The sequence below is a fragment of the Puma concolor genome, chromosome A3 (genome assembly GCF_028749965.1).
Source record: "Puma concolor isolate L17-30 chromosome A3, mPumCon1.1.hap2, whole genome shotgun sequence".
In the NCBI taxonomy this organism is placed as follows: domain Eukaryota; kingdom Metazoa; phylum Chordata; class Mammalia; order Carnivora; family Felidae; genus Puma; species Puma concolor.
This window is the reverse complement of record NC_141669.1, coordinates 36,233,784-36,284,257: the sequence shown is the minus strand read 5'-3', so window position 1 is coordinate 36,284,257 and position 50,474 is coordinate 36,233,784. Positions and strand designations below refer to the sequence as shown.

Sequence of the window (50,474 nt, the reverse complement as noted above, 5' to 3'; positions counted from 1 at the left end):
GTCTGGCAACATTCTGTGCTCTGGGCGGAAGTTTCATGGTCTGGATGTTTCGTGCACTCTTTCTGTAAGTGTACTATGCATCAATGGAAACAATTTTGAAACTATTTTTTTTTTCAATATATGAAATTTATTGTCAAATTGGTTCCCATGCAACACCCAGCGTGAAACTATTTTTTAAGATCCAGATGGACGTATTAACAGAGGAGGTTCTGTTGTTGTGGAAAGGAAGGAGGACCAGAAGAGATTTCAGGGTTAGAATTAGATAAACACGCAAGTACTTATTAAGCATCCGCCATATGCCAGAACTGTCCTAAATACTTTCATATGGATTATCCCATTGAACCCACCCCGACGAACGAAGGAGAAAATGGAGGCAACGGTGATGGTAATCAGCAGCATCAGACACTCTTGCAAGACCTTCAGGATTAACTCTCATTCTCAGCCCAGGAGGTGGAAACCAGCAGACCCTTCGCAGAAGAGTCTGGAAGGCCCCTCTTCTGGGCTTGGCATTCCCCCACGGCCCCACACCAGATTTCTGACCTTGTTTGCAAGTGCATTCATACCCACAGCCCCAGAGATGCATGGACTGGGCTTTCAAATTTTACTTTCCTTTCACTTCAAAAACATTTTCCTGTACGAAACTTAAGTTTGTTGTACGGGATGGAAAGCATGGCAAAGGCATTCTTTTGCTCATTTTTCTTTGAGATTTTCTGTGAAAAGTAAAGACTCATTTCCTGATACGTTTTCAGATAACACAACTTTCTGTATAGAATACGTAACAGTTGTGTTGGTAGTAAGTGTCTGGGGACATAAAGTAAAAAAAATGAACCCGGATCCAAAAAGAAAAAAAGGAAAAAAAAAAAACAAACCCAGCAGGGGGAAGACACCACCAAAGAGCAGTCTCCAAGAGCTTCGCAGATGCTGCGGGGGCATCACACTGCAAACGTGGTTCGATTATCTGAAGCCATCCATGAAGATCCCCTACAGGACCCGATGCATCTGGGGAAGTGTCTCCTGAAACGGAGTTTCAGCACAACTGTTGCCGGAAGTGCGTTAGAACAGCTGTCACCACAGAGTGTCTTGGGACGCCTCCTCCAGGAATACGGATACAAAGCTCGGCATCATTTCAGGAATGCATGAGCTGCCTCTCCATTTCTTCCCAGTCGAAGCTGTTCTTAACAACTCTGAACTTCTGCCCCTTCTGGGCTCTCCCTCCCTGGGATGCATCATGAATCCTTGCAGCTTTCGTACAAATAGCCCAAGTAGAGTGTGCTATACTTTGGCACATATAATACGACATCACTTGGTTAGATGTAAAATCTTTAAATTACGCCACAGCGTTTATCACCTGGTTTTGTCACGGCTTCATTTCTTAATACCCCAATTGCCTCAGGCGGTGTAAGCGGCTCAGACCCTGTCAACCTCTAAGGGGCCCCGGGTTCTATTATGACCTCTGCTTCATAGATGAGAAAGGATCCTGAGGACCGTGTTTTCCTTCTTGCTTTCCCTAAGCTGCTCCCATGATGCCGTGCTGTCAGTGGTCAAGTCAAAGCATCCTACATGCCATAAGAGAGGCACAGGGCTGACTTACAACCTTCAGGAGAGGCGGCAAGAGGTGGGATTCCTGGGGCGATGCCTGTGTAGCTTGAGTTCACCTGCAAACAAGTGGCAGGTGGGATTAAGGCCTCACTTTCTCCCTGGGTCTCCGCGGGCCTGGGAGAAGGGCATGAGCAGGCTGGCTTAAGGTTTACCGGTGTGCTCTTTGCCTCTCCTTGCAATGCTTTGCTTTGGACTTCATTTATCCAAACCCTGGCTCTCTGCTGGCTATCCCCAGACCAGGCAAAGGCCCAGCTGGCTGTTGCACTGACCCAGGAGGGCAGGCCCTGGAATGCACCGCTCTTGCTAATGAACAGACACTGGCCTCTTGTGGAGGATGCCAGTTACCCCAGCACACAAGGCTACCCTTCCCACATCCCCTCCTCACAAGGAGCAGCTCACGGACTGGCCTCCCAGGGCTGAGGTTGAGGCCATGGAGGGCGGGGAGAAAGGACCCCAACCCCAAGCACCCCGAGCAGACTCTGGGGTTGCAGGCCTTCCTGCAGGTGGTCAACTCTAAGGTGGAGAAGAAAAGGACTCAAGTCCCCAGGACCTATCTTTAAAGCTAAAGGAGCGGCTTGGCCACTGGGTCACGGCCCCTCTGATCGGCCAGCGGGTGGGCGGAAGGCAGGAAGGAACTGCCTGGCCCCAAGCCCAGCTCCTGGCGACACCGGCTGGGGGCCGCTGCAGGGAAGGAGGGAGGCAGCACCCAGCCCACTGAGCCCTTCTCCTGCTGGGGCAGACTTCTTCTAGAGAGGGAGAAGTCTTCCATCCGCTGTGTGAGCAAAGAAGACAGGAGGGTGGTGAGGAACCGCCAAGTCTCTGGGGACCGCAGCTGGAAGTGAGTGCGGCTCCTCTCCCTCTGTCTGAGATGGAGGGTGGCCCCCCGGAGTGGGGAGGGAGGGACCCAGGCAACAGGGCCAGATGGATATAAGACCCAGCATTGTCAGTGACCAGCTCTGTGACCTTAACTTGACCTAACAGATTCTCAGTGTCCTTACTTGGGAAGGCTATGAAATAACCCTGTGCACGGCTGTGGGAAGGGCCAGAGTTGCCTACAGATTGCTTAGCTCAGCTCAGCTCATAGTAGGTCCTCAACAAACAGTCTTTGTCGTGGCGAGTTGCCTTGGCCTGTATTGAGGGTTGAGGCTTGGTGGCTGTAGCTGGCACCCCCTGCAGTAATATGCTCCAGGATTCAAAAATTCCTTAGGAAGAAAAGAGACTCCCGCCCTCCTTGCCTCAATGTGCCCCGAGGCTGTGCCCCAGCGGGCCAAGGCCCATCTGATGCAAATCCGAATCCGCATTCGCATTTCACCGAGGAGTCTTTTGGCCGGAGGGAGTGGAAGGACCTGCTCGGCTGGAACGTTTTTTTTTTTTTTTCTCCCTCCCAGGCGACGTCCGATGGGTGTGTCGGGCAGGAGGTGATATTTGACGGGCCCGCGGAGCCTGCGAGCTGCTGCGGAGCCAAGGGCACCAGGCACTGGGTGAGAGATGGCCTCCCCGGACCCGCCGCCCGCCACCAGCTACTCCCCGCCCGACGTGCCCCTGGGGGTCTCGCTGTTCCTCACCATCCCCTACGCCTTCTTCTTGCCGGAGCTGGTGAGTGTTGCCTCGTGGGCCACCTGCAGAAGGGGAGGGCCTGGGAGAAGCTGGCCGGTGGCTAGAGAGCACTCCCTGGAGAAAGGGAACCCGGGCCAGAGTTGATGTCGTCTCCGATCTCCCCCACGACTCAGACTCAGCCCGAACGTCCCTAATCCCTCCCTCTGCTCCTCTGGCTTCTGCAGTATGGGTGGGTTTCCTCCTTCCAAAACAAACCCACCACGGGTGACAAGCAGGCCACTTGGTGATTGGAGGGGCTGGGGTGGGGGGAAGAGCAGGGGGAGGATGCTGCTTAAATATCCTGGGTCCTCAGGAAGGTGTTGGAAATGGATTTTTATATGGTTTCTCTTCTCCAATTCCTTGCTTGTTTCGGCTTTTCTAAAGTTCAAAATGGGGGAACTGTTTCCTTCTGAGAGAAGGTCTTCCCGTATTTTCTTAATTGTCTTGTCAGCTGACTTTGAACTTTGACTTGCAGACTCTGCTCAGGAGGTAGCTTTTGACAACATCTGCCATAAAACAGTTGTGTGAGACGCCCTGGTCACACACTAGAACGTGTCACTGCGTAACTTACTCTCTGAGGTGCCCTACAGCTGAATGGTGGCCCTGATCCCTGCGGGGGGCAGGCTGGGGGGGGGGGGGGGGTCGCGTGTTCCAGTCTGCAGAACTCTGCATACACAGTGTCAGTCAAACCCCAGTCCTCTCTGAGCCGGCTGTCACCGTCCCCTTTCTACTTGTGGGGACACTAAAGTCTAGTGAATAATTCAGGGCAAAGGAGTTTGTTTCGTTTTTTTCAAACACCCTGTGAAATATCTAGCTTATGGGTGATATTTTCTCACCAGCTCTAAATTTGGCAGTGCTGGCCCCAGGCCAGGGAGGGAAAGGTAGAAAGTGGTTCCGGCTTTCAGTCGGACCTGACCAGCCCTCTCGTGTCATCTGCCCAAAAGCTGGGCCTGATCGAGTGACCCCGTGGCAAACTCATTAAAGCGCGCCCATTGATGGCACCAAGAAAGGGAAGGCAGGCAGGGCAGGCCCAGCATTTGGGTGGCTCCAGCTGAGGCCCCACCCAAGAGGCAGGTTTCTGCCAGGCCTGAACCCCGGGGGACATACGTATGGGCATCCTGCCAGACTGATGACATCTTAGTGCTCCTGAAAGTTCTCTGTGCCCGGACCCAGGCATGTTCCTCACCTCAGAACAACCACATGAACTGCCAGGATCCTGGTTAGTCCACCACTGCATACTGAGCGCATGATTTATGTCAATCTTACAAGCCCCTGGTACAGGGCCCGCCTTCCCAGGTTCCCTGTCTGCAGGAGGGAGATTCACGAGCACTTCTCCACAGTCAGACTATGCTTGAGGCCGTGACTGTCCTGGGCTGGGACACCAGCATGAGAGACCATCTGACCTTGTCAAACCGGGGAAGGGTCCGGGCATACCACTCAGGAGGCGGTTTTGGTGTTGGATCTCAAAAGACAGGCTGGATTTCCAGGCTGGCGGCCAAGAAAAGGAAAAAGGCTTGGAGTCCAGGAGAGACCAGCAAGGCAGGAGGCTGGAGGGACAGGGCTTACAGAACTAGGGAGAAACCCAGGGGGAAGTGATAGTGAGAGGGGCCTCTCATGGACCCAACCCCATGATGCTGGGCTCCTTATGCTGGTCTCTGGGGCCTTAAGTATCTTAGGGGGTGAGATATCGTCATTGGCTTGATTTTTTTTCATTTATTTTTCTGTTGAAGTAACTTCAGACTTACCGCAAAGCTGCGTGAACAGTACAGAGGGTTCCCATATACTCTTTACTCAGCTTCCCTTAAGGTCCACATCTTAGCTAATTTAACCATCAAAATCAGGAAATTAGCACGATACTTCCGTTGCTCAACTGTTCTAATAAACCTCGTTCAAATTGTGCTGATTTCCCCACCCATGTCATTTCTCTGGTCCAGGATCCAGTCCAGAATCCCGCATTGCATTTGCTTATCTGATCTCCTTTGTCTCCTTCTGTCTTTGTCTTGACATTTTTGAAGAGTACTGATCAGTTACTTTGTGAATGTCCTTTCATTCGGCCTTGTCTGATGTTTCTGCATGACAACTTTAGTTTTAATTCACAAGTGATCCTTATTCATCGTGGGAATACTTAGAAAATGCAGAAATAAATATAATCCATATTTATGTGTATAAATATATATATACATGCATAAATATGGATTATATTTATATATTATTTTATATAATTATATATATAATTATATATATATTATTTTATATAATTATATATATAATTATATATATTATTATATTACATATATATACACGCATAAATATGGATTTAATGGGGTTATTCTGTACATGCTATTCTGCACCTGCCTCTTCCTTAAATCAGCATTCCAAGCATGAACTACAGAATCAAGTGTGCTTGCCTCATATTGGGCCAGGGATGGGGAGGTAAATGGGAGAGGACGGAGAAGGTCAAGTTGGTCGGTTGGTTCTGATCCCATTGAGCAGCACACGTGCTGGGCTGGAGAGGAGGGCGAGATCAGCCCAGCAGAAACGCCTCTGTCCCTGGTCACCTGGGCATGCTGCCCACTGCCACACACTGGGGCTGACACCAGAGCACCAGGCCTTGGAGTCCCAGCAGATTCTCAGTCTGGGGGCTTGAGGCATCATAGACACACATGTGTTTTTCTAAGGACATGAGTCCAGAGGGTGCATTCTAAAACCAGGAGCTCAGGCCAGCAAAAAGGGGCAGAGCAAGTGAAATCCATACCCAGATGCAGATGTAGTCCGTGGTGGGGGTGGCCCAGAGTGGAGGTGGTGGTGGTTTCCTAAACACCCACTGTGACATCTGGAGAGGAGGGTCTGTGCCCAGGGCCTTTCCATGGGAATGAGGGGCCCAAAATACAAGGAGAACAGAACTAAGGAGGAGCTCCAATGAGGCCCTGAGCTCTTCCCCTCGGCTCCCCTGAGGCCCCCCTGCCACCCCGGCTGCCAGCAGCAAGCAGTCAGGCTCTTTTGCAGTCATGACAACGACAAACTAGGGTGGCATAGATTCCAAGAGAATTTTCCATGTTCCCTACCAGCTCTGCACCCAGAGACTGCTCTTACAGGTCTTTGCCTAAGTTGCTTTATCTTACACTCTTTAACATTAAAATGCACATTTGAAAAACATGTATTTTGCAGTAGTTAGAGATTCATAGGCAGTTACAGATATAGCTCAGAGAGGTCTCCCCCAGCTCCCTACGCCACCCCCCCCCCGCCGGTGATTACATCTTTTATAACACTGGTCCCATCAAAACCAGGTAAATGACGTTGGTAAAATATGTCCACACTTCTGTGCCATCTTCTCACGCATGTAGATTCATGTCAGCACCGCAGTCAAGATACAAAACTGTTCCATCACCACAGAGATCTTCCTCCTGCTTGCTTTTTATAGTCCCCCCAACCCACCCTGTCCTCCCTCACCGCCCCCCCAGAACCCCCAGAAACCACTAATCCCATCGCTATAATTTTGTCATTTCAAGTTAGTTATATAAATAAATGGAGCCATAGAGCATGTGGCCTTTACAGATTGGCCTCTTCCATGCCTCAGAACCCTCCTGAGGGGCACCCAAGCTGTGGGGGGTGTGCCAACAGTTCCTTCCTGTGATTGCTCCTAGTATTCCAGGGCAGGGACATGCCGTGGTTTCTTTAACCATGGGCCCATTGAGAAACATTTTAGTCGCTTACTTACAGTGTTTAGCTATTCTAAATAAAGCTGTGTGAACATTCGCATGCAGGCTTTAGTGTGGATGTTGTTTTCACCTCCCTGGGAGAACGCCCGAGTGTGACTGTTGGGTCGTATCATGAGTGTATGCCTACTTCCTGTTAAGAAACTGACAAACTGTTTTTCCAGAGTGCCTGTACCATTTTATGTCCCCACCAGCGACGGAGGAGACTTTTTTTTTTTTTTTTTTTTTTAGATTTTAACTTTAAAATTCATGTTTTGTTCGGTTTGCTGTTGAATTCAGATTTCCCGTGTGAAAACGATGTTAATTTCAAAATGTGATCTTCGAGGGCGAATCAGTGTATTTTAAGGTGAGAGCAGACGTGGTGTATTCCATCCGGCTTTCGTTCAGAGAGTGTGTGAGCCGGCTGGTGCCCAAGCGGGGCAGGCTGGCGACCGGGTGACTCACAGCACCACACCCCCCAGCTCCTGATGACCCAGGCCCAGCTCTTCAGCGTGCACATAGTTGGGGGCGGGCGGGGGGGTGGGGTGGGCGCTGATTACCTGATTACCTGCCTGGCGTGAGTTGACTCATCTTTTTTACAAGATGACAGGGGGATGCCAAGAGCTGACCCAGGCGACTGTGACCCAGGGAGTGTTCTATGAAACAGAGTCCAAGGAAGTCTTTTGATTTTAAACCTTTCACTAGTTAACTTAATTGATTCGATGTTTAATTAAAAAAGAAACAGCTAAGAAGATTTCTGGAGTCAGCCAGTTAAAAGATGAAACAATTCGGACACACTGGTGTTTGATGTGTCCAGCTTCTTAATTCGCTTGCACTGTGGCCAGAGGGAAACACTGTGATGCCCCTAGAAGCTCATTCCAGAGTCTTCCAGCTGAGAAAGGTCACCGTTATGTCTTGCTTGAACCCAATCCCCAGCTTTACCGTAATTTCAGCCTGCCTCTCCTTTTACTCTGTTTATATGTAAAAGCCTGTCCGAAAACCTGCTGGCCCTCAAGCCGTTTCTGGTCACCTGTGCCTACTGAAGTTACTGCGGAGGCTGAGAGGAGTCAGGGCTCACATCAGGCCTGGCTCAGGGCAGGTGCCCTCCCCTCTGTCGTGACATCCCCTTAAAGCTGGGTTTTCAAAGGGAGAAATCCTTTCCCTTGTTTTTCTGTGCTTCCCTTTCAATTCTCCATACTGTGGGGAGTGTTTACTCAAAAGTAAGCTCAGTTTGCCCATTTTATTTCGTCCTTGTTGCTTCTGTCCCTCCCTTCACCCCCGCCTCACCCCCATTTGGCCTCCACCTACCCGCTCCTCTGCAGGATGAGGGAACTAACCACCTCCATGCCCAGGGTGCCACTGATTCCCACCATAATGCCCCAGGAGGCGCCCTGCAAGGGACTACATGGAACAGGGAAGGAGGATTACAGAGTGGGGCTGGGAAAGAGCCAGGCCCTGGGAGGGAAGGACAGGAGGGGCAATGTGGGAAGTGGTCGATGTCAACCTCCCCGAGTTGTTTAGACCCGCTTTAGCCTCCCTGCACCAGTCCCACCCTTACCCTGGAGGCCCCCAGTGTGTTCAGGTTCAGTAAAATAGAGTCATTCAGAGCAAGGTGGAGAGCCTGGCTGTGCTACTTAATTGCTGTGAGACCCTGGGCAGATTACTTAACCACTCTGAGCCTCAACAATGGAGAAAGTAACAGCAAAGATCTCGTAAGACAGCCCTGGGGTCTCAGTAAGGACATTCCCAGAAGACAATACCACGTTGCAACCGCTCCAGAAATGTGAGCCCACGTGTTTTATTATTGTTTGTCATCTGGACCTCTTCATAGAAAGTATGGGTCTCTTGTGAGAAACTTCCAGCTGTGAACCAACAGCTATTTACTGAGATGCTACCACTGCTAAGAAGGTATTAACAAAGGGTATTTCCCAAGATAGGAAAGAGAGAAAAGCCAGGATGCACAGCCCCCCCATTGCCAAAGGCTCCAGGAACTAGGTAGGCTTTAGGATACGCTGACTCAAGGCAGGGGCTTGGCATTCTTGAACGGTTTGGACTGACGGATTAGATGTTCGCTTGTTCGGGCAAGGACTTCCTGTGACCAGGCAGTTAACAAATACAGGCCATCAGGCTGTAAGAAAAGAGGGGACTGCCATACCTCAATGCCACGTAGTCACTCAACAAGTATTTATTGAGCGCCTACTCTGTGCCAAGCATGGGGATATAAAGATGACGAAGGCAGACATGACCCCTGCCTTCTGGAGTTTGGTGCCTAATGGGGCAAAGGGAGATTAGCCAAGGAGATCCATAAATGGAGCTCGGCCGTCAGGGTGCAGGAAGAAGCAGAAACCACAGTAGGTACTGCACACAGAGGGGATTCGACACAGGGACTTGTTTATGGCGTTGTTGAAAAGCTGAAAGAGTAGACAGGAGATGCTGAGGCAGCCAGAAATAAGCACCCGGAGTGGCCGGAGTCCGGAGAGGGTGGCCAGTGCTCGGACATCCAGAGGAAAACCTGCCCGGCTGGTTCTCAGGCCTCTGAGGAGGGGCACGGGGACCTTGGGGTCGGAGCCGACGGCTGCTGCTGCTGCTGCCAGAGTGACAGTGACAGGACCCAGACCAGCCAACAGGAAGCCCCCACCACCCTCCTCCCATCCCAGGCCCCCTCCAGGCCCCCACCAATGCCAGAACCTAGCAAAACTCCAACTTCTAAGGGGGCTGGGAATTGTGGCCTGCAGAGTTCCAGCCCACATCACAGAGCAGACCACACAAGGGCGGGCTTGAGCTGAGAGACCCTTGGAACTAACCGGTATGATCCACGTCTGCACACGCCCTCCTGCCCAAGTCTGGACTTCCCCCGACCGCCTGGCCATCCCTGAACTGGTGGCCAGTCTCAGTTCAGACAAGACAGGCTCCAAGCTGCCGCTGGAAGGTCAGCCCGCCAGGACGATTTCCCTTAACTAGTAGGTGTTTTCAAGGAAATAACTGGGTCCTCTTGCAGAGAGTAGCAGGGCACATTCTGACCTGCTGGAACGCAGGGAACCCCAGATAAGAAGTCTCGTCAATGAAAAGTGCCCCACCTGCTGCCAGCACCCTTCCAGGAGCTCTTTGCCTAGAGAACTTTCCCCTGGGGCACAGCTGATCTGTGGGAGGCAGAAGAGGTTTCTGGAATGTTGTCCAGATTGGCAAGTGGCAGGAAGTGGGCCCAAGTGGGGGGGGGGGGGGTAGGGGGCCCACACCAGGCTTCCCTGGCCTCATCTCTGCCAGACCCTCCTTTGCCTCGTCCCATACCTGCCAACCAGCCCTGCCTCTCAGATGTCACCACATGGTCAGATCTTCCCCATCTTGGCCAGAATAGATGTCTGCTTGGGGCCGATGCAGGGCTTGCAACAGAGCCAGCCCATAACTCAGGTTCCACAGCCTTTGAGACACAGACCCCACCCTCCCACCTCAAGCTATACCTAGAAGGTCCAAGGTGGGTCTGAGAGGAGGGCCAGATATCACAGGGGCCCCCAGAGTCTTCTAACCTGTATCAAAAAAGCCCAACTCAGCTCCTCCCCTTGAAGGGAATCTCTGAGCTTTGCCTTTTCTGCTTTCCAAGCTGGTCACAGCCCATCCCACCCCCCATGCCGATCTGGACCTTCTCTCTGCCCAGGTGATGCTGGATGGATGTGGGAGGGGGGTGGTACGTCTATTTGAACATCGTCCTCTCTGACACACATTTTTTTTTTTTTTTCAATGTTTATTTATTTTTTGGGACAGAGAGAGACAGAGCATGAATGGGGGAGGGGCAGAGAGAGAGGGAGACACAGAATCGGAAACAGGCTCCAGGCTCTGAGCCATCAGCCCAGAGCCCGACGCGGGGCTCAAACTCACAGACCGTGAGATCGTGACCTGGGTGAAGTCGGACGCTTAACCGACTGCGCCACCCAGGCGCCCCTCTCTGACACACATTTTTATATAGTCCTTCCTATGTGCCCAGGGGTGGGGGGGGGCGTGGGAGGGGTGTAAAAGCAGCAGGGGTAGGAAAGCATCCCAGGGAAGCCCCTCTGCTCTCTGAGGGAGGATGCTCCCGACCTGGAGAATTTCTAGGGCCTGTGAAGTAATGGAGCAGGAAATGGGTGGGGACGAAACAAATGGGTGTTTGTCCCCATTCTGTCCTGGCTCTGGCAGAAATGCCAGTCTGTGGTTGGGCCAGAGTGGCAAACCCAGAAGGTGTCAGCTGGGGCCACTTGCATGGTAATCAGGCCCAGGGAGATGAGACTGAGCAGCTAGGGAGTGGAGGGTCCAGCAACCCGCCTCCTGTCTCCTCCTCAACTCGGCAGCATGTACAGCCTGCTTTGTGCCAGTCTCTGTGCCCTACACTGGGGACACAAAAACCACAGGGCCGAGTCCTGTATCCAGGAGCTCGGGTCCTGGGGAGGAGGCAGTGGAGAGAGAAAATAACCATGAGGAGGTCACTCCTCATGATGCACTCGGGCTTGGCAGTCAAGAGTGGCTTCCTGGAGGAGGTGACCCTGGTCTGGTCCCTGCCCTCAAAGGTCTGCTCATAGACAGGTGGGGGAGGGGGAGCTGAGCAGGAGTCAACCAGGACTAGAGTGAATAGTGATATCACTATGGGTCCTCAGTGCCTGACAAAGAACAGGATCGCGGCCATCTTGGACACAAAACATCTGTGGGCTCAGGTGGAGAATCTCCCCTGAGCCCGACTCCTGGGCTCATCTGGTGACTTTCTGGTAACATGCGAAGGGATGTGAGCTTGACAACCATAGTGGGAGCCAAAGGGAAAGAGACCGAGGTTGGAGGAAGCCTGTCCACCAGGCCACCTTGGGGAGCGGGATGCATTTATCTGCTTTTACATCTTTTCTGTACTTTCTAACTTTTCTAAGGTTAAAAAAAGTTTTAAAAAGGGAGGGTAAAAAACACTTTTGCCCTAAAAGTGCTTAGTGTTTTCATTTTGTTTTTTTTTTTTAAAGAGACAAGAAGGAAAAGCTCTTTAGACTTTGGATGGGTAAGAATGGTTTTATTACCCTACTTTATGAAAATCTGTACTGCTCGGTCAATAAAAAGCTGGGTCAGTGGGGGGGTGCAGTGGCCCTGGGAGAGGAAGCCAGGAGGGAGGGGAGGAAGGCGGAGGAGGCCCCCCGCTGACTCACCAGCCCCTCCCCCTGCGGCGGCATCCTGCCCCTCCCAGGCACACACCCCAAGGTAGGCACAGACTTTCCCCAGCCAGCGGCCAGCCCCTCCTTTGCCTTATGGGTACCAAGGCCTCCTTATATGATTTGTTCTGCCAGGAGCGGTGGTAGCTGGAGCTCTGGCCGGCACTATTGTTCCTGGAGTGGACCGGATAAGACATGGGCCCTCACCGGAGGCCAAGGGGCCTGGGCCACAATTTCCTGCTAACCTTAAAGCCACAGAGAAAATTCGCCCTCTGTGAATCAGGATGTAGTGACTCAGTGTTTGGAAGTGTCCTAGGTTAAATTATGGAGCGTAGAACTTCCATACAAAGCTAGCTGTGTGCGGGTCCTGGATTCCAGTCCAGGCCTGGCGCGCTCCCATGAGTAACTTTGGGAAAGTCGCTTGGCCTCCCAGAACCGGTTTCCTCCCCCCCGCCGTACGAAGGAGGTAATGATTCTTGCTCAGAAACTTCACAGGCTGGCAGCCACTGACTCAGGCACGGGAGCTGCCCCATGGGCTGTAGGCAGCACCCACGTGGGCACGGGGGTCTCCGAGCTGGGTGAGGACCACCCAGGAGCGCCCGGCTCCCCGAGGCAGCCCAGAGGAGGCCAGCGTCACCCAGCTGTGTCTGCCCTGGCTCGTCCACACTGAGTTCTAGTCACTGCAGATGTGGGACACTCCAGGACCCCTCCCACCTGTCCCACCCAGGGCTCCTGTCAAGTTTCGTTCCCGCTCCCTTCCTCTCCCAGGCTCACGCGGCCCATATGGGCCCCAGTGTGGCCCTCAGGTCCCCGATGGGCTCCTGCTATGGCAGCCGTGCTGTGGACCCAATGTCAAGAGTGTCTGCCCCAGACAGTGCTGTGGAGGAAAGGACTATGGAAGGGGGTGCACACCAGCACAGGCAGAGGCCCTTGGCTAGAGGAAGAAAGGTATTCCAGAGCAAAGGTTTCCCCCACACCGACTGGGGCCCACAGAAGAGAGATGCTTTCGTGGCAACCCGGTACACGTGTGTGCAGGTGTGCAGGTGTGGTGTGTGTGTGTGCAATGAAACAGATTCAGGACACTGTTTCCCTTTCCCATGGGTAACGTACTCCTACTTGCTAGTCCAGCCTACTTAGTTTTTTAATGTTGTTGGTGACGAACTAACAAACTAATTTCACCATGAATCTCAGCCCACGTTTGGAAGCCCCAGGGCTGGGGGCACTGACGGAGGCTCAGCGAGACTGACGCAGAGCGGGGGGAGTCAGGCAGGCTGGGCTTGCAGGGCCATGGGCCCGAGTTTGGTCTGCGGGTCACAGGGAGCCAGCAGGGTGTTCTAAGAGGGGGGTAGGGTCCCAGGCATCCCAGCTGGTCCTCGGCAGTGCCGTGCCAAGGGCTGTCGCCAGCTCAGACTGGCTTGAGCAGAAGGGAACGGACCATGTCACGTTCTGGGAAGTCTCGGCCAGCTGTACCTCTGGGCTGATTCTTTCGCAGCATAGCTGCATCGCCAGGGCCCAAGCCGTTTCCCTCCACCTCTGTCCTCTTCGTTTCATAGCTCCAGGCCTGATACCAGACACAGCAATGACCAGAGCAAGAACGGAGACAGTCTCATCTTGGTCTCCTTAGGCAGGAAGAACCCTTTCCCGGGAGTCCCCTGATGACTTCCCCCTGGAAGGGCCAGACTCGGTCACACAAATGTCCCAGCCTGGGCCTGCGATGAGCCTAGTGAATGGTGGAAAGTCACCCCTCCCTGCCCACGCCTCCTACCAGTAAGCCCAGTTGGGAAATTCAAGGATACAAGTTAAACGAAGGCAACCATCTCTGTAACACTATTTCCTGTGTCATTGTCTGTAACGGGAAAAGCCGGAGACATCCAATGTGCAGGCACAGGGGCCTCATTGAGTAAGTGACATTTTTCAGCCTGATGGAGTGTAATTGTGGCATTGAAAAGTGCAGTCAGTTGTCATTACTGGATTCTCTCTTTGCAAACGTATGTAGTCGCAACAATTTATTCGCAGTCGCTAAACAATACTCACAGCACTCTCGTGGTTATTGGCGGGCCCGTGCAGAGCAGCAAAACGTTTGGGTTGTCTGAGGTGCATGTTCCCAGCTGAGGCCGAGCAAGACGCTACCCTGTGCCTTCTTGTCTCAGCTCTCATCCTGTAAACAAGAGTCCTTTCCAAAGTCTGTCTGGGGGCACATCTTTCACATTTTTGTGCTTCTCGTTGGTGATTTTGCTGTTTAAAATAGCCCCTCGGTTCGTGCTGAAGTGCTGTTTAGGGCTTCAGCACGAGAACCCCGTGAGTTGCCTTTCATAGACAATACGTGCTCGACAGGCTTGTGGTGCTGTTGGCCAAGAGTTCAGTGTTAATGACTCAAGAGCATATATTAAATAAGGTGTCTTTACACACACACCTAACATAAAGCTATGCGTTGAAGCACCTCAAATAAAGGTACGTGTTGATCAGTTGATGAAAATACTGTGACCAGAGATTTTGCAGGAACCTAATGCCTACTTCCCCTGGGAGCAAATGACTCCATGTTCACAGATTCAGTGCTCAGGCCAACTGAATAGAACGACCTTGCGTACCAAGAATCAATTTTAGTATCAAGGCATGTAGCAAAATCCAAAAATATATAAAGGAGAATACAAAATGCATGTCCATCACGATTTCCAGCTTTATAGAAAATACGTACGCGCGAGCACTAGGGCTGGAAGGGGACCTAATATACCAAAAAATTCCTTTGCTGTTAACATCATTTTTTACAATCAATTTAAAAAAGTCTTAGGGTTGAAAAATAGTAACAGCTCTCCTTCCTGCCACGTGGTTTGGGTTTGAGTCATTACAATCGCCCTGGAGTGAAGGCATTTTGAGTTGATATCACCCCCCCACCCAGGGACGGACACGTGCTCCAGCACAAACACAGTGGGTCTGTCTGAAGGAGCATTTTGCACCAGAATTACGGGGTCCAAAGCACAGCCCCAGGATGAGTTTCGTCTTATTTTTTCCCTTTTAAAGAACGTGCGTCAGATAGTTGCACACACTGGCACCTTTCGTGACGGCCAAAAAGAGGAAGCGGTCCAAGCGTCCCATCACTGGAGGAATGGATGCGCAAACTATGTATGTGCTGTGTTCGTGTCATGGCCTATTATTCGGTCTTTAAAAAGGAAGGAAAGTCTGACACAGGCCGCAACAGGGATTAACCGTGAGGCCATTATGCTCCGTGAAATGAGCCAGTAGCCGAAAGACAAATCCTGTATGATTCCACTCACATGATGTCCTTAGAGTAGCCAAATTCATAGAGACAAAAGATTAGGACGGGGAAGGGGGAGGGGAGAGTGAGTGGGCAACGGGTACAGAGTTTTAGTTTTGCAAGATGAAAAGCATTGTCGACATGGACGGTGGCGATGGTTTCGCAACACCATGAATGCCCTTAGCACCGTAGAATCGTACCACTTAAAAACGGTTAAGATGGTAAATGGTGTCCTGTGTATTTCATAGAACTTTCTTTTTTTTTTTTTTAATGTTACTTGTTTTTGAGAGAGAGAGAGAGAGAGACAAGGCGTGAGCAGGGAAGGGGCAGAGAGAGGGAGACAGAATCCAAAGCAGGCTCCAGGCTCTGCGCTGTCAGCGCGGAGCCTGACGCGGGGCCCGAGCTCACGAACCGTGAGATCATGACCTGAGCCGAAGTCAGGCGCTTAACCAACTGAGCCACCCAGGCGCCCCTATACAATTTTCTAAAAATTTTCTGCAATGGCCAAGAGACCCCAGACTTAAAGCTCATGGGCCAGGGGTTCCTGAATGTGAGGGACCGTGGATTACCTCATTACCTCCAGGGAGTCTGGGTTCCCACAGTGGGCAATGCTAGAGCTTGTCCTTCACGGAGTCTGTTCCCTTCCCCCCACCACCCCCCCTCCCGGGGCCATCAGTGGGACCAGGAGCCCCCAGCTCGCTTGGCACCGTTACCTCCTGGGCCTCACTGTCTTCATGTGGGCCTTGTCCTCCCGGCCTGAAGTTTCTGAGGCTTTGTGGTGGAGCCTGCGTTCCCCCAAGTCCCAGGGAAGGGAAAGAGAGGCAGTGCTTCATGAAAATTAAGTGGTAAGCAAAGGAATGCGGTGCTGGTGGTGAGACCCACAACGCTGAGCTACTGCCCAGCTATGCAGAAAAACCTGCCAGCAGGGTATCGCCCCAGTGCTCCTCCCTGGCTCTCACCCCCTGACCTGCCCCGCCCGAGCCCACACCTCCCGCCTCATCCCAGAGCCCGGGCAATCTGAGACCGTGCATCCTTTCGACTCCTCCTTTGCCTTTCACATGGGGTCATCTCCAGGGCGGTGTCTGTCTTCAGAACCTCTCCATGCATGAAGTTCACCTGCTCTGCCCATCAGGGGCCTCAGGTCCCACCTGCTCTATTTGGGTGGACGGATTCATCCTCCCCAAAGAACAGGTGATTCTCCTGTCTCTCCCATTCAAAAGTCTTGACCTTTGAAGCCAGCCTCCATCATCTGGCACAGGGTTTTCTTTCTTGCTTTGTAAATATAATTTTTTTTTTAATTAGTTTAAACATTCAACACCCTGTCAAGTAGTTCTCCTGGGAGCCTGGGGCACTGGTTGGTTTATTGGGTCTCGTTCCAGAAACATTCTGTGCATCTGCAAACAAATGCACATACACGCACACATACATTTTCTTCTTTTTCTACAAAAATCATAGCACACTGGGCGCGCTGGTCTGTGCCTTTTATGGTACTTAGAACTTGTTCCCTTTGGCATACAAAGATTTTTTCATTCTGTTTGAAAGCTGCTGAGTGTTCCACTGTGCAAGCATAATCGCTTTGATTGGTCCTCTCTGGATGCACATTTAAGATGTATCTTATCTTTTCCATAACCAGCAAGGCCCCAATAAACAACTTTGTACTTTCACCATTTTGTTCCTGTGCATTATTTATAGGACAGACTCGAAAAAGTGAAATGATTGGATCAAACAATATGTGTATTTAATGTTTCGGTTGATACTGTCAAAATAATACAGCAGTTGATGGCACTGTTACTTAACCTGGAGATGACAACGGATTTCAACCTGGGAGCCGCAGGTGGGCTTTGAGGGTCTGCGAGTCCCCAGATTTGTAGACAAAAGTCGTGCGTGTACATAGGTAACATTTTTCTAAATGACCGAAACTTCCATCGACTCCTCAGAAGGATGTGTGTCCCCTAAATGTTCTCTCACTCACCCAGCTGGTGGTTCTCCCGGCTCCCCCAGAAGTGAACTTCCCTTCCCTCAGCAAGACTGGCCCTGAACATTCCCTCCTCTGGCTCCTTGTCGGGGAACATTCCCTCCGGTCTTCTGTGCCATTCCAAATGGTTATGGCTAACATGGCCAACAGTGGTTACCGCACGCTCACCGTGTGCTGGGGAGACTTAGCTAGTTCTCACGAGAATCCGATGAGAAAGGCGATCCCCACCTCCTCTGTTTGATGGACAAGTGCATGAAAGTACAGATGAGTCAAATAACCTGCCGAGCAGGCAGAGCTTGAATTGGAACCCAGGAGGAAGGATGCTGCGTCCATAAACAGGGTGGGTCAGCCGGGAAACAAAGAGAGAGGCTCCCAGGGTTCTCAGGTCCTAACTGCACCGCCTGGGGAACTTTTCACAATGGGCTCAGTCAGAATCTCTGGGGCAGGACCTAGACCCTGGGGATTTCTCAGAGTCCCCAGATGGACTTTCAAAGACCCCAGGAGTAACAGGACTCGGAGGGGAAGCCCCAGGCATCCACGTATTTTAGAATCTCCTTACCTCTACACCATACTTTTTGTTCCTTCTTTTCCTTTTTTAAGCAGCAACCACAATAATAAACATCGGGGGGGTGGGTGGGTATAACGATGGGCACAGCTGCCTTCCGAAATAATAAGCACCCTCCCCCCCAAAATGACCCCAAAAGGGGGCTTTTCTGAAAGTATTTTTTCAACTCACGGACTTCAATTTAGTTGCTGTATTTCAACCCACAGCCGTTATCCTTATCTGAAGCTCAGATTGTCCTACCAAATTGTCAACAAGACCCTTCTGAATCCTCCTGACCTAACCCCAGGTGCCTTTGAAAGTTTTCTCACTCTGTGGTGTGATGAGATGCTCGGAGCCCAACTTCTCCGCCTCCGCAGGCCTGGAATCTCAGCTTTTCTCCCAGGCGCCAATCCGGGTGAGGCTACTCGGTTTCTGTATTCTAGTTCTTTCACCAGCTCTCTGCACGCGAAGGAGCTATTCTCCATGCTTGAAGGAGGAATAAGCAACCAAACTTGTTGTTAAACTCCATCCTACGCTAAAAGCTCTCTTCAGATTTCGGTTCAGCCTTTGCAGAATGCATAGACGAGTAATCTGTGTCCGTTCGTAAGAAACAGACTCTGAACAAAGTCGTGCTTGAAAGCCACTCGATCACAATATCTTACTATGATAAAATATTCTTCCACTTTGAGGGCCAGCCCCAGACATCTAAAAATATCTCCTGCTCTTGGGAAAATGCAAACTGAAGGTTCAAATAAGAGAGCAGTTTAGCCTGCCAAGAAAATTTGGAAAGCTAAATATAGATTAAAAAAAAAAAAAAAAAAAGTAAAGACAAATACTCGAAACGGGCTTACCTATAAAGAATCCAATCTAGACTGCTTGAGGCAGAAACGAGGTAAGAAAGACCGGGTTTAAATTCGCCCGGAGTTTGTCCTTGGCCCTGGTCCTTTCTTCTGTCCAGAAGGTAGAGGGTGGGGAAATAAAAAATAACATTCCCCTTCATAACATTGATTATGCAACACTAAAGCCATTTCAAGAAGATTCTCAGGCAATTTGAGTAGATACCCAAGCCCTCAGAGGCCCCTGCCCTCAGGCGTAAACTCTGGTTGCCAGAAGAGATCCAGAGCTGTCCTACCCCATGTCCTGTGTGACCTCAGGTCTCAGTCCCCTCCAATACGGCACCACCTCACACACTGTGGGGAGAACTTAGTGTGACGTGTAAATAATGTGCATCTGGCAGCGTCCGCCCAGGGCAGCCTCTGATGGCGGGGAGGCGGGGGGGGGGGGGGCCCTCTGCAGGCACTGATAGGCTCAGTGGGGCTCAGGCACTCTGGCACACCCCCCAGGTCTGGCAGAGGCGAACTGGCAATCAGCAGTGTCAGGTATGAAGTGGCAGTTCTCTGGTCTCAGAAAGTCCAAGGAGTTCGAACTGCTGTGTAGACTAACCAAGGCTGTCTAAGCAAATGCATCTTATCAGCTGTAAAGCACCTGATGAACACGGAGTGTCATCATTGACTCATTCTGAAGGATGATCTTTGACCCCATGCCCACCCACCTTGTATTAGGACCTGCGCTGGGCACGAGGAATACAGCGGTGAATGGCACACAGCATGCTCTGCCTTCCGAGGTCTAAAATGAGTCTAAAATTTGACGAGCTCCGGTGCGGTCACTAAGTCCCAAACACCATTGCCACTAGCAGCTAGCACATCGTTTGGGTGTTGACAGGGTGCCAGCATTTTTATGCACTTCCCAAGTCTCGGTGGGGAGGATGCTTAGCAGGTGCCCCAAAGCACCAGCAGGCCCCTGTCACTGAGATCAACATGCAGGAGCCCAGTTCAAGGGGGACAGCGGCTTTTGTCCTTCAACACCCCCTCTTCAGGACACGCTAGCCATCTTACTCACAGGTGGTCCCAGGCTCAACCTAAGACTTGCAAAATTCACATGGACACTGACTATTGAGACCTGGGGAAATGTGCTCCCAGAGCTGGTCTTTACGTGAAGGTGAAGCTTCTGAATGTGTTGTCCAGCCCAGTGAGAGCCTTGTTTGTGGTCACCTTCCTAATCTGTTTTGGCTTCTCAATTCCTGTTCCTTTTCTCTCCTTAAGGGCTCATAAATTCTCTATAAATCCCAAAGTGCTTTTCCTCTCCAGAATAACAGCAGTGGAAGCCTCATCAGGGACAGTGGACATGTCCATGTCTGTGTTTTGCTTACTTGTAAGGTGAGAACTGCTCGTCCCAGGAAGCCAGGGGTATGTTATGAAAATGAGAACTGAAAGTTGCATATCTTTCAGTTCACCTAGACAGAAATAACTGGACTTGTTTAATCCAGAAGTTCTCTAATAGCATCATTCGGAAGTGAGCTACTCCCACAGTCATTCACAACCAGAATTCACCAAACATAGGAGGGAAAAAATGAACAGGAATGAAAGTTAACAGAAGCCACAAACTGCAGAATCAGGCACCAAGACTGAGGAAATGGAATTATCAGGTATCGAATATGAAATTAATGCCAAGCAAAAGTAGTACAAAGATACCCCCGCTTCAACACAAACTGCAGAATTTCAAAGACAGAAGACTCCCAAAGCCGCCAGATACCAAAGACAGATTCCTCCAGGAGAACAGCAGTGCAATGGACAGCTGCCCTCTCAGCAGCAACAATGGAGCTGGAATATAATGGAAAATATAGAAAGATGTAGAACCATTGAGAAAATACCTTAGAAGTGTGGAGAGGAAATAATTGTCAGGGTGAAAAATAAGAATATTTTCTGACAAATCAAACTGACTACTACCAACTGACCTTTCCCAAAGAAACTAGTAATGATTGTACTGCAGGAAGAAAGTGGTCCCAGAAAGCCTATCTTCATGACCCAAGGTAGGGAAGGATTTGTTAAACTTGACCAACGAAGCACAGTCTATAAAGGAAAAGGTGAGCATATTCAATTACATTAAAATTAAGAACTCTGTTCATCAAAGGCATCATAAAAATGTGTGAAACACGTGCTCGAGGAATATATTTGCAATAATTCGCACAGCCAACAAGATCCACACTATTAGAAAGAATTACTATGAATCAGTAAGAAAAACAAACCCATAAGAAGTTTGGAACCAATAAAAAAACAATTAAAAATTTTACAGAAGATGAAATGTATGCGCGTAAGCTCAATCTTATTTGCAATCAAAAAAATTAAAACCTAATGAGATACACAGAAGATTCCAAGGAATCTACCAAACAACTTCTTCGAGTAAGTGAATTTAGCAACTTGCAGGATACAATGTTAACACACAAAATAAACAGTCATGTTTGTATTACTAGCATTGAACAACTGGGAAATGAAATTTTTATTTTTTTAAGTTTATTTATTTATTTTGAGAGAGAGAGAAAGAGAGTGAATGCAAGCAGAGAAAGAGAGAGAGAGAAAGAGACAGAGAGAGAGTCCCAAGCATGCTCCAGCTGTCAGTGCAGAGCCCAACACAGAGCTTGATCCCACAAACCACAAGATCATGATGTGAGCTGAAATCAAGAGTCAGGCACCTAACTTACTGTGCCACCCAGGTGCCCCAGGAAATGAAATTTTTAAAAAAGCAATACTATTTACAATAGCTCCCCCCAAATAAAATACTGAGCCATAAATATAAGGAAGTGTGTACCGTATCTGTATGCTAAAAACTACAAACTATTGATAAAAGAAGACAAAGAAACATCAATAATTGGAGAGGCATACCATGTTCATGGATTGGAAAACTCATCATAGTAAAGATGTCAATTCTCCTCCAAATCGATCCATAAATTTAACACAAAGCCCCAGAAGATACTGTAGATTTTGACAATCTGCTTCTAAAGTTTGTGTGGAAGGCAACAGAACTAGGGAAAGGGATGAGTTATCTCCTGAGATGAGCAGAAATGTGAGCTACCTGCACTGATAACTCTTTTTGATTACTGTAACTTTACACAAAGTTTTAAATCTGGTGGTGTGCTTCCTCCATACCTCAAATCTGGGAGCCATCCTTGGCTCTGTCTCTTCATCACTCCAAATCTCCAGTGGTCTCATAGTCCAACACATTTTTTGTAATTATTTTATTGCTTTATAAAAGAAAAAATTTCCCACCATGCAGTGTGAGAGGTAGAACATTATCACTTGTTACACTCACTCCCAAACCCATCACTCTCTCCCTCAGAAGGGTCATTCTCAGAAGGTGCAGAGATGAGTGGGTTCTTAGGGAATTAGGATGTGGCAATGAGTTCAGATTTTGTAACTGTTGGATTTGAGGATCTTGAGGGGGCAAAGACAGGCCTGGGGTGGGGCAAATGAGATGCTCAGGGTGCAAAATTTAATAAGGCGCTCATTCTCAGGATCCTGCAAGTACAAAGCTGACCCCTGCTATGGAACATCTGAGTAGAGACATCCAGTGGCAAGTGGATGTGTGGGCCTGAAGACTTGGAATTGCCAACCTATACCGTGCTTAGAAGCATAGATTTAACAGGAGTGAGGAGAGGGAGAACCAAGGAGGCTCACAAGGATATCCTAAGGAGAACCCAGGAAGGAGAGGAGCACAGAAACTCTGAGACAAACCAATAGCAAAACTACTTGGTGCTCATGTTGACCCTTTCCCTCAGGCCTCTAACTGAACATGCTGTTTAGTGGACATTTATTTCTTTCCCTGGACTCACTAACATGGGTATAAACCCAGGCTAAAAGCAAACCAAGGCAGAGTCCATAGAAAAGATTTGGTTTCTCCACCAAGAGGATAATAAAAGGTTGGACAGAGCTGAGAGACGATTAAACTGGAATAGTATTGCCCAACTGCTATCTGACCACAGGGTGTCAGATACTATAACACAGGGGTCCAAACTAAATGCACACAGGGCCAGGCAGGCATGGTGAGTGAGTAAAGGGAACCAGGAGAAGGAGAGCACTATTCCACAGAGAAAGTGAGCAACATAAAACGTGCGACACAAGGGCGTGGAGTTGGGGGTGAAGGGGATGCGGTCCACTGAGGACTCTGGGTCCTTTTTAAAGAAACAGTCACAACTCATTTCAGCCCACTCTGGCTTGGGAATGTGTTCAACTGTGGCTAGAACTATAGACTTCTCAAGAGATGTCTAAAATCGAAATTTTTCCTGTGAAATATCCTGTTTTAAATGTTGGCAACTTATTCAGAAATGTATATAACGGCTGTATATGTCAACACTGTTTGGGCCAAGAAGACACATCCACAAACCAAACTGCCCAAGTCCCTCCACTGGTGACCTCTGTGTTAACCACTTGAGTTTTCTAACAAAGTCTACTCTTGCTCGGGGCCAGCCTTCCTTCCCCATTTCCCTCTTGCTTCCCCCCTAACTTCAACTGCAGAGCTCGTAACCGGAGACAGAGGAGAAGAGGGATGCCCTGCAAAGGGAACTATGCCCGACACAAGCAAATGAAGGTTCTTGTTTTATTTTTTTTTCTTACAGGTATTTGGGTGCTGGGTCTGGATGCTGGTAGCTGCCACCCAGGTAGCAAACGCCTTGCTACAAGGATGGGTGATATATGTCTCACTCACCTCTTTTCTCATCTCCCTGATGTTCCTGTTGTCTTACTTGTTTGGATTTTACAAAAGATATGAGTCCTGGCGAGTCCTGGTAAGAACCAGAGAGGGTGACCCAAGCCCTTGGATTCCTCCTGATGTCTGTCCTGGGTATTGTGAGGACAAAGGGCCTTCTGGGTGGGGAAGGAGAAAGGCTGAGAAGGTAAATGACTTCGTTGCTCCATGGAGAAGGTGAGGACTGCTAAAAAGGGGGATCCCCCCCCCCACTTCAAAAACGGTGTACCTAAGTAAGGCACGAAGAATGACTAATTACAATCATTTCAGATGGCATTTGAAAAGCAGAGACCAGGGACCAGAGGCCTTTTCAGGGCTGGGTCACTATGGATCCAAGACTTTTTCATCTTCACAGGTTTACTATTTTTTTTAATGTTTATTTATTTTTGAGAGAGAGGTAGAGCGCATACGAGAGCAGGGAAAGGGCAGGGGAGGGGCAGAGAGGGGAGACAGAGGATCCAAAGTGGGCTCCACACAAACAGCAGAGAGCCCGATGTGGGGCTTGAACTCATGAACCGTGAGATCATAACCTGAGCTGAAATCAAGAGTTGGATGCTTAACTGACGGAGCCACCCGGTGCCCTTTCCTGTGTTTACTATTAAGCCAGAATGAAAGCATTTCTCTGCCACAGCAAATTTTTCATTGTATTCCCCTCCATCATCTTCCTTGTTAGGAATATACATATTCTATATAAAGCGCATCCTGACGCGTTTCCCTTTAAATTTTATTTATGGTTAAATCATGGGAGCAGCATTAAAGGAAATGATAGTAGGAAAAAAATCACCCAATCCCATGGTGCTCTCACAATCACTGGGTGCATTCTCCTATATTCCTTGCAAATTGTATGTAAAATGTATATATAATCACATTGAACCAATAATTTTGGATGTCAGTTTTTTCATTAATATTATGTCATTACATTGTTTTCATGTCACATCATCTTGATAACCATTTAAAATTTTTTTTTGTTTTGGGGCTCCTGGGTGGCTCAGTCGGCTGAATGTCCAAGTTTGGCTCAGGTCATGATCTCACAGTTCATGAGTTCAAGCCCCACATCAAGCTCTGTGCTGACAGCTCAGAGCCTGGAGCCTGCTTCGGATTCTGTGTCTCCTTCTCTCTCTGCCCCTCTCTCACTCGTGCTCTGTCTCTTTCTGTCTCTCAAAAACAAATACACATTTAAAATAAAATAAAATAAAATAAAATAAAATAAAATAAAAATTTTCTGTATTGAACAATTTAGGACATATACGAAAGTAGGGACCATTATATTATGGACCCTCAAGTAACCATAACCCAGATTCCTACACTACTAAGTGTTAAACACGCTTGCAGCACCTAGCCTTTTTTTTTTCTCCTGAAGAATTTTAAAGCAAATCCAAAACATGTCATTCCATTCTATACATTTCAGTCTGCCTCCAAAGAAACATGCAAACTTCCTTACGTTACGACACTTACATAAAGTTATTAACAATAATTCCTCAGTATCATCTAAGACCCAGACCGTATGCAGATTCACCCGATTACACCTGAAATGTCTTTTTACAGTTGGCCGGTTCGATCAGGATCCTCACAGGGGCCGTGTGTTGCACTTGGTAGTGAGGGTTCTTGGGTACCTTTAACCTCCAATGGCTCTCCCTGCCAGGGACGCTGTTGAAGAAAGCGGGTCAGCTGTCCTACAGAAGGTCCAACCTTTTGGGTTTGTCTGTTTGTTTCTTCCTGGTGAGATGTGACTTGGTCCTCCAAGTCCCTGCAGTGAAGATGGGTTCACACCTTTCTGGAAACAACATTCCGTTAAGTGAGTTCCAGTCGTATCACATGTGGCAACTGGTGGCCCCTCTTCCACTGTGACAGGCTTACCCATCAGCTTTTCCCCTGATACTTTTTTTTCGTCTCCAATAAGTTTTCCTGAGTTGAATATCTCATTAGGGGTTGCAAAATGCCAATTCGCCTGTGACAACATTCCTTCCAGAACTGATAACCATTTAAAAACAATTTTTTTTCTTTTTCTTTTTTTTTTTTTAACGTTTTTTCATTCTTACTTTTGAGACAGAGAGAGACAGAGCATGAATGGGGGAGGGTCAGAGAGAGAGGGAGACACAGAATCTGAAACAGGCTCCAGGCTCTGAGCTGTCAGCACAGAGCCCGAGGCGGGGCTCGAACTCACGGACCGTGAGATCATGACCTGAGCCGAAATCGGACGCTTAACTGACTGAGCCACCCAGGTGCCCCCGTTGCCGTTTATTAATCCGCTATTGTTCACCAGAAACCCTGCGAAAGAAAAAAGCAGGAGTCGGAGGAGCAGGCTTGTCTCTTTTGCTCCCTCCGCCCGGCTGTGTGGTCAGAGAGGGAAGTGTGCACCTGCGTAAGTGCCCACATGACGGTGGCCGTGGCCTCTCCTCTTCCTTTCCAGGACAGCCTGTACCACGGCACCACTGGCATCCTGTACATGAGTGCCGCTGTCTTACAAGCACATGCCACCATCGTTTCTGAGACCGCAGACCTGAGGAACTACTACATAAACACTGCAGCCTCGGTGAGTGCCGCGCAGAACACGGAGCCACTGGCGGGGAGCACATCGAAGGGGGCTTAATTCTGTCTACTGTGGAATGGGGGGCCCTGGGCCTCAGACTGAAGGGGGCTTGGAGGAAAGGAGATGTGTGTGTGCATGTGTCTGTGTGCGTCTGTGTCTCTGTGTGTGCTGTGTGTGTGTGTCTGCACGAGCTCAGGGGTACCAAGCCCAAGTTCAGCTGCCATCTCACGTCTTCTGCTTCCCCACCCAGCCTTGCCCTCAGAATTCTTTTCTCTAAAACCCAAGCTGGAGCACATTTCTCTCTTCCATGGGAAGAATTTCCACCGCTTGTGGAAAGGAACCCCAATTCCTCGGCGTGGCTGAACCGTCCCAATGTCCTTTTATTTCAAGGACAAGTCCACAGGGCTAACACGTTGGCTGATAGAACCCAGGGCCAGGTGGCCAGGCCAGTCGTGGGAAGAGCAGGACCCCCAAGACCTTAGGTCCACTAGGACCAGAGACTCAGCCAGCGCTGCTTGCCTTTCTCCCTTTGTGGAATGGCGCCCTCACATGGCCGCTTGCTCACAGCCAGCAGCTTCCTCCTCTGGCGGCCTAACTTTCCTCAATCCTGCCTCCAACACTTCTCGGAAAGGACCTAACACCCAGACTGGGTGAGAGCCCAACACCGACCGGTTGCTGTGACCAGAAAGATCCAGGCCTGGGTCAGTCTGGGGGCTCCTGCAAGGATCCGGTGGCTGGAGGAAGGGGTGTTGCCATGGAGTGTTATTCCCAATTGTAAGAATGGGGTGCCCGACAAGCACTAGGTGTTTCCAACCTGTCCGCCTCCTTTCCCTCCTCCTCAAACAATCTTAAGTCCCTTAAACTCCCAACTAACGCCAACGCCCACACACCACCCTTCCACGGTCTGGCCCGGCACCCTCTGACCTCTCTCCACTGCTCACTCTCGGTCAGCTGCTCCAGCAACCTGGCCTCCTCGCTGCTCCCTGAACACACAGAGCCTGGCTCTCACCTCCACCCCAACAGGGACGCCCTTGCTCCAAATCCCTCACCTCCTTCTGCTCCTTTCTCACATATCACCTTTTCGGGAAGGCCTTGCCTTTCCCCCTCCCCAGCGGGCCCTTTATTTTCTCTGCTTTATTTTCTCCTGGGCACTTATCCCCACCAAACCAGCTACCCTACTGGTTTAGCTTGCCTCTTTTCTTTCTTTCTTTTTTTTTTTTTTTAATTTTTTAACACTTGTTTATTTTTTGAGAGACCAACAGAGACAGTGTGAGCAGGGAAAGGGCAGAGAGAGAGGGAGTCACAGACCCCAAAGCAGGCTCCAGGCTCTGAGCCGTCAGCACAGAGCTCGACGCGGGGCTTGAACTCGTGAACTGCGAGAGCATGACCCGAGAGGAAGTCAGATGCTCAACCAACTGAGCCACCCAGGCGCCCCAATCTTGCTTATTTTCTGCTTCTGCCACGGAAATGTAAGCGCCGTGAGGCTAGGAATTTTTGAATGTTTTGTACGCTGTTATAGCTACTGTCATTTTTGAAGTATAGCAGGTGCCTGAAAGGTATTTGCTAAAGGAATGAGTGAAGGAAGGAACGAGAACAGGGTGTGAGTGGACAGTGGGGCAAAGCGAAGCTGGAATCGCCAGCCAGGCCTGGAAGGCCTATCAAGGGCAATGGCCTCCCTCTTGAGAAGCAAGGACTCACCACACAGTTTCAACCACGTGAGGGGAGCAACACGATCACATCTTCCTCTTGGGACAGATCAGAGGGGAAGAGTGAGCAGAAGTGGGCAAGTTGAGGCCACGAAGGATGAGGGCAGCCAAGACAAGGGAGAAGTGGGCGTACCAAGAGATAGGCAGGCAGTACGCGCAGATGAGTTTGGGGATGGCTTTGGACGTGGCGGTGGGAGAAGGGAGGAGTCAGGCTGGTGTCTGGCTTGGGCAGCGGGAGGAGGTGAGGGTCCTGGAGCCCATGAAGCTCGTGAGGCTACAGAGATCTCAGGAGTCCAGTCCGGACCCAGGTGCAGGAGGGGTGGGGGCGGCCATCTGGCCATGCTAACACGGAACCTCTCGTCTTCTGCCAGTTCTTCGCCTTTATGACCACCCTGCTCTACATTCTCCATGCCTTCAGCATCTATTACCACTGAAGAATCGGGGAGCCGTCGCGAAGGGAGAAATGCCCTCTGAACACCTGGATGATCGGCTCCCAAAAGTAGTTTTCAACATCCACCATCTGGATGGTAAACGGAAGATCAACAAAAACATCGATGGGATGGACAGGCCAGCTTTTCAGGCTGAGTGACCAGATCGCACTCTGGCGCGTCTGTTTGGACGTTGTAATTCGTTATGGTGAATATGCAAAGGCTGGGGGAGGGGGTTGTTTGCTTGTGTGTCTGTTTGGCTTGGCTTTTGCCTGGGAAGGTAACTGTTTCATCTGACAAGGAACCTCGCTCTATTGGAAAACTGATATCCGAAGCCCTCGCCGCCATTGAGAATCCCACATCTGCCATCGTCACGCCTGTTTGGGGACTCCGCCCCAGCACTGAGTGAGGTTCCCTCGAGCAGGTTCACGGGGACGTTCAGTCTTGTTTTCTTAAAATCAAAATGGTGCTGTCAGTGCCTTCAGATCTGAAGATCCACAGACCTTGCAAGTTTGCATGGCTCTGCCTTTGCTTTCGAGCTGTGGTCCAAACCCGCCCTCCTTGCCCCCCCTGGGGAAGCTGACAGGGACGAGCCACACTGAGCCCCCACTCCACTCCCCCTTCCCTTTCCTCCCCATCTTCATAAAAGCAACGTTGAGGGTAGATTTGTGGGGAGAAATAAGTCACTGACTCTACAGTTATACAGTAAGACCTGCAGAGGGGAAGGAGGGTGGGTCCTGCTTCTACTTCCCTGTAATCAGGCTGTCAGAAAACTTCCAGGCCACAGGACACCTGTGCCAGAGATCCAGAAACCCACCCCTAAGGACTAGAAGCCACCTTCTCCCTCAGGAAAGACCATCAAGGAAGGAGGCAGAACATTCCACGCAAGGATTCTCCTGTGGGCTTCTGTCCCACCTCGTGGGACATCTCAGGAGGCAGGAAAGGACCCCATGCCAGGGTCTCTGTTCTTCCACATGCACCTGTTCCCCCTGCGTCCCCTTGACTGGTGCCAGCAGGGGCCTCATGCGGCAAAGACATTGGTGATTTGGGGGCATTCTCAAAGAAAAGGCTGGCGTTAGGCACACAGACACATAAAATCAAGGTGCTGTTTTCAAAGTGTTTTCCCGAAGAGAGCTGTGCTTGCAGACATATCTTCATCTGCGCAGGGGTCCAAGCCCCATCCTCTGTCTCTGCACTGGGTTTCCTGACCCAGGCGAGTCGGGCGCAGCCCCATAACTGCATGTGTCTGCTATGGTTTTGACATGAAATAAATTATTACGTGAAAGGGACCAGTCTTAGCCAATTCCAGGACTTACGGTTTTGTACCAACTTTTTTCTGCCCCTGGGGGCTGGGGGTGGGGACAGGGAGCCACCAAAGAGAACTCTCTGGCTGCAAAATCCAGCATCGTTGACCACTCCCTTTCTCACCACGGTGATATCTTGAAAAGCCACCATTTATCTCTCACTTTGTTGCCTGGGACGATTACTGTTCAATATTTACTGAGTAGCCGTATCCAAATAAAAGCTGTTTGTACAGTAAAAAATACTGATGGTCACTTTCGTGACGTTAGCAGCCGGGACCGGCCGCCATCGCACACATCCATTCCACACCCGGCCTTGCTTCTGGGGCCGCTGAAAGGGAGGCCCAGCTCGTCTCCAGGGCTTGGGGCTCATGTCATTCCAACTTCTGTAAGGACAGCTCAAGAGCAAGTTCCAGAAACTAGACGCACAGCTTGGGCAAAGCTGGGGGTGCACTAGCTCGGCCTGGGCGGTGAAGAGGACTCCATAGGCAGAGTGGACTCCTCGCCCAGCCCTCTGCCTCATGTTCCCACTCTCCCTGATGGAGTGCTGCTTTTCCCCCTTGCCACACTGCCAAGCACCCCATCCATGACAGACACTGGACATGGCCCTGAGCCCCGCTCCCCCAAGTTTACCAGCAGCAGCCGCAGGGCCCAGCTTGCCACCACCTTCCAGCCTTAGGGGGCGGCTCTCCTATCTGGGAGGGGTCTCCCCAAGCTCAGCGACCCACCGGTCCCTCTTCACTGGGTATCGCGGGACCTGTGTCCCCAGAGCCAGGCACTGCCTCCAGGAACATTCGGCCAGTCCTCCAGCCATGGATCAAATTCTGTCCCTCCCTGCCCCCAATCCCTTTACTACTGTCAAAAATAAAGTCCAAGACCCTTGAGAAGTGGCTGCCTAGGCCCTAAATGCAGGTGTCTTACCCCATGTCCAGCTGCTCCCCTGCCCTACCCCAGCCCAGCGCTCCTGTGTCAGAAGAGCTACTGTGACCGGCTCAGTCCTGCCTCCATGCATGTGCTGGACATTCTGTTCCCTCTTCCTGGGAACACGAAGCTCCTGTCCCTCTTGTCTACATGAAAAACCCTTGTTAATCTTACAGGACATCTTTCTCATCCCCCGGAGTTAACCTCAACCCCCCTGCACCAGGGGCATGTCCCGCTGGCCACTGAGTCACCCCGTGTGCTACGGGGTCTCCCTGACTAGACCATGAGATTTCACAGGCAAGGGTTTGGCCCTTGGGTATTTTATCACCAGGACCTCCCTGGCCGGGCCTCACCAGCCTCAGCGCTGAGCGCTCTGCCCCACACTGTTGACAAGGATGGGGACTTGCAAAGGCCAGAGTTGGTCGGCAGGGACTGAAGGCCGAGCTGGCTCCCGAGCCGTCCCTGTCTTCACCTCCAACCCACAGTCCCATATCCTGAGCAGAAGGCTGTTCTCTGCTCGGCCCTGACTCCCAGACTACCATGTGGCAGTTTCGCTCCTGCCATCCTAGAACCCTAGGCCAGCTCTGGTGGCTTTGTGGGGCCCTGCTGCAGGCGGCACACATATGACCCGAGCTACCTGGGGCGGCTGCCTTGTTTTCCATCCGTTCCTGGTTCTGAGCCCAACACAGAGTCGGGCTAATGAAAAGTATTAAGGCCCCTGTAACAGGGAGCTCTTCTGAAGCAGCTACTAAAATCTTGCCTCCAAAATGCCTGAGCCAAACTTGAGAGGCACCTAGCCAGATTTGGGGGCCAGGATGGCAGCTGTGGCCTTGAGCATGACTGGGCAGGGGTCCTCTTTATTCTCCGCGTGGAGAATGCCGGCAGCCAGGCCGCCTCCTTCCTCGTGCCTTTGTTGCCTTACGTGGGCACCCACTCTGACCTCTAGGAAGAAGGAAATGCAGGGGACAATTGTCTCAAGGCCAGTTCCACCAGGCAGGCTACCTGCCCGGGACCCTGAATTGGGAGATCGTGGAGGTCAGGGAGGAGAGTCCAGAGGATGCTGCGTCCACATCTTTCTGTGAACTCGGGCAAGACGTGCCACAGTTTCGAAACATGTTCTGTCCATAAATAGGGACGCACGTGTTTCCCCACACTATAATATCTAGGTGCAATACATCAAGATAGAGATCAAGGTGAGGTCATGTCAAGGTGAAGTTAGGTACAGGTCCTGTTAGGTCAAGGTGTGATCATACCAAGGTGTAGTAACGTCAAGGTGCATTTACGTCAAGGTATGTCAAGGTGCACATAGGGGACAGGTGCAGCTGTGGGGCACAGGTGAAAGCAGGGTCAGCAGTAGGTTTGGGAGCCTATGAAGTGTAATCATTCCTGGCTTGTGTAATGGAATCTGGCAGGAACCCATGAGGCACCCCTGAGATCATGTCAGTTCCTTCTGCAATGATAGAAAACAACTTCATCATCACCAGAATGATAGAACTATTTCTCCTTTTAGAGTTAAGACTCCTTTTAATGCATTATCATTCAAGAGCCCGGCCCCACTGAGGTGGGAAACAAGTTGAAAGAATTCAGTGCAGTTACCCAAGTGTCCCACTGGGTGGCGTGGGGGCTCCACTCGAATGAGGAGAGGGCGTTCCTGGGGAGAGCAGGTGGTCAGAACCAGAAGTGGCAGGTGTGGGATCTTTGGAGATCCCGCCAGGGAAGGCTTCTCCTGCACAGGGAGTGACACAGAGGTGTCCCCTGCCTTCAGAACTCTGCCCACTGCCTCACACATGGGGAAACCGAGGCCCAGGACAGACTGCCTTTGCAGTTTTTATGTTGAATCAGAGCCCAAGGGAAGAGGCTGGGCATTGCACAGAGGTCCTGTCTGTCCCTCCACTGTCACTGTGGTGGAATGACGGCTGGGCCCAAGCCATGAGAAAATGTCTGTTCTGCCTGGAAGGGGGAATGAGGGGCTCCTGTCTGATGCCCTTCCTTGGCCATCACCACCCCCCGTGCCCCTTTTTTGCTCTGCTATGTTCACCGAATGCCCAGAGCCCTCCTGGGCCCCTAGGTGGTGAACCTGCACTACAGAGGGACACATGCTGGGCAGGAGCTGAGCTACCATGGCAGCTCCCAGGAGCAGGGAGGATGTCAGATCACAGGCTTATAGGAGGAGAATTGCAATGTCATAATATGGGTAAAAACTATCCTATTCCTTTAATCAGCTTCTGTGTATTCGGTATATGCCCGGGTTTCCAGAAGCTACCAGTGGCACCCCCAGCCTGATGAGCACCCCAGCCTCCCCCTGCCGCGTTCCTGAACAGACACGTTTATGCAAGTGGTTCAGAGCCCGCACCTTGCTATTTGGCCACACCCGTTGCGGACATTCTGTAGCCGAATCCAAAAAGTGTCCAGCCCAGCATGCACTGATTCCCACAGTCTCAGGCATGTGCCTTCTGTCTACCTCAGTCTACTTCGTATCTTGAGGGGCGTGCAGAGATGCCCTCAGAGGCCCTCTGGAGCCACTATTTCGACAGGGAGGGTGGAAGGGAAAATCAAGGAGGGAGACCGACCAGGGCACTTTTGCATAGAGAGGGCAGGTCATGAAGCCCAAGTCAAGCCCAGAGGTCCCGCCAAGCCAGGCTCCTCTGGTATGGATTCAGGAGACACAGAGGTGGAGAAGCTGGGCAGAGCCCTGCCGGGGTACAAGCCTTCTGGGAGCAGCCATGATGTCTGCTTTCGGCGAAAATTCAGGTTTAGTTCCGTTACGTGCATGTTTGCTGTACCTCTGCTGCATGACCGGCCCTGGCCTGAGCCCTCTCGCTCTCAAGAACTCAGGAATGGGGTGTGGCAGGGGCCAGAGGGCTCATATCCTTTGGTGACAGGGCACTGACCCCAACTGGAAGCAGAGGGGAGGAATTTACAAGGGGTCTCCTAGAAAATGGGACCCCTAGGAAGTTTCCAGGACGATCAGTGGACAACCACATGCCCTGCCCTGGCCTAGGGTCACCTAGCTGGACTTCTAAAGGATATGATGTGGCCAGGTGGGGAGGGCAATTGGGATAGGGAACGCTGTAAGGAAGTGTAAGCTTCGGGAGCCAACAGCAGCCAGCTTGGCTAGGGTGAGAACAGACTAGTAATACCTCCCGTGCAATCCAGCAGAGGTATGAATGCCCCTGGCTCTGGGGGGGACCCCTGTCTGCAAAGTAGTAGGCTTCCCACAGGAAGTGGCTGGCTCCCCTCAGGCCTAAAGGGCAGTCACAATTCCTGACGGACCTTCTGTGCTTTCAGTGCTCAGTTAGGCCAGAATATTCTACAACTCCAGGTCAAAATACTTGTGTGGCTGAAACCAGCCAGACTCCCAGGATCTCTGACTGGTGCAGTTGAAATGAAACATTTGGCGTTTATTTCACAAGTAGAAGTGAAATAATGCTCTAGAAATAAATTCACGCTAACGTGCAAATGGTTAACACCGGCCATTCCTTCCTTTGCAAATGTTTGTTGAGAACCAGTTGGCTAGCGGTCAGAGGCTTCAACCTGGGCAGTTGACTCTCCTTCTGGTCCCTCTGTTGTGAGAATGAAGTAAGGTAGCGTGGGTCAGCAGCCTGGCACATAGCAGACCCTGGTTACGTCGTATTCCCCAAGTTTTTGCCATCGTGGGCCACACAGAAAACAATACAATTTATTGCACATTGGGACAAACTGGGAAAACTACATGGGGCTTAGCAAAAACAAAACAAAACAAAACAAAACCTCATGACATTATCTTTATGTAGACATTTAATTATAATAAAAATAATTTAAAAGTATTAGGGGACACATTACATGTGGAATTCGTATAAAACATCAACATAGAGTCTTTTCAAAAGAATTGGTGCTTGCATTTATGTCCATACTTTTCTGCGGAAGTTTGTTTGCTTGAACTGGCTACCACCAATTCCTCCCCAAGACTTTTAGAACATTCCTCAGTTGAGTGAATGGAATTGTCCCCAAGGTCTGCAGGTGACTGACCTTCCCAGTAGGCACCCAAGTGTCCATCTCGGAAGGGCTGCACACGAGGTCAGAAATATTTAGTTATTAGGGTCTAAGTGTCCAGAAGGAATCTCATAAGTGGAATTTTGTGCATGTGATGTATTCGAGATTTGGGATTCTCAGACGCTTATGTATAATTGCATAACTGCTTTAGACCGGAGGTTTTAGGCAGAAATCTAAGTTTCTAAATAGCGTTGGAACATTCAAGAGAATGTAAAATTCACTGTATGTCAAATTCAATATTTGAAATTAAAAGGCTCAAAATGACTTTATGAGACCATTGAAGTATTGTATTTTATTTTTTATTTATTTTTTTTTTTAGTGTTTGTTTTTATTTTTTGAGAGAGAGAGATAGAGTGTGAACGGGGGGAGGGGCAGAGAGAGAGGGAGACACAGAATCCGAAGCAGGCTCCAGGCTCTGAGCTGTCAGCACAGAGCCTGACGCGGGGCTCGAATCCACAAGCCATGAGATCATGGCCTGAGCTGAAGTCAGCCACTTAACCGACTGAACCACCCAGGCGCCCCTGAAATATTTTAAAATGAGAACATGTATAGTAAACTTAGAAAGACAGTTTAAAATACTGGAAGGTATTAACTAAGTTTCCTTAACTAAGTTTTCAATAGAAGCCAAATGCTAATAATCCAAAAGTAAAATTAAGAAAATAATTCCATGTACAGTATTATCAAAAAAAAAAAAAAACACTTAGGAATAAACTCAGTTTAAAAAGTACAAGATTTGTACACTGAGGGGTGCCTTGGTGACTCAGTCTGTTAAATGTCCAACTTCAGCTCAGGTCGTGATCTCACGGTTTGTAGGTTCGAGCCCCACATCAGGTTCTGCATTGATGGTACAGAGCCACTTGGGATTCTCTCTCTCTCTGCCCCTCCCCACTTATCCTCTCTCTCTCTCGCTCTCTCTCTCTCTCTCAAAATTAATAATCTGAACAAATTTTGCACACTGAAAACTACAAAACATTAGTGAAAGAAAAATTTTAAAACCTAATAAATGAAAGACATCCCATGCTTAATGGGTCAGAAGATTTAATATTCTTTTTTTTTTTTTTTTTGAGAGAGGGAGAGAGAGAGAGCAGGGGAGGGTCAGAAAGAGATTGGGGGGGGGAGCAGAGAGAGACAGAGAGAGAATTTTAAGCAAGATCCATGCCCAGTGCTGAGGCCAACGTGAGGCTCAATCCCACAACCCTGGGATCGTGACCTGAACCAAAATCAAGAGTCAGATGCTCAACCCACTGAGACACCCAGGTGCCTCAGAAGATTTAATATTCTTAAGATGACAATATTCCCCCCAATTAACTGACAGATTCCACGCAATCCCTAATAAAAACCCAATGGCAGTTTCGGCAGAGATTGGCAAGCTGACCCCCAGTTCATATAGAACCATAAAGGACGCAGAATAAACAACACAATTTTGAAAAAGAAAAACGGAGCTGGAGGACTCGCATTTCCCAATATCAAAACTTACAACAGGGGCGCCTGGGTGGTGCAGTCGGTTAAGCGTCCGACTTCAGCCAGGTCACGATCTCGCGGTCCGTGAGTTCGAGCCCCGCATCAGGCTCTGGGCTGATGGCTCAGAGCCTGGAGCCTGTTTCCGATTCTGTGTCTCCCTCTCTCTCTGATCCTCCCCCGTTCATGCTCTGTCTCTCTCTGTCTCAAAAATGAATAAATGTTGAAGAAAAAAAAAAACTTACAACAAACAATAGTAAGCAATAAAGGAGGGTGCTGGCAAAGGTTAGACATACAGATGAATGGAATAGAATTGAAAATGCAAAATTAAAACCTCACATTTATGGCCAGCTGATTTATGATAAGAGTGCCAAGACAATTCAGTGGGGCAAAATCATCTTTTCAACAAGATGCTGGGACAACTAAATACCCACATGCAGAAGAATAAAGGTGGAGCCCTACTTCGTACCAGATACAGAAATTGACTCCAAAGGGATCAAAAGCCTAAATATGAGAGCGAAAACTACCGAAGTCTTATGAGAATACCTAGGAGTTAATGTTCATGACCTTGGACTAAGCAGTGGTTTCTTCAATGGGGCACCAAGAGCATAAGCAAAAAAATAATAATACTAAAAATAAATTAGACTCGGGGCGCCTGGGTGGCTCGGTCGGTTAAGCATCCGACTTCAGCTCAGGTCATGATCTCACGGTCCGTGAGTTCGAGCCCCACGTCGGGCTCTGTGCTGACAACTCAGAGCCCAGAGCCTGTTTCAGATTCTGTGTCTCCCTCTCTCTCTGCCCCTCCCCTGTTCATGCTCTGTCTCTCTCTGTCTCAAAAATAAATAAACGTTAAAAAAAAAAAAAATTAAAAATAAATAAATAAATAAATTAGACTCGATGAAAATTTTTAAAGTTCATGCTTCAGAGGACACGATTAAAAGGGGCACCTGGGTGGCTCAGTCAGTTAAGCTGCTGATTCTTTTTTTTTTTTTTTTTTTAATTTTCTTTATTTTTGAGAGAGCTCAAGCAGGGGAGGGGCAGAGAGAAAGAGGGACAGAAGATCCAAAGCAGGCTCCGTGCTGACAGCAGTGAGCCTGATTGAGGAAAACTGGGCAAAGGGCACACACGATCTCTCTGTAGCATTTCTTACAACCGCGTGGGAATCTACGATGATCTAAAATTTTAAAGTTTTTGGTTTCCTTTTGAAGGGCTTTGCATCAGGAGACGGGAGACCTGAGATCTGGCCATGCCGTTCCTTTAAGTCATTGTGTGACCCTGGGCAGGACACCTCTTCACTTGCATTTCCCTTTTGGCTCCTTATGTGGAAGATACAGGTTTATGTGTCCCAAAGGCGTCCTTCATAGCCGTGGAGATGCTGTGCCCTGGGGCCACAGATGATAGGCTGCACAGAACACGACAGGCCCCCCGGGGTGTGCCCTGCCCCCGCAAGGGTGAGGGGTGGTCTCGGGACCAGGCAAGGCACAGGATGTTAGGTGCTGGGGGAGTCCTGGCCTGGGAGTCGCTTGCTACTGTAGGGCTCAGGGACAAGCTAGCCTAGGGCCAAGCCGTTGGCATGCCTGCTCCCTGTGTGAGGCAGAGAACCCGGCCCATGGCAGAGCCAGCCGGGAGCCACAGAGCGGAGAGTGACAAGAGGGCTGCTGTGGCCATGTAGCTGCGCATGCCGGCGTTGGCAACGTGCTTGACTGAATTGGCCAGAGTCCAGCTGGAAAACAGAGGCCACGTTAGGTATTTCACAGAGAGAGGACTGAATTCAGCGACTTGTGACCAATGGTGGGGAGGAGAGGTAACCCAGAGATTAGTAGCCGCAGGAGGTGGGCACAGCCCTGGGGGCCAGAGGAGGGGGGGGTGGTGGTGACCCCGCAGCCCAGGAGGGCATCACTGCTGACCCTGCTGCAGGGGAAGTACCAGAAGCCCCTGGTGCCCACAGCTGCCTGTGGAAGCCAGAATGACTTCCCTGACAGAGGGGAAGAACAATGGCTTCCCCGCCATGGCTACCACCACCGAAGCCTGAGAGACAACGCAGAGCAGTTTGAGAAGTTGTAGTCTCCAAATATACAGCATCTCGTTTACACACGTGGGTGTGCAAAGACACCCCCCCCCCCCACATACCTGCTGTTTACTTCACTCTGGATGTATCTGCTCTCTAGAATATTCATCTTCTTGGGGTGCCCGAGGCGCTCCGTCGGTTAAGTGTCAGACTCTTGATTTCAGCTAAGGTGATGATCCCAGGGTTGTGAGCTCGAGCCCCGAGTCAGGCTCTGTGCAGAGCCTCCTTGAGATTCTCTCTTTCTGTCTCTCTCTGCCCCTGCCCGACTCACGCACGTGTGTTTGCTCTCTCTCTCTCTCTCAAAAATAAATAAACACTAAAAAAATTATTCAGAATAGTCATATTCTTACCTTACTTGACTCCCAGGAGTCACTGGTTTTCTCAAAAAAAAAAAAGTTCTCATTTAGAAACAATAAATTGTAGGCATTGTAAGAATATTTTAGAAAATTCCGAGACAAAAAGTGAAATTAAACATCACCTGGAATGCTCCTACCCAGAGGCAGCCAATGTTAATATTTTGGTGCTGGCTTGCCCTTCCTGATTGTATTGTCAATGTGACAGAGAGACAATGGGGTCTTGGCAGCTCCATGGAGAGCAGTAGGGGTCAAGAATCTGCACAACAGGAAGTCTAGCCAGTCTTCCTGTCTCATCAAAGGGGAGTTCCGCTGCTATTATTAGTCTGTTGCCCACTTTGATGCCAGAGGGGAAAGGAGGGTGCTCTCATACCAAACAAAGGGGGCATCAAGAGACTTGCCACAGAACTTGGTTGCCACAGAACTTCTCCTGGAGTGGGGGGGGGGGGGGGCACCAGGCAGGCAACACCAGATCTGTGCCTGGAAAATCTAAGAGAAGAGCTGTGGGCAGAGCTGCCTCTCCAGCAGAGGCAGGAGAGATCAGTGCAGGGAACACCTGGCTTTGGTGGGCACCAGAGGCAGCGGCAGGAATGAGATCTCCAAGGGGCCGGGGAGGACCAGAGAGGCACAATGACCTCCCCAGGGTGGTCATCCAGGGTGGATGGACGGCCAGCAGCCCAGAGCTGAGCTTTGCTAACAACCAGCAGAAGAGGAAACTCCACTGGGGAACCACAGGTGGAGTTTCCCAGCACAGATGCACAACATGAGAGAACGGCTGCCCCGGGGTGGTACCCTGATGGAGAGGACTCTGGTGGCCTGAGATTCTGTCTTTGTCCTCTGCTTCCCATGCACACTAGTCTTGGGCGGACGAAAGGGGGTGGGGATTGGTGGGGGGAGGTGCAGAGAGAACAGCTATCTGGTAGAACAGCTAAAGTGAGGAAGAGAGAACATTCGTCCCCCAACCCAGCGGACCCTGCAGGCTTCCACCTCCAGGTCCTGCCTGGGCTGGGGAGGCAGACGTTTTGAATTGGATAAAGGATTGCAGCTTTGCTTCCGGACCGGACTGGATTTTTTTAATACCTGAAAACTAAACCATTCCTTGCTATCTCAGAGCCACATGCTGCCTATGGAGCAGTTGAAATGAGGCTGGTTGGAATAGAGGTGGGTGTGCAATAAGAGAAAAGGACACGCCGCATTTCGAAGACTTAGAATGGGGGGAAAGAGCGTAAGATAGCTCAATAATTTGTATATTAATTACAGGTTTAAATGTTAAGTTAGGTATATATTGGGTTGAATAGAATGCATACATTATTAAAATAAATTCTACTTGTTCATTTTACTTTTCCTCCTGTGGCTACGGGAATGTTCTCTTTCTCTGGGGAGGTGCTCCTGGGAAGAAAGAAGCCAAGAATTCACCCAGGAGTGGGGAGGAAAGGCTGGGTGGGCATTCGGAGGGACAAACAGGGGAAGGAAGCAAGTTATCCCTACTTTTCCTACCAAGCCCAGCTCTTCCTACAGACCGATGTTCACTGAGCAAAGAGCAAAGCAATTGACAAGCAGCCACGTTTTAATTTCCCTCTGTCCCTTTCATTCACTCTTTGGGACTAGTTCTTACCTGGTTGAAAACCCCCAGCAGGTTGTCCCGGTCATTCTTAGGTGATAAAGCCTGGCTCCAACCCCTCCCCCACCCCAGACTCCCTGCCCCAGCCTGCTGCAGCCTTGGGAGGGGTGGCCCAGCAGGCTTCTCGCCTTTTCTTCATGCCCCTGCTTACCAATGCACTTTCTGACCCAGGAAAGACGACTTTTCTGACAGGAAAGCCGTGGGAAGGACTTTAGGGGACAGGCCCTGTGGTGTGATCTCGCACCGGCAGAAGTGGGAAGCCACCTTTTTCTCAGACGGGTGTTTTCACAACTTCTATGGAGATGCCCTACCCCCACTCCCTGCCCTTCAGGCACACCTTTGGCCTGCAGACCCTGACCCAGGGGGATGTGGCTCTGTCCACATTGGCTGCTTTCTAAGGAAACCTGGGCCGCCAGTCTCAACCCCAACCCTTCCAACGTGGTCCTCTTCCGCAGGAGCTAAAAACCACTTCAGCCCCATTCCTTGCTGCCTAGCCCGTCTGGTTCACGGCAAACCTTTCTGGCATCCTTTGCCATGACCCACTTGGGCCCCCACGTGAAAGCAGGTGGTCAGTCTGTCATTCCCTCTCTGGATTTTTCAGTCTGAGACCCGTCTGTATGTCCCTCACACTGTGGGGTCGCAGGTTAAACTCTTCGGGGAGGGGGCACCTGGTGGCTCAGTCCGTTAAGCATCAACTCTTGGTTTCGTCTCTTGATCTTAAGGTTCATGGGATCCAGCCCACAAAGGGCTCTGTGCTGACAGCATGGAGCCTGCTTGGGATTCTCTCTCTCCCTCTTTCTCTGCCCCTCCCCCACTTGCACTGTCTCTGTCTCTCTCAAAATAAATAAGTAAACTTTAAAACTTAAATAAATAGGGGCGCCTGGGTGGCTCAGTTGGTTAAGCATCCGACTTCAGCTCAGGTCATGATCTTGTGGTCTGCGAGTTCGAGCCCCGTGTCGGGCTCTGTGCTGACAGCTCAGAGCCTGGAGCCTGTTTCAGATTCTGTGTCTCCCTCTCTCTCTGCCCGTCCCTTGTTCATGCTCTGTCTCTCTCTGTCTCAAAAATAAATAAACGTTAAAAAAAATGTTTTTTAAATAATAAAAAAATAAAAGATAAAAAAACTTAAATAAATAAATAAATACAGTCTTTAAAACATATATATTTGAAAGAACTTAAAACACACAGCATTTCTAAATTTAATGTTTTAGGCTTATGAAAGTTATTTAAATATTCAGGAAGATTTTATAGAAACCAAATAACTAAAATATGTAAAAAGAAAATATTATATTTATAGGTACTGCAGGGGGCTGGTCAGAGACAGCCAGACTGACCCCAAAGCCATGTTTAAAACAAGGAAAGTCTAGTCAAGATAAGAACTGATTTCTCATCGGGAGTCACAATTTTTATATATGACTCTTAATTTGCATTATGAAGGCTTTCATTTCAAAATATCCTATTTAATAAACCTACTCTTCAGCTATTTGTAAGGCTTGATTTCTCACCGGGAGTCACAATTTTTATATATGGCTCTTAATTTGCATTATGAAGGCTTTCATTTCAAAATATCCTATTTAATAAACCTACTCTTCAGCTATTTGTAAGGCTTGATGGCCTAGAGCACGAGCAGCAGAGGATTTGCCACGAAGCTGCGAAGCCTCCGCTTCTAGGCCCTTCCATGCCCTGGGAAGAGAACTCTGGCAATACGCATAGCTAAGTGTTGTGTACATTTTGCAAACTGCGAGTATACAAATAACTATTTTAAATTTGATTAATGAGACCCAGGGACAACTTTGCTGCTTTGCAGCAGAATACATAGCTCTGTGGTTAAGGCAGGGACCCTGGAGCCCAAGAGAACCAGGAGCAAATCCTCGTTCTGCTGTTTTCTAGCTGTCCTGTCATCTTCCTGTGCCTCTGATTCTTATCCTTACGACAGGCGGGCGATAAGCATCCCAGCAACACTTCCCCGACAGAGCAGATGTGGGCTTTAACACAGTGGTTCCTGCACAGACCGCAAGACAGCGCTTAAACATTGCTGCTGGTTCACAGCCAAAGACAAAGGGTGGAGGTCCTCTCCCTGCCTGTTAATCAGCTCGGGCCACTCACCAAATAGCATAGACTGGGTGGCTCAGCCAGCACACATTTATTTCTCAACATTTCTGGGGACTGGAAGGTCTAAGACCAAGGTGCTGGCAGTTCCAGTCCTTGGAGGGGGCTCTCACCCCTGCCGTAGCCAGCTGCCTTCTCTGTCCGTCTCCACATGGCAGAGAGAAAGCAAACCCTGATTTGTAAAGATACTAAGCCCATGGTGGGCCCCCACCCTCACGAGCTCAGCTAAACCTCATTACTCCCAAAGTCCCCACTCCAAATGCCATCGCATGGGGGGTCAGGACTTCACCATACGGACTTGAAGAGAATGCAGTCAGTAGCACCTTGGCAGCAAAAGGCTTCATGGAGGGTGGGCATGGAGGGAGGGTACGTGGCAAGGGGCAAGATCTTTGCTGAGCAGAGGCACGAAGCAGAGACAGCGGGAGCCGGCCCGGAAGATACCAAACATACTCTTTGACTGCTGCGTCTGGCTCCCACGGTGGGCTAAACAACGTCTCAAATGAGCGTCTCCAGTCTGTGCGCCGAGGCTCCTGCAGGCCGGAAGCTTCACGGAGGAGCTTGCAAGAGAAGCAGGATTTGGGGAGTGGAGAGGAAGCTGTCCTGGGCCGGGAGAATGCAGCTTGGGTTGGTTATACGGAGTGGGGAGAGATGGGAAGGCCCTCCGGATCGTAGCTAGTGCCTGAGGCTCTCCTTTACCAGCCATTCGTAAGGTATGGGCACAAGACGGGAAGACTTGTCCAATCCCTCAGCAACCCTGAGGGGAGGTACCACTGGGGTACCCACTTCACAGGTTGGGGGACTGAGGTTTAGCGGAGAGGACTAACTTGCCGCAGCTTCCGGGCCACGGAAATGGGCTCGAGCTCCTGCTCTGTGACCTGGCGCCCAGCAGGCCTCGCGGCGTCCACTGAGGACCAATTCCTAGGGCCCCCTTTGTCCCTGCCCCCCAACCACCACAGACCCTGTCCATTCTGGGAGGCTGGGAGCTAGAAAAGGCCCTCACGTGAACGCTTGATCTGGTGCTGCTAGAGTCTGCAGAGCTGGAGGGGTGGAGACCCAGCCCTCCCCCGAGTTGGTCAGTCCTGCTGTGGGTTCCCTGAGCTCCAGGCCTACCCGTCCAGCACCAACAGAGCATTAAAGGTACCCAGTGACCAGCGGTCCAGGCCGGCGTGGGCTGGTGATGGCCAGTTCTGCTCCAGCTGTAGAGCGATGGAAACTCAGATTACATTCCAGGGTCTGTCGCCAGGCTATAAACCCTGGAGGCTGTGGGCAGCCCCACCCCCGTGTGCACATAGTCGCTCCAGCTCTCAGCATATCGGGGACCGGGAGGCCAGAGGCCTTCCGTTGGGGCCTTGCAGCGGGGGAAACAAGACGATGCAAATCTGCGATTTGCCCGAAGGCCTTGGGCCTGACTCCCTGATGCCATCATCAGCTCTGCCTCCTCTTTTTCTTCTGATAGACGGGAATTCAAAAGAGGCAGTCCGCCGGGAGGTAGGTCATGCAGCGGTCAAGGGTTGCTCTGCGTCAGGCACCAGACACATCCATCCCCACTTTACAGAGGGGGAGACTGAGGCTCAGGAGCCAGGTAAGGCCGAGCCTGCCCTTGCCCCATGCTGGCCACTGCGGACACTGCCCAAAGCTTTGGACACCGGGATGGTGGCCAGGGGGTGAGGGCAGGTGGGTGACAGGCTCTGCTTTCTGGGTCAGACATAGATTTAAACCAAGCTTCACCACTTCTTCCCTTGTGTCCGGGCTCAGGAAGACGCCGGCATCTCTGACCATCCCTTTCTTTGTTTATAGGATGGTTGTGAAGATGCGCCATCACGGGTAAAAAGCCCTTGGTGCTTAATACGTGCTCAATAAAGAGTCACTTCCACCTTTTAATTCTCCGCAGGAGAGGCAGGAGACGGCTCGAGACACCACCTTCTTGCACCAACAACCTTGCCTGCAAGTCATGGGCTGCAAGGGAGCACCCCCAAACACCAACCAGCCCACGGGTGAGTTTTCTCTGGCCCTAGGACAGGCTGCTGGCCTCACCCCTCACACGCCTGTGGCCCAGGGGTCAAGTCATTGGTGCTTCTTGGGTCTTCAGGTCATTAGTGACAACAACAGAAAGGACATTCCCTCTTCTACAGTTTCCTCTTGTCTGGTTAAGTGTGGTTCACCGGATCGGAGCTCTCCGTACTGCCAGGATGGCCCGTGACCCACCTTAGCCCTGCTGACCTCCAAGTCCTGTCCGACAGGGCACATCCTTCCTAGAGGACCACACCCGGGCTCTCCAGGGCTGGGTAGCCCCTCACTGGACTTCTTCCCTCCAGTACCCTCCAGTGAGACATTGGGGTTTGTTGGATTTTTTTTTTTTTTTCATAAATGGTGCAACAGATAACACACAAAGACAGAGGGAACCCATAACCGCTTGCAGTTCCTTGGTGCCGTAGAGTCAGGGCCCCTGACATGCACGCAATCGTGCAGTATGACCATTGAATCGCGCTCCTTCTGAGTGCAAGGAACAGAATCCCCAACCCCAAATGGCTCAGATTGTAAGGAATTTAGTGCTATTCCTCATATAATGAAAAGACCGGAGCCATGGCAACTCAGGGTTGATTAATTCTATAGCTCAATCATAGCTGGGTCCTAGGTTAGCCTCTCTGTTGTTTCCATGGCTTTTCCCTCATCATCTCAGGGAGGCTGCCACAGCTCCAAGCCTCATATCCTCAATAATAAGGTCCAAAGACATAAAAAGGTCACATCGCAGGAGCATCCTTCTGCAGTTTAGTGCCTAAAACTAAGGCCTAAGATCATGTGCCACCTTGGCATCTGGTCAAACTGGGAAGGGACTTCAGTGGCCTATCTGCTCGATCCCCACTCTAATCCCGTAGATAAGGCCTCCGAGTCAAACAACCCTCCCAAGGAGGGGGCCAGACCCAGCTCCTGCTCACCCCCAAGCATCAGGTGTCGGCTCCAACAAGATCAGTGGAGGGACTCCAACACCCAGCCTCTTCGCAAGAGACTTCTCCCACTAGAGCATAAGCTCCGCGAAGAACGGACCTTGTCCTGTCCAGCGCAAACTTCCTAGCGCCCGCAACAGTGCCTGGGAAAGAAGAGGGGTTCGATAGCTATTGGTGGAATACATGTACAAATGAACAGAACAAATGAATTTTATAACTGACCAGGGTTGTGGTACATGTCCAGACCTCCACACATAACTGGGAACAGCTTTACCATGACTGAGCATAGACCATTCCCATCTGGTCTGTTTCAGTAAGCATGTCCCAGGGGTGCTGAGATATTCCTCCCTCAGCCCTGGAAGAGGCCCCAGCCACCCCACCAGGTGTAATGTAGTTTGTTTGTTTGTTTTTTAATTTTTTTTAACGTTTATTCATTTTTGAGACAGAGAGAGAGAGACAGAGCATGAGCGGGGGAGGGTCAGAGAGAGAGGGAGACACAGAATCTGAAACAGGCTCCAGGCTCTGAGCAGTCAGAGCAGTCAGCCCCGACGCGGGGCTCGAACTCACGGACCGCGAGATCATCACCTGAGCCGAAGTCGGATGCCCAACCGACTGAGCCACGCCGGCGCCCCTACAATTTGGTTTTTTTTTTTTTTTTTTTTAATTTTTTTTTTTTCAACGTTTATTTATTTTTGGGACAGAGAGAGACAGAGCATGAACGGGGGAGGGGCAGAGAGAGCGGGAGACACAGCATCGGAAACAGGCTCCAGGCTCCGAGCCATCAGCCCAGAGCCCGACGCGGGGCTCGAACTCACGGACTGCGAGATCGTGACCTGGCTGAAGTCGGACGCTTAACCAACTGCGCCACCCAGGCGCCCCCAATTTGGTTTTTTAATGCTGTCTTGACCTGGGCTAGAGGCTGGTCAGATGCCCTACCTGAGCAGCCAAGTCCCCACCACTTCCTTTATGGGGCTGTCGCACCCTGGAGCCTACATACCAGCCCGGATCAGACGGCCAGACGCAGCCCTCCAGCTGTCCTGCGGCTTGTCCTTGTCAGAGCCTGAGACACTATTCAAATTAGCCAATCCACAGGGTGCCTGAGAGACCCGCTTGCCACACGCCCGCCCGTGCACCCTCCAGCTCCGCTGCCTTTTTTCACCTCGTCCCTGGCGCGAGCCTCTGTGTGGCCCTGCTTGGCAGCTTGCTCTGGTTTGAAGCTGTAAGTAACAAAGAGTCCGCCTTTCATCTGTGTGAGTGTCTTTGTGTTGTGTCCACCATCAAAGGAACCTTTACATCTTAGAAAACAATTGGTGCTCTGAGCAGGATGGCGTGGCCGTGACCGCTGGCCCTTGGGTGGTTTTGTCGGGAGACTGCTCTTGGTTTCTTATTTGGTTCCAGACCTCGGTGAAGGGGTGCTTGGGACAGAACTCGGGCCTGTGCGTGAGCCCTGTGGCCTGCTGCTCTCTACTTACCTGAATTTCCTCAGCATGGGAATGCTGCTAGTGGACCAAACTCTGGGAACTGCGTACGAGCTCAGGCGGGGCCCGCTTTAGGGCAATTGGCCACCTGAGCCACGCTTTTCCGCCTTGGGGGTTCCAGTGTGTTTCCAGAACAGCCAGGGTTTAGTGGAGGCCCTTTTCCAGGAACTTATCACTTCTTCCATGTCCTTTATTATTATTATTATTATTATTATTATTAATATTTGGGGTAGAACCCTGGTTTGTCTGTGTGTTTCGGGTGACCCTGTGGAAGAAGGTGTTGGTTGGACTTCGCACAAAATGAAAGAAAAACAAGAACCAATGCCGGGTCTCACTATCAGTTTGTTTCGGGGTGGGGGTGGGGGGTGCAGTCTACCTGTCTTCTCTGCTGCTCCATACCTCGTCGTCATCTGCACACTTCCTGCCTCCCAGACCCTCAGGGGTGTCTGGGTCACACTCTCTCCCCCCACCCCCAACTCCTGCAGAAGTTACTGAATTGCTTAAATAACGCGAGCCCTCTAGCCAGTGTGCTTGGGCCCAAGCGCCTCCCGCCATTGACATGAAGAGGGACTGATTCCTGGGACATGGCGGCTAACCGCACTGCCCCAAGGAGAGGCTGCTACCAGTTCTCCTGAGTGCAAACCCTGACCTCTGGGAGGGGACACCTCTTCCCCTCCTTTCCCTGTAACCTCCTAGAAGGTCCAAATGATCAGTTATCAGAGACAAAAACCAAAAACCACACTTTAGGCTGCTAGAAATTTCCCTCCCACCCTGCCACAAAAAAGAGAGAGAGAGAGAGAAAGAGACAGAGAAAGAAACCTGGATCCATTTAATATTTATATAATTAAATTATACACTTAAGGGCGCCTGGGTGGCTCAGTCAGTTAAGCGTCCGACTTTGGTTCAGGTCGTGATCTCACAGTTCATGGGTTTAAGCCCCGCGTCGGGCTCTGTGCTGACAGCTCAGAGCCTCGAACCTGCTTCGGATTCTGTGCCTCCCTCCCTCTCTGCCCCTCCCAGTCTCATGCTCTGTCTCTCTCTCTCTCAAAAATAAACATTAAAAAAATAATAGATTATACACGTAGACATATACATATGTATAATTAAATTGAAACAATGATCCATAATCTGACTCAATTGAAAATCCAAAATTTGCTTTAAAAAATTATGTAACTTCAGGGGCGCCTGGGTGGCTCAGTCGGTTAAGCATCCAATTTCAGCTCAGGTCATGATCTTGTGGTTAGTGAGTTTGAGCCCCGCATCAGGCTCTGTGCTCACAGCTCAGAGCCTGGAGCCTGCTTCAGATTTTGCGTCTTCCTCTCTCTCTGCCCCTCCCCTGCTCACGCCCTGTCTCTCTCTCTTAAAAAAAAAAAAAAAAGAATAAACTTTAAAAAAATTATGTAACTTCTCTTGGGAACTGTGAGTAGCAAACTGTCTTTTCAACGGCACTCTGAAAACGGATCTTTTGGCCTCGCTGTACCTGAATAATAATAACATCTATGTTGTTTTTTTTTTAATTTTTTTAATGTTTATTTATTTTTGAGAGAGACAGAGACAGAGCGTGAGTGGGGGAGGGGAAGAGCCAGAAGGAGACACAGAATCTGAAACAGGCTCCGGGCTCTGAGCTGTCAGCACAGAGCCGGACGCGGGGCTCGAACTCACGGACCGCGAGATCATGACCCGAGCCAAAGTCGGGCGCCCAACCGACTGAGCCACGTAAGTGCCCCTAAAATCTACGTTTTAAAACGCTGCGAGGGGACACAGCCCCACACCCGTGGGGCACGGCAACAGCTCTGCCATCCAGCAGTCTTCACAAGCAAGATCTTTCCAGCATCCACCTTCGGCCAGTTGTGACATCGCACCGATAACATCCTCCTCCCCGGAGATTTGCTAGCACTCACTAAGGACACCAAGTCCGACTTCTTGCAGTCCTTTCTGAGCTCTGCAGGGAACATGCTCCTCATTGACGGGTTCTACCGAATCTCACTGACGCTGCTACCGAGACATCAGCTCCCCTTAAAGGGGGCTTTCACCAACAAAAGGCTCTAAAAAGCCGTTCGAATGAAAATCAACAGACACCACCCTCAGAAATTCCCCATTAGAGAAGTTTAGCCACCTCCCCTTGTATCTCCTGGGCTCTCTGGACGGCCCCTGCTGTCCAGAAGCTGCCCGTGGGCTTTTGATCCAAAAAAACTGCCCTCTCAGCTCCATGCTCTGTCCCATTAGTTGCCGTGAGTAGGCCTTCTCCAGTTTGGAGGTGCAAGTGACCAAAGATTCCGCTTTTCATCTAACCGACTGTGAGTGTATTGGGTTCACCATCAAAATAATCTTTAAATTTGCTAAGAGACCAGTGCACCAAATGCTTTCTGACCCAGGAGAGGCTGGGAAGCACGGGGCCTGGGAAGATGCCGGGCAGCTTATGGGGACCCAGGACCCCCCCTACACTCAGCGTCTCGAGTAAAGAAGAAAGCAAGTCGGGGCTGAGAGTGAGTAGGCTGCTTCCAAGGTCAGCCGCAAAGGACACACGTTGCTGCCCATCCATATCTATCCCCTGCAAGTCCTGTGTCAGAACCACCATATGCTCGCCATGACAGCCAGGAAGGACCGACCATGCATTCACTCAGTCGCTCATTCATTCACGGACTCAGTCATTCCCTTGTTTCCCAAACATGTATGCTCTAGGCCTTAAGGAAAGAAAGACGACTAAGATTGTTCTTTCCTTGAGAAGTTCCCAGGCCCTTCCCATGGGATAACAAATACTTACTGTAGGAGAGAGGCTGGGTAACTAAAGCACCACGAGAGCTCTGGGAAGGAGCTGCCCTTGGGGGTGCAGGAAGGAGAGTTAGTGGGGGCCACGCAGGTGGTACCTGGAGTCGAGATGCATTAAGTGGAAGAGAGGGGGAAAGGCAAATGCACAGAGACAGAGAAGGGCGAGGAAGGTTCTAGTCACCGTGCAAAGGCCTGTGGGCACCACATCAGACATCGAGGGCAAAATGAGAGCCGACTGAAGGAATTCTCCTTGAAGGAGAAGACATTTGCACTGTGCGTTGATAGAAAAAAGGAGGGTGTTGATCGGGGAATTAAGAAAGTAGCACAGCATCATGTAGGCAGAGCAGATCACGAACCAGAGCTTGGACAGTTCAGGACGTGGTGCTTGCTGCCCCTGCCCACAGACCTGTGGGTCTCCATCCCAGGACACAGCCACGGCGCTGGCTCCGAGCCCTCAGCATCAGGTGCCCACCACAGATTAATTCTCGTCCATAGAAACAACGAGGACCAGCAACGCTTGATGAGTTAGAGTGGCTTCCTATTTCTCAAAGGATCTCACTATATCACCTTATGGGATTCATTTACTCGCTCAACAACTATTTTTGAGGACTTTCTCCATGCCAGCGTTATTCTGGGCTCAGAGAACAAGGCAGGCATTCCAGAGGGCAAGTATTCATTAAACAAGGGCTTATTGGACAATTTTCTGTTAAAGAAAGTTCCATGAGACATGATCAGGGAGACATAATAAGTGATGTGGGGAGGAAGGGGCACCTGGGATCGGGGGAACCGTAGGGAAGGTCTAAGAGGAGATGATGGGACTGAGCCCTCCAGGTGGAGGGAAGGCAAAGGCCCTGACTTGCGGGCTTTTGAGCCGAGGGTTGCAAGGTTTTTGGTGACCAGCCACCTGATTATCCCTGCTTTCCCATGCAAGTATTTGGTGACAGAAAGACCATAACAAAGTGCAAATATGCCCTGACATAGGAGCAAAGCAATCAACAAAAGAAAGCAGTAAAATTGCTCTAAGCCTATAGCCATCAACACAAATGGAGTAGCAGTTAAAACGCATGAGAAACTCAGGACAACACTTGCCATGTGGTGACCTTTTTCAGAATTGTAAAAATAGTAACCACCAGCACAGTATTCAAATTGGAAAAAAAAGAAGCAATGCTATCTCTGTAGACCACATGATCTTATGTGTAGGAAACCCTGAAGATTCCACCAAAAACAACTATTAGAACTCAAAAAGTGAATTCAGAAAAGTAGCAGGATCCAAAGTCAACACACAAAAATCGGTTGCATTTCTGTACATGAACAGCGAACAATCCGCAAAGGAAATTACAAAAGCAATTCCGTTGACAAAAGC

General features: G+C 50.3%; 1 protein-coding gene across 4 annotated transcripts; it reads left to right on the top strand.

Moving 5' to 3' along the window:
• Positions 1-2,282: 2,282 nt before the first annotated feature.
• On the top strand, positions 2,283-29,605 carry MALL (mal, T cell differentiation protein like). Of its 4 annotated transcripts, none has more exons than XM_086700525.1 (5): positions 2,288-2,437; positions 2,988-3,195; positions 23,268-23,435; positions 25,806-25,928; positions 28,050-29,605. In XM_086700525.1, the coding sequence occupies exons 2-5, from the start codon at positions 3,088-3,090 to the stop codon at positions 28,218-28,220; spliced, it is 570 nt and encodes a 189-aa protein (XP_086556651.1). In that variant the 5' UTR covers positions 2,288-2,437; positions 2,988-3,087; the 3' UTR covers positions 28,221-29,605. The 4 variants fall into 4 exon arrangements, with proteins under 4 accessions (XP_086556653.1, XP_086556651.1, XP_086556654.1 ...); XM_086700526.1 differs by having other exon boundaries at positions 2,293-2,437; positions 28,003-28,206; XM_086700527.1 differs by lacking the exon at positions 23,268-23,435 and having other exon boundaries at positions 2,283-2,437.
• Positions 29,606-50,474: the final 20,869 nt, after the last annotated feature.

Coding starts and splice junctions, on each gene's coding strand:
- MALL (XM_086700525.1), top strand. CDS start 3,088: ATGGCCTCCCCGGACCCGCCGCCCGCCACCAGCTACTCCCCGCCCGAC. Junction 23,436..25,805: donor ATGAGTCCTGGCGAGTCCTG/GTAAGAACCAGA, acceptor CTTCCTTTCCAG/GACAGCCTGTACCACGGCAC. Junction 25,929..28,049: donor ACATAAACACTGCAGCCTCG/GTGAGTGCCGCG, acceptor CCATGCCTTCAG/CATCTATTACCACTGAAGAA.